The 64,075-nt window shown below is 48.3% G+C and overlaps 1 protein-coding gene across 2 annotated transcripts; it reads left to right on the forward strand.

The window, feature by feature from the left end:
* Positions 1-33,243: 33,243 nt before the first annotated feature.
* On the forward strand, positions 33,244-58,676 carry PIGG (phosphatidylinositol glycan anchor biosynthesis class G (EMM blood group)). Of its 2 annotated transcripts, none has more exons than XM_066384621.1 (13): positions 33,244-33,564; positions 34,522-34,727; positions 39,057-39,266; positions 41,380-41,568; positions 42,447-42,588; positions 42,958-43,170; positions 46,564-46,781; positions 46,964-47,242; positions 48,361-48,818; positions 49,656-49,847; positions 51,049-51,358; positions 55,464-55,627; positions 57,452-58,676. In XM_066384621.1, the coding sequence occupies exons 1-13, from the start codon at positions 33,411-33,413 to the stop codon at positions 57,663-57,665; spliced, it is 2,949 nt and encodes a 982-aa protein (XP_066240718.1). In that variant the 5' UTR covers positions 33,244-33,410; the 3' UTR covers positions 57,666-58,676. The 2 variants fall into 2 exon arrangements, with proteins under 2 accessions (XP_066240718.1, XP_066240719.1); XM_066384622.1 differs by having other exon boundaries at positions 46,564-46,670.
* The last annotated feature ends 5,399 nt before the right edge of the window (positions 58,677-64,075 follow it).

Genomic DNA, 64,075 nt, shown 5'->3' on the forward strand with positions numbered 1-64,075 from the left:
CAAATGGGGAGAACCGCTTCCTCTCCGGTGGCTGTGAGAATTCAGGAAAGTTCATTCCTTGGAGACCACAGTCAGAGAAGGGACACTGAGGGGCCACCAGGAAAGGGGAGGCATCCAGAGGAAAAGGGCAGGAGGTCTCAGCACCAGAGGCGGATTAAGGTCGATTGAAGCTCCAGGCACTGGACCCCTTACATTGAGAAAAGGTGTAAAGTTGAGGTTTTGCGGGCCCTTCAGAAGCCGGGTCCAGGGCGCACACCCAGTGTGCTCACCATTAAAACGGTCTCTGTTCAGTGCCCATAACCTCCACCATTATTATGACTTGCCTTTGACCTTCTCCAGAAGCAGAGCAGCATGGCACAGAGGGGTCAGACCCACAGGCCGCTGGGCAATTTTCCCTAAACTCTTTCCTGGCATCTAATTTGAGATCCTCAAGCTGTAGCAATAATTCATATGGCCTTACTGGGATCCCTGTAAAGATGGGATTCTCCAACCTATTCATTAAAAAAAAATTAATTTTTAAAGTTCTTATTTATTAATCTTATAGAGAGAAGACAGAGAAAGGTGGGGAGGAGCAGGAAGCATCAACTGGTAGTTGCTTCTCCAATGTGCCTCAGCCAGCAGAGCTTGGGGTTTCTTTTTTTTTTTTTTTTTTTTTTTTCTGTATTTTTCTGAAGCCGGAAACAGGGAGAGACAGTCAGACAGACTCCCGCATGCACCCGACTGGGATCCACCCGGCACGCCCACCAGGGGGCGACGCTCTGCCCCTCCGGGGGGCGTTGCTCTGTCGCGACCAGAGCCACTCTAGCGCCTGGGGCAGAGGCCAAGGAGCCATCCCCAGCGCCCGAGCCATCCCTGCTCCAGTGGAGCCTCGGCTGCCGGAGGGGAAGAGAGAGACAGAGAGGAAGGAGAGGGAGAGGGGTGGAGAAGCAAATGGGTGCTTCCTCTGTGTGCCCTGGCCGGGAATCAAACCCGGGACTTCTGCACGCCAGGCCGACGCTCTACCACTGAGCCAACCGGCCAGGGTCAAAGCTTGGGGTTTCTAACCAGCAACCTCAGCATTTCCAGCTCGATGCTTTATTCACTGTCCCACTGCAGGTCAAACAATTTATTTATTGATTTTTTTTTCTAGAGACAGATTGAGAGTTAGAGAGAGGAACAGACAGATACAGACAGACAGGAACGGAGAGAGATGAGAAGCATCAATCATCAGTTTTTCATTGTGGCACCTTAGTTGTTCATTGATTGCTCTCTCACATGTGCCTTGACCGTGGGGCTGCAGCAGAGTGAGTGATCCCTTGCTGAGCCAGCAACCTTAGGTCCAAGCTGGTGAGCTTTACTCAAACCAGATGAGCCCACGCTCAAGCTGGCAACCTCGGGGTCTCAAACCTGGGTCTTCCACATCCCAGTCCGATGCTCTATCCACTGTGCCACCACCTGGTCAGGCAGTCAGGCTCTTTATTAATTTTAGAGAGCAAGAAGGGAGAAGGGAGACAGACAGAGGGCGAGAGAAACGTTGATTTGTTGTTCCGCTTATTTAAGCATTCAATGGTTGCTTCTGACATATGTCCTGACCAGGGATCAAACCCACAACCTTCATATATTGGGAAGACACTCTAACCCACTCAGCTACCCAGCCAGGGCTCCACCCTATTCATTTTGTAAGCTAGCTCTCAATATGCCAATGTGGCTTATCTGTATCCACAGCTAAGAACTAGGACACCTTCCAGTGCGTGATGACCTGGGCCTCCTTCACTCACCCCTGCCCTACTGGAACGCAGGGGGCAATGAACTTCTGAGGACACCGTGGATTCCTGAAATGGGCCATCAAGCCTAGAAATACTTGAGCTTTCATGCTGATTAAGCTTAAGGTCAATGGAATGCTGAAGGTTCTTTATAAAGCAGGCCTTCTTAGAATTATAAAACATAATGTGCAAGTTCCTTACCTCTCTTTCTCCACCAATAGCCAACTACCTGTCTATGAAAACACAACCATTACTGACAGACACCAGACAGAGGCCACAGACAGACTTGAGACCCCACAGACCCCTACATTCCTCCTCCTAAACAACAGACCCCAAACCAAAATAGGACCCTAGGCTTGGGCCCCAAACCAAACACTATTCTCCACTGTGCGGACCTGAGCTGAGGTGTAATTCTCAAGATGAACACGAGGTGGCAGCAGAGAAGCACATGTAACAGAGACCATTATTGTATGTGCTATGAAGCAAGTTCCAACAAACTTCAGAGGACTGAAATGATATAAAGTATGTCTCTTGCTTTCACTACAGTTAACGTTGAAACCAGTAACAAACGGAAACTAGAAATTCCTTATATTTCCAAGTTGTAAAAGTATCTTCTAGATAGCATTGGATTCAACATTGATAGATAACGACAACACCCAACTGCCGTTATTTTTCCCGGTGAACTGCACTGAGGTGTTATTCCCAAGATACACACGAGGTGGCAGCAGAGAAGCGCGCTTGGAACACATTTACGACAGACCATTCCGTGTATTCTTTCAAGTAAGTTTCAACAACATTCAAACTTTGAAATGATATAAAGCATGTTTCTTGTCGTTACACTTAATCTAGAAATCAGTAATAGAAACTAACTAGAAAACCCTTATTTTTTTAAGTTAAGAAATTTACTCTTAAATAACCTCCCTCAAAATAACAATTCAAGTTACAAAATACTTTAAAATTAATGAAAATAAAAACTACATAAGAAACCTATGGAATAATGTAGTGATGAATACATTTTAGAGGGGAAAACTTTAAAATACACAGCCTTTCCCCTATACTGAGAACCAGGATAGTAAATCTAGAGAAAATAAAAGAAAGAAATGTTCACAGAGACATCTGGAGGGTGTATACCATATTTCCCCATGTATAACACTCATCCTTTTTTGACAAATTTGGGGTCTAAAATTTGGGTGCGTCTTATACAGTGGTTATAGATATTTTTCTTGAATTTCCTGCTTATTTGCATTTGTTATCTTTTTCTCAAATTTTGGGCCCCAAAATTAAGGTGCATCTTATACATGGAGACATCTTATACCTGGGGAAATATGGTACTTTACAACCTTACCTGGCCTGACCTGTGGTAGCGCAGTGGATAAAGCATTGACCTGGAAATGCTAAGGTCGCTGGTTCAAAACCCTGGGCTTGCCTGATCAAGGCACATATGGGAGTTGATGCTTCCAGCTCCTCCCCCATCTCTCTCTCCTCTCTCTGTCTCTCTCTCCCTCTCTCTCTCCTCTCTAAAATGAATAAATAAAAATAAAAAAATTACAACCTTACCTATTTTTTCCTCTTGGGGTGAGATTTTGAAAAAAATAACTCATTGCTCTATACAATATAAGCTGCAACAACAAGAAAAATCCATCGTCATTTTTTTCTTTTTTTTTAATTTTAATTATTAATGTTAGAGAGAGGAAGGGGGGGTAGACAGACAGATAGTCAGAAACATCTATCTGTTTCTGTATGTGCCCTGATCAAACCTATGACATTAGTGTATGGCTGTGATGCTCCCTACTGAACTCTCTGGTGAGAGCAAACCATTGTCTTTTTGGGGGAAAAAAAGTACCAGAGAAAACCTTAGGTAATTTAAAAATAAAAGAATAATCTGTCTGCTGTGGTGACAATACCAGAAGTCTTTTCTTTGCTCTTGACAATCAGGGGCATAAACACTATTTCTAATAGTTTAGCACAAAGTGACCCCTTTTCTTTTTTATTTATTTATTTATTCATTTTTTAGAGAGGAGAGAGAGACAGAGAGGGAGAGAGAGGAGAAAGAGAGAGAGAGAAGGGGGGAGGAGCTGGAAGCATCAACTCCCATATGTGCCTTGACCAGGCAAGCCCAGGGTTTTGAACCGGTGACCTCAGCATTTCCAGGTCAACGCTTTATCCACTGCGCCACCACAGGTCACGCCAAAGTGACCCCTTTTCTAACATGCACTTTTTCTTGTGTCATGGCCGCAGTCCAGACTGAGAAACCACCTAAGCTCTGGGCATCCAGAATTTACCTGAGCCTGGGTCACCACCTACAAGCTAGGTTCCTTTGGTCACAAAACACCTCCCAGGGTCTTTGTTTCATCACTTGTAAATTTTCTCAGTTTTATAGCTGAGAACACACATTGCTGAAGGACCGAGACTTATGTCTCAGCTCTGCCTTCTGAGAAGCTGAGATATTGGACCTCACCACGATCAAGCAAAACTGGGACCAAAGGCATTGCACTGCCAAATCCAGTGCTTATCACAACTTATAATTATTTTATTTATGTAAATTTTTCATTCCCTCTGTCTACCCCATGACAGCGTAGTATTTATAAAGACAAAAAGTGAGTCTGTCTCATTCACTATAGGCAACCAGTGTTGAGCACAGTGCCCGGCACATAATAGAAGTACAATAAGTGTTTATTAGATGAGTGAATAAATACTCATTTGTATACATATACAGATATACACAAATGACAGACACATATGGACACAGAGAGATATGCTCATGTGCAATGAACATCTATGCACACAGATGTATACACACCCAATATACCTGGGTACATATAGATAGAGAAATATAATAGGTACACAGAGAATATGGGAAGAAAATGTCATAATATTAACAGTAAATATCTCTGTATGGAAAATTTGTTGTTTTGTTTTCCTCATAATTTTTCTAGCATTTCTGCAATAAGAATACATTTTTTATAATAAAAAAGTTGTTAAAATTCAATATACTTGTCAAATCAAAGTACATCATATTTTATAATAAATTAAGGAGATTTAAATAAAATAGTTAAAAAGACAGAAGTAAGAATAGTAGAATGGGAAGTCATTGAGTGCAGGGACATAAGTTCCTAGCACAGTGCCTGGTATATGATGGGCACTTTCAAAGGCTTTATGAAAGCATGGCTGGAAGGAAAGAAGGAAAACAAGATGAAAAGAAGGGTGATAGAAAAATCCAGGGAGGAAAAAAAGAAGAGAGGAAGAAAAAAAGAGAAAAACAAATCATAGCTAGAGAGGAAAAATGGGGGAGGACTAAGAGAGATTCATCACAATTATACACATTCACAAAATTTGAGATCCCAAGTTGACGATAAAAGTTCTCTGCATTTGCCTGACCTGTGGTGGTGCAGTGGATAAAGCCTTGACCTGGAATGCTGAGGTTGCCGGTTTGAAACCCTGGGCTTGCCTGGTCAAGGCACATATGGGAGTTGATGCTTCCTGCTCCTCTCCACCTTCTCTCTCTCTCCCTCTCTCTTCTCTGAAATGAATAATAATAATAAAAGTTCTCCGCATTTACCAAGCATTCAGAAAATATTTTTAGAGCATCAAAAAATAAATGGAACTTACTGGCTCTACAATGTTGAATTTCTTGGACTCCTGAACTTCTGGATTTCATAAACGTAATCAAGGGAGGACTCGAAAAAAATGTGCCTCTCTTTGTCCACCTGCAGGTCAACCTGTAGAATGGTAGCAAATGTGACAAATTGGCACTGTCATTCACACGTCAGTGCCTATGGAATGAACAGAATGCTGGAGCTAGAGGAGAGCTTAGGTACCATGGAGTGACCTGGTCCCTTTATTTTACAAATAGGGAACACAAAGCCAAGAGATAAGCGACTAAGGCAAGACTTCCGGTTTCTGGTCCTACAAGTAAGAAGCTTGGCAGTTATCATGCCCATTCTCACAGGAGAAAAAAGCTGAACAAGGTGAAAATAAACTACTCCTCCTGGATCCAACAACTAGTTGAAGTCAGAGGGAAAACCAGTGTCTCAAAAATTGTATAGAAATTTGAATATGGGGAATAAGAATGTATCAGAGCAGAAGCCTGTTGCTGCAGCCAATATCAGACTATTTCAGAACTCTCCAGTGGGTCCAACATAATACCACATGTGGACACTGGGCTTGCACCCTCCCAAAAACCCATCCAATGTACCCCTTTGGTTAGAACAATTCCTCCTGAAAGACAACTGAGAAACAACTAAACAGCTTCTGCACAACAAGCTAGAGAGAGAGAGAGAGAATGCATAGAGAAGGCTGAGGAACCATGAGAGCTCTGCAGGAGGTGAAGGAACAGCTCAGGACTGAAGAGACCAGTGAGCACCACTGTTTACACCTCCCGGGCATGTGGATAGAAGACTGGAGCTCCATCCAGGCTCTATGGCCAACCACAGGGCGCTGCAGCACATCCCCAGCCATCCCTCCTGGAGCTAAATACAACAGAATAATGAGGGCAGCATAGCTGGTGTAAAGCTAGCTCCTCTTCCCGGATATCGACCCAGCAGGTAGGTATGGCAGGGCAACACTTCGCCCACTGAGCTGCATGTGAATGTGGGGCCCCCCACCTAGAGAGATTGCAGAGCTAGCAAAACACTCTGGTACCAGCTGCAGGACAATTCGACCCAGAGAAAGTGCAGAGATAGTGGGTCACTACTGGCATTACCCCTCCTGGAAAACGAGCTGGCAAATGGGCTATGGTCTGCACACTGGACTGCCTGTTCAAAGAAAGTGCAGGAAATGGGGTGCACTGCTGCATGCACTGGTCAGGCTGCTCTATCCAAAGAAAGCACAAAGCTAGGAAAACCCTGCAGCCCAGTGTGGAGTGAGGGGGGCAATACTGTGCATGTGCACAGGGCTGCCAAGCCCCGAGAAGGTGAAGAATGAACAAATTAAGGCTGTGTGTGCACCCCACAGCCTCTGTAAGTGACCCTCACAAAGCATGTCATGTCTACATACAATAATTTCATCTGGTCATTAGGCCTTTAGAGCATTCCGTTCCCCTATGGACCTGCACTACATAATTGAGGCTCAGTGATGTGAGTGCCTGGGCTCTCTCTGAAGCTCTACATGTCCAGGAACATGCACTACACCTTCCCTAATCCCTGTTGCTCTCACTGCCAGATTGTGAGAAGTGTCAGAACTTCTTCATTGACAGTTGTGATGTGCATGGGCCCCCTACATTTGTAAAAGACAGTGCAGTGGATAAGGGGCATCCAAACCACGCAGCCCTCACTCTACCCCCTGGGTTGAGAATCAGACCATCGGGCATCCCTGAGGCTGGGCTTAGAGTGTGGAACGAGGCATCTGCTCTGCCAGTGGGTCTGCACTTTGGCCCTTATAAGGGCCAGGTCACAGAAGATGAAGAGGCAGGCAACAACGGATACTCCTGGCAGGTGAGAAGTATTTACCTCTTCCCCTGCCTTGTGGCTTCCCACATCACTCCCATGGCTTGGTGGGACCTGCCCTTCTATATACTAGGACATGGATGGAGACAATCTGGTTAGCTCTGGGTACTGAGTGGACTTTGCAGACCATGGAACTCCTGATAAGTATCACAGGTTAAGTGGGAGCAAAGTAGTACAGACACAAAGGAATGCCTCCTCCCAGCACTGAGTGGACAGATCAACTCAGATGTGATGAGTAAGGAAAGTATCATGTGGTCACGAGTGGCAATGCATGCAAGCTGAAAGAGCTTTGTTGACAGTGGGGTAAAATAATTTCTCTATTACCTCCTTAAACGAAAAAAAGCCTTTATTTTTTCTTCCTGAAATGCAGATCAACAAAGGGAGAAAGTGCTATAAATATGTGGATGGGAAGGATGAATCCTGGGCCAACTGGATGAGGTAAGGCCAAGAAGTTTCTGGGAGTCACGGAGAACACTCATCCCTCTCAGGCCCATACATCTTTCCTTCTCATCATGCCTCCCTCAGTGGTCTCCCTCAATCCTCTGTTCCTCTTTTTTCTCCATTCAGTCCTCTTTCAAAGCAAGAGATATTTAGAGGAAAAAAAGATAAAAATATAGCATATGTCCTCAAAATATAAATCTCTATGCTAGACAAAATTTAGGCACTGGAAAAAAATTTTGAGATCCTGGATTACACTTTAATTGATCTAATGAACATTATTTAAGCAAGTTTTTACTATATTCCAGTTTAGAGTAAGGTATTCATTATTAAAACATTATATAACCCATCTTCTTATGGAGGACGAATTGCAGACAGAGAAAAACAATTGATTTTAAAAATGTTTATAATTTTCCTATTTTTTGAGAAGTGTACAGTGCCAGCATACTTAAACCAAGGACAGCCTAAACCAGTGGTCAGCAAACTGCAGCTCGTGAGCCACATGCAGCTCTTTGGCCCCTTGAATGTGGCTCTTCCACAAAATACCACATGTAGACACTACCTCCATAAGGAATGTACCTACCTATATAGTTTAAGTTTAAAAAATTTGGCTCTCAAAAGAAATTTCAGTTGTTGTACTGTTGGTATTTGGCTCTGCTGACTAATGAGTTTGCCAACCACTGGCCTAAACCTGTGAGGGTAGCAAATTATCCCAGCCTACCTTCTAACTAGAACTGAGTTCTGAAGCCTGCAGATCAATGATCATGGGACACTTTCCTGAGGGGATCTTTTATCAGGGGCTACAGAATGTGAATGAGCTATTATTGTTCTTTATGATTTTGCTAAGACAAAGAGACCTCCAAGTCCTGCCCGGTTGGCTCAGCGGTAGAGCATCAGCCTGGCCTGTGGAAGTCCAGTGTTTGATTCCCAGCCAGGGCACACAGGAGAAGCACCCATCTGCTTCTCCACCCTTTCCCCTCTCCTTCCTCTCTGTCTCTCACTTCCCCTCCTGCAGCCAAGGCTCCATTGGAGCAAAGTTGGCCCCGGCTCTGAGGATGGCTCCATGGCCTCCACCTCAGGCACTAGAATGGCTTTGGTTGCAGTGGAGCAACGCCCCAGATGGGCTGATCATCGTCCCCTGGTGGGCATGCTGGGCAGATCCCGGTCAGGCGCATGCAGGAGTTTGTCTGCCTCCCCACTTATCACTTCTGGGGTGGGGGGAGACCTCCAGGTTTTTATGAAAACCTGGGTGAGGCATCAAATGCTACCTAAATAAAATGTTAGGAGAATGAAGAAAGTCCTCTCAAGAAAAGATGGACTTGGGCTGAGTATTGAATGATATAAACTAATCTAGACACAGATTCCAACATCAAGTAGCAAGTTCTGTGATATAAAACAGAACCTGAGTTAGTTTAGAGAAGCTAGAGGTCACTGGGTTTTATGGCCAATCAGGGTGGAGGGTACGTCTGGAATTGGCTTTGGAAAATAGTATTAGGCAGGATAAGCACCGTAAGCAGGACATGGACATTTGAAGTCATATGACATGGTGACAGGCTCAGACATTGAATAGGAGGTTCTCTGGGAGCACTGTGGGAGTGGGTGACATCAGAGCCCGAGTGTCAGGTACAGAGATAGACGTGGATCTGAGAGGTAGTGGGAACTCATCATCTGTGGGTTTCTTTTCTTTCACCTGCCTCAAACCCAGGTATGTGAACTGTGCCCGGGATGATGAAGAGCAGAACCTGGTGGCCTTTCAGTATCGCAGGCAGATTTTCTACCGAACCTGCCGGGTCATCGGGCCAGACTCTGAGCTGCTGGTTGGGTACAGTGACGAGTTTGGCAAGAAGCTGGGCATCAAGTGTGGCATCAAGCAGAAGAGAGAGCTCGCAGCAGCTGGAGGTGGGCACAACTATTCTTCTAAATGGAAAGAAAAGAGAGAAATCACCTTAGAAATTTTCACAGTACACTCTAAAGTCAGTAAGATTTCAAATCAGATGCTTCAGAAATGAAGAACTGATTTCATATGCCTTTGATTCTTAGGAAAAATCTTTATATTTTTACTTCTGATTTAATTTTTTTGTGTGAAAGGAGGGGAGATAGACAGATTCCTTCATGTGCCCCGACCAATATCCACACAACAACCCCAGTCTGAAGTCCACGCTCAGACTAGCCAAGCTATCCTCAGTGCCGGAGGTCAACACTTGAACCAACTGAGTTATCGGGCTGATGCTTGAACCAATTGAGGCACTGGCTCTGGGAGGGGAAGAGAGAGAGAAGGGAGAGAGGGAGGGGAAGAGAAACAGATAGTCACTTCTCATTTGTACCCTGACCGGGGATTGAACCTGGGACTTCCACATGCTGGGCCAACACTCTGTCCACTGAGCAAACCGGCCAGGGCCTGTTTTCTGAGGTCCACTCCTGTCTAGCATACAGGGTAAGAGCAGAGGTCGGATAGATGCCCAGCAGCCTGGAAATGCAGTGCTGTGATCAAGCTGAGACACTGGGGACCTTCCTGAATGAGGTGGGACAATGGTGCTGTTCTCAGCTACAAGGTGTCTTATTCTCTAAGATTTGCTTTGTTAATTTTTGGAAAATGCACTTCAGTGGGAAATCCTCTCAGAGATTACTTCATCTCCAAATGAGAGAGGATGGTGGATTAGCTGGAGAGAGATAGGAGTCAGGCATGTAAGAAGTATGGTTGGGGGCCCTGGCTAGTTAGCTCAGTCGGTTACAGCATCATCCTGTAATACCAAGGTTGAACCTGGGTAAAGACACATATGAGAAATGACCAATGACTGCATGTCTAGGTATAAAAATAAATAAATGCCTTTATCTCTCTCTCTCTCTCTCTCTCTCTCTCTTTCTTCTTTTTCTTCTTCTACTTCTTCTTCCTCCTCCTCTCTTTGTCTCTGTATAGTCAATCAATTTTTTAAAAGTACAGTTGGGGCCCTGGCCGGTTGGCTCAGCGGTAGAGCATCGGCCTAGCGTGCGGAGGACCTGGGTTCGATTCCCGGCCAGGGCACACAGGAGAGGCGCCCATTTGCTTCTCCACCCCTCCGCCACACTTTCCTCTCTGTCTCTCTCTTCCCCTCCCGCAGCCGAGGCTCCATTGGAGCAAAGATGGCCCGGGCGCTGGGGATGGCTCTGTGGCCTCTGCCCCAGGCGCTAGAGTGGCTCTGGTCGCAATATGGCGACACCCAGGATGGGCAGAGCATCGCCCCCTGGTGGGCAGAGCGTCGCCCCATGGTGGGCGTGCCGGGTGGATCCCGGTCGGGCGCATGCGGGAGTCTGTCTGACTGTCTCTCCCCGTTTCCAGCTTCAGAAAAATGAAAAAAAAAACACAAAATAAAAGTACAGTTGGGAAAATATTTTGAAACGACTTCCCATTGTATATGAAATGGGCTGACACTAAATGAAATCAAGGATGAATACTTGGTGTGAGGCTTGAGGGAGGACATTTTCAGTTTATCATGTGTGGGAAACTATGAGGGAAGCAATTCCTAATTGGGGCCATTTGTCTTTCTAAACAACTGTGTTAAAAGCTACATGTATATGAGAAAGGTCAGCATTGTTCCACCCATACAAGGGGTAAAACAGCCCCTGATGCTACTTGACAGTCCCTCATCTGGCAATGCATAGAAAGGACCCTTGATATGGGCTTTCTTGATTTGTAAAGAAGATATAGTACATAAAAATTAAAAGATAAAACAGACTGTAAAGAAACACTTTGTGGAAGACAGAGATTACACTGTCAACCCCATAAGAATGATTCGTGGGAGACGTCTTAACAGCAGACAAAACATATGACCCATGCAGCCTTATCAATCTCTACCTTGACCAAAATTTTCTCTTTCAGCAGAACCAAAGCCAGAGATACACCCGTGTCCTTCCTGCTCTCTGATCTTCTTCAGTAAGGAATTCCTCACCCAACACGTGGGATGCAGTCACCCCCATGAGATTCTCCCAGGAACATCTACAAGAAAACAGCTCCAATCAGTGGGTCCCTGCCCAGAGGATCCATATCAGCAGCAGCAACATACTGATACACACAGCTGGGATGACAAAGCTGAAGGTCAAGAGGTCAAAGAAAAGTCCAGACCTTTGCTTAAAAGGACCAGGCAGAGGAGGATTTCAATAGCCTTTTTCAAACCTCCTAAAGGACACATGGGAAGCTCTAGTGAGCAAGAGAGAATGATGCAGGAAGTGCCCAGCACAGGCCAGGAAGTAAATTCAGTGGACACAGGCAAAGTATTTATGGGAGTAGGAATGTCAAGAATTGTAGCTATCAAGTATGGAGAGTGTGGGCAAGGCTTTGATGATAAGTCACATATTCTCAGACACCAGAGGACACACACAGGGCAGAAGCCCTATGTTTGCAGGGAGTGTGAATGAGGCTTTGCACGGAAGTCAAAATCTCTTCATACACCAGAGGACACATTCAGGGGAGAAACCCTATGTTTGCAGGGAGTGTGAGCGAGGCTTTGCACAGAAGCCAAATCGCCTCAGACACCAGAGGACACACTCAGGGGAGAAGCCTTATATTTGCAGGGAGTGTGAACAAGGTTTTACACAGAAGGCTGATCTCCTCATACAGCAGAGGACACATTCAGGGGAGAAGCCCTATGTTTGCAGTGCATGTGAGCGAAGCTTTACACGAAAGTCAAATCTCCTCAAACACCAGAGGACACACTCAGGGGAGAAGCCCTATATTTGCAGGGAGTGTGAGCGAGGCTTTGCACGGAAGTCAGATCTCTTCATACACCAGAGGACACACTCAGGGGAGAAGCCCTATGTTTGCAAGGAGTGTGAACGTGGCTTTGCACGGAAGTCACATCTCCTCAGACACCAGAGAACACACTCAGGAGAGGCCCTATGTTTGCAGGAAGTGTGAACGAGGCTTTTCACAGAAGTCACATCTCCTCAGACACCAGAGAACACACTCAGGGGAGAAGCCCTATGTTTGCAGGGAGTGTGAGTGAGGCTTTACACTGAAGGCACATCTCCTCAGGCACCAGAGAACACATTCAGGGGAGAAGCCTTATGTTTGCAAAGAGGGTAGCAAGTTATTAGCATAAAATTGCATCTCCACAGCCATAGCTATTACATGGGTCATATCCCAGCTCTGAGGGGACTTCAGAAGGAGTTTACTGACTCCTTCCCTCACAAGAGTGTAATTTGTACAGATGTAACTGGTTAAACAAATAAATTCTTCACTTTCATAACAAGAGATGAGCTAGACAAACAGTTCCTTAAGTGCTATGGGAATGTCAACACCAATCTCCTCCATGGTCTCTGGGACTCCTGTTCTAATAAATCCTATCACCATAACACTATGAAGACCACATACCTCATTCCCCCCTGTCACTGAAACCAGAGAGTTCCAGGAGGGCCACAGAGAACTCACACTGTCAGGCACAGAAACTCGACCCCTGGAAATGTGGAAGTCTGGAGTCAATCTACTTAGCTTACTGCCCAGGGGGAGGGATTTGAGACAGACTCACCAGGAAAGGAATTTCCTTGACTCCCAGGAAGTGGAGCCTTTTTTTCTAATAGACTCAAAACCCTCCTCCCTGGGCTTCTCTTGGCTCCTGTCATGATTTCCTCTGACCTCTGTGTCTCAGTGGTGCAAACCAGGGAAGAACATGTGCATGTGCATGTCTGTGTACCTGTCTCAGTCTGGGCACCTGGTCTCCCTCACTCTCCTCACTGGCCTCTACAGGGTGAGCATCTCATGGTGCATACTACATGCACTCTGGATCATTCAATAGTTGCTTTGAATCTCAGCTCTGCCCTCACCAGCTGTGCAACCTAAGGCAAGATTCTCAACTTCCATTTTTCTGTATTTTAATCTATAAAATGAGAATGGTGCCTGACAAGCAGTGGAGCAGTGAATAGAGCACTAAACTGGGACACAGAGGACCCAGGTTCAAAACCCCAAGGTCGCCAGCTTGGTTGAACGTGAGGTTGCAGGCTTCAGTGTGGAATCATAGACATGACACCATGATTGTTGGCTTGAGCCCAAGGTTGCTGGATTGAGCTCCTGGTGAAGGCACATATGAGAGCAATCAATGAACAACTAAGGAGCCCCAATAAAGAATTGATGCTTCTCATCTTTCTCCCTTCCTGTCTTTCCCTATCTGTCCCTCTGTCTCTCTTGCAAAAAAAAAAAAGAAAAGAAAAAGAAAAAAAATTGCTTCTCTCTCTCCACTATCTAAAACTGCCCTCTTGATGTTCCGCTTATCTGTCAGACCTCACCCTTACTGGACTATCGCCCCTGAGACAGAGGAATCCCAAGAAGCTGACAAGCCGCCCCAAGGAGGGGCTCCAGATATACCAGGACTTTTGATTCAACACCCACATGCTCGAAGCCCCCCAAGGAGGAGCATTCCAGACATACCAGAACTTTTGCCTCAGTATCCCCTCAGGCTCTCCCAAACACTATATAACTCGCCCCTAGTCTGTAACTGGTGCTCTTCTCCCCGGGAGAAGTTTTTTTCAATAAAGCCTGTTACTCTGGTCTTTCGGACTTTCATGGATTCCAACATTTGGTGCCAAAACGCAGGACTGGGTACTAACTGCCTGGACGATCCCTCTTTGCTGTCCAAACTTACAACCAGGAAAGCAATGGGCAGCAGCAGCTCATCCCGGGCTTACTCCATGATTCTCTTTGGATGTGTAATTGTAGGTCGATTGGCCGGCAGTCTAACCCTGTCCTGAACTCCTGCTGGATTAGAAAGGTAAAAAGTTTCTTCCTTCCCCTTCCCCATTTGTCCTCCAAATTTCTCTCCAAAACACCCCTTCCTGAATGGATGGTTCTGACTTCAGACCCCATATCTACCAGTGGTCTGCCTCTACTCCTTTATGGACTTCTATGAAAGTCTAGGCACACCTAGCCAGGACCCTCTCCTATGTCCCGGGATCTTGGCCTTGGGGTGATGACCTCTTGTCTGAGACTCCCTTTCTACGGAGATTTTCTCCTCTTGGAACTGTGACTGAAGTCGGGGACACCCCGTCTCTCACCAGTCTCCTCTACTGTGGGCTCCTCTCAGTCCAAACCATCCAGCCAGGCTCCCCTCGGAACATGGGCTCCTCCCAATCTCAGGCCTCAGAGACTACTCCTCTACTCCTTCAGGACTCACCCTACTCTCTGAGGTTCACAGTTTGGGAGGTTTCTACTCTGAGCGGCTAGTTTCTACAGACTTCCTTAAAAGTCTAAGAACCTTGCCAGGTTGCTTTCTAATACCATTACAATATCCTAAGAGATCTTGACAATTTCTGCCACTGGACGGGGAGGACATCAGAGATTCCTTACGTGTGCAGGCCTTTCTTCTCCCTTCTCTCCAGTCCTTAATTTCTGTACTGCTTGTTCTACACACAGGCCGGTTTTGGCCAAAGAAACCTCACCTAAAACCTCCGCTCCTAATATTTCCTTCTCCGCAGGCTTCCAACTCTCTCCTTCTCCTGCCTGACCCCCGAGGGCACCCCTCTCTCGGGACCCCTCTCTAATTTCTCTACAAATCTCTTTCGCTCTAGTCTCTTCCCTCCAAGAGCCCCCTCCCTTCTCCACTGTGTTCTTCATTCCTTTCCCCCTCCTTAGAAGCTGTGGCTCTGGCTGCGGTGCCTGTCTCTGTTCTTCGACCCTTCCCCACTGGCTTCGCTGTATTTTACCCATTTCCCTCTCCCCACCAGCTTCCGCTACAGCTGTGCCCTTCTCCCTCTCATCCTGCAGATTCTGACCCTCATTCTTTTTCATCCAGCTGCTCACACTGTCCATCCATCTGCCTTCTCTCTTCCTCCATTCTATGCTGGCAACCCCCTGCCATCTCGAAAAACTTAAAAAAGCAGAATTGTATATTAAGCTATGTAAGTAATCCGTCTTGTCTCTTTGTTTGTCAGAAAATATCTCTAGTATAATTTGAATTGAAACAAGTAAAGCATGCTCATTTAAATTCCTTAACTCATAACTTTTATGTAAAGTCTTTGTTTAATGTGTAACTGTGTCTGTTTCTAAGGCTTTAAAACCAATAATTACCCACCTCTAAACCAGGATTACTCATCTCCACAGACTCTCCCTGCAATACCCCCACCCTTGCTGTCCAAAAACCTTCAGGGGATTATCGCCTCCTACAAGACTTACACCTAATCAATGAGGCAATAGTTCCCCTCCATCCAGTAGTCCCTAATCTCTACAAGTTTTTGTCACACATTCCTTCAAATGCCTCTCACTTCAGGATATTAGACCTCAAGAATGTCTTCTTTACCATCCTCTACTTTACTTTCTGTTTACCTTTACGTGGACTATCTTACCCTAGGGGATCAAAAACAGCCCACACCTGTTTTGGCAGGCACTAGCTCAGGATTTAGCAGCATGCAATCTCAAAACTAGTACTCTCTTACAATATGTAGATAACCTTCTCCTCTGCAGCCCCTCTCTGCCTGCCTCAAGGAGACACACCACTACCCTTCTTAACTTCCTCACCATGAAGGGATATCACATCTTCTCTGCTAAGGCTCAACTTCACTCCTAGTCTGTAGCCTATCTGGGCATTGCCTTAACCCCCACCACCTGAGGTCTCACCCTAGATTGAACTCAGACCCTCCACAGTCTCCAACCACCTACCACCGCAGATCAAATCTTTTCTTTCCTCAGTCTAATAGGCTTCTATAAACACTGGATTCCCAATTTTGCTCTCTTAATCAAGCCCCTCAGTGAGATATGAGCATGGCTTTTAAGGTCTATAATGGCCAAGGAAGTAACAGAAAAGGCAAATAGGGCCCAAAAGAGGTCAGGAGATACCAGCTTTTGGCATACGCTCTTAAAGGCTCCAGCGCCCAAAAGGGCTTCATAGGATTTCATCAGGGCCCTGCTCCAGAGTGGAAAAAAATGGTCATTGAACTGAAGCCTGCCAGGCTTCCCAGCCCCACCGGTGACACACCTGTGCTGTGGAAAGAGGGACACGAGAAGGTAAGCTGCCCCCTTGCTCCATGGAGGGAGGGTTCAATCTCTTCTAGCCCTGCTCCAGCTACCTGTGACCTGACCTTGCCCAGCATGCTGGGAATTGCCACTGAAGGCCCAAGGACATCGTTCACGAGCCTAAGGTATTTTTTCCAAGGAGCAGATAAACTGATCCCATGTCTTTTAAACACAAGGGCCATCTACTATGCCTCGTTTGAATAGTTAAGTATTATTTATTCCTCCAAGATCTGTCCTGTGGGTATTGACAGTCTGATTTTGTTACTTTATTTAATGTATAATATCTCCTTTATTCCTCTTGTCTCAATGCCCCATGCCTATTGTAGGCTGGGACCTGCTGCTAATTCCAGCTAGAAGCAGTGGTCACTAGGACTTAAACTCTAGCTGCAAAGTGTAGAAATGTAACCACCCTTTCCCTAAGTACTTACAGGATTTACAAGTTACTCAGTAAACTGTTCAAAGACTGTCCAAGGGGCGCTTCCAGCAGTACATCACCCAAGGACTGACTTTCACGTGGACAGGTCCACACATCATGATCCTGACAACTCCCACTGCTGCTAAGGGTGGCTCTTTCCCCCACCCTGACCATCTGGAGCTCAGAAACAGAGAAATGAAACCGACCCCTTATCCTTCTACTCTCTATTCACCTCTCAGCCTACCTCACCCAATCAGGGGTTTCCTACTCATGTGGGACCAACACCTATATGTGTCTCCCTACTAATTAGACAGAAAACTTTTCCCTAGTCTATCTCACCCCAAATATCAACCTAATCCCACCCCATAAGCCTCTTTCAGTTCCTAGCACACTACCTGTCAATCTAAGGACCAAACGAGCTGTACAGGTAATCCCTCTTCTTGTTGCTTTAGGAATCTCTACAGAAGTATGTCTAGGGGCAGGGGGACTGGCCACTTCCTTGTCTTTTTCCTACTCTCTCTCTGAAGCCCAGTGAATTCATAAACATGGAATCAGTGGTTTCACATAAACTGGGTGTCTTGACTATTGCCTTTCATTGGTCCACACACTCTTCTACTTATTTTTCTAACTTTTGGACCCTGCCTCTTACATTTGTTCACTAGTTTTTTACAGAACTGCATGCAGACCTTCACCAATTAGAAAATTGGAAAAATCTAACCCTACACACCAACCCTAAAACCTGCCCTCACAAAACAAAAAAATCTGGAACTCTATAAAAACACCCCTATTCCAACTGTCCCAGGGAGAGGCTCACGAAGGAGGCCCCCAATAGGGATAACAGCAGGAAGTAGCTCCAGAAGATGGATGATTTGACACAAACCTCCTTCTTGAACCCCATACCCTTTTCTTCCCCTCACCTCTTTTTTCTTTTATCATACCACAGAGTTGAGAAATGATGGATACATGAATTCACCAGAACTTCCAAACTGCCCTTTTGCTGTTCCACTTGTCTATCTGACCCCACCCTTACTTACTGTACTGTCACCCCTGAAACAGAAAAGTTCTAGGAAGCTGGTCAGCTGCCCCGAGGAGAAGCGTTCCAGGAAGCCAAAATCGTAGGACTGCAGAAGGGAGCAAACCAGAATTGCTGACTCAATGCACACTTGCTCAAAGCTCTCCCCACCTTAATAAATGTTTGCCTCAGAGTCTGTTTTGGTACACTTCTCCTGGAGGAATGCCCTGGCAGGTCTTTCTCCTCTAATAAAGCCTGCACACCTGGTGTTCAAGTGCCGTCTCATTCTTACACTAGTAAGAAAAGATGAACCCTGAAAGATTTGTAAACATCTTTGATTGCATGACCTTGAGAGTCATAATGTTTCTGTGTATACCCTAAACAAATGTTGCCAGCTTGTACTGTGACATCATGCTCTCCCCCTCCCGTGTGCGATCAAGGGTATATAAGCAGCCCCTAATCTATTTTTGGCACTACACGATTTGGGCCTGATGTTCCCTGTCAGCCATATGCGGCCGGCATATTAATAAATCTCCTCCTCTAATAAAACTCTTCAAAATTCATCTGGACTGGGTGTCTCTACATGAACTCGATGAAATGAGGTAAGTGCCTTTCAGAATCTGGGGTGCGGTACTTTATAACAGTGTGTTGGTCGTGTCTTTCCTCAAGTTGGCAATTGGTCTCAGTACCAATAAGCAGAGTCCTCATTGCCCCCTCAAGAGTAGTCTCAAAGAGGCTGCCAGCCCTGCTGCTAAGCAGGAGTGTCCCACTGCACGGGGAAGTCAAATCAGGGATTCCTGATCAACATAGGGCTAGGGCTCTACTGGGACAGGGGAGCACTTCTCTAGGAAGCCAGCCTCTCTCTGAGGAGGGTGTGGACAAAAAAAGGGGCCACATGCTGAACCTGACAAGCTCCAGGGAGGCTTGCATGGTAGCCTTACAAACTCAGACCTAAAATAACCACACAGGATGGTCTGAAATTGAAACTTTCTAACTAAAAGCAAGCAGTTCATGGTGGGTAGTCATGTCCTACAGAAGTATTTTTCTCTAACAATGGTCAAAGGCTTACTTTAATTGAGCTTGTCTGTTGTCTTTTGCATCTACAATACGGTACCTGATAATGGCACCAGAGAAAACTCAGGTCCAAGAGGGCTTCTCAGGTGAAAGACAAGGTGCAGTGTTCAAGCAAAGCAAGCAGTTTATTAAACAAAGCTGTGCACTTGGCACAAGACACAGGTGGACAACTCAGCTCGTTTGAGCACCGCTACCTGTTGGGGTCTCAGATCATATATATATATATATATATACACACACACACACACACACACACACACACACACACATATATATATATATAAAAGACCATTTTATTTATTTATTTATTCATTTTTAGAAAGGAGAGAGAGAGAGAGAGAGGAGGGAGGAGCAGGAAGCATCAACTCCCATATATGCCTTGACCAGACAAGTGCGGGGTTTAGAACTGGCAACCTCAGTGTTCCCAGATCGATGCTTTATCTACTGCGCCACCAGAGGTCAGGCATCAGATAATATATTTTTAACTCTAACTTTAAAGTTTCCCTTTGGCTGATACTCTGACCATCGTACAGTATTTCAGGGCCGTTTGGATATTTGGTGATTTTATTCTGGCAGATCATGTGATCTCTGACCCCCTCCTTCAGCGGGTGAGATAAAACCCCCTTTGTTCCCCTTCCCCTTCTCCTGGTGCTTATCTCACCTAACAATAGCATGTCTTTGAAATGTAAGGGTAATTTTTTCCTGCACTCCTCAGAGCAAGCAGATCAGCAGAGCAGAAGCCAACCACCCCCACTGTTGTTATTACCATGGTCATTGTTACATATCTCATTCCTGCCCACGTAAAAGAAATTTCAGTATATACATTTTTACTCTTTTTTTCTTATTTTTTTTAAGATTTTATTTATTCATTATAGAGAGGAGAGAGAGAGAGAGAGAGAGAGAGAGAGAGAGAGAGAGAGAGAAGGGGGGAGGAGCAGGAAGCATCAACTCCCATATGTGCCTTGACCAGGCAAGCCCAGGGTTTTAAACCGGCAACCTCAGTGTTTCCAGGTTGACGCTTTATCCACTGCGCCACCACAGGTCAGGCCTATACATTTTTACTTTTAATCACTGCCACAGATTTCCCCGCTTTGCATTCTCGTTCTCAGCCTCCCTAATCTATCACCAATCAATTTCAGTAACCCCCACATCTTCAACTTCGATTCTGATGTACAAAATATGGGGCAAAACGCCATTTTCCAAATCATTTTTTCAATATGCTGAGAATGATTACCAGCAATTATCGACAGTTTGGCTAAAATAAACTCAAAACATTCTACAGGTCTGGACGTTGCTTAAGTTGACAAGGGAGACCTGGGGGGAAAAGGCTCCCTCCCCTCAGGAAACATCTCCAGGGAGGGGCTGCCCCTCCGTGGAAGGAGAGCCACTCTACAGAGGGAGGGCCCCCTCGGAAGGTCACCATATTTTAGGAGGGAGACCCTCTCCAGGGAGCTATCCCCTCCCCGGGAGGAAGCTCCTGTCTAAGGCGAGGCTGGAGCTCCTTTCCACGGACTGATCCCACCACAGGGAGGTCTCCTGCCCCCGCACTCCCGCCTGGCGCCATTTGTTCGGACCCTCGTCCTCCCAGTCCCTCGCGGTCCGCGCCCCACCCCACGCCGCTGTCCCTAAAACATAAGCGTGTAGAGATTCAAAGTGAAAGATGGGAAAAGACACGTTGGTGGTGCAAAAGTAGGTTGACAGTTTTTTGGTTACATGCACCCAGATTGCAGCAGAGGAAAAAACTTTCTGGAGACTTTTACCTAGTTGTTTTCAAGATGTCCACAAGAGAGCAGCAAAAACATAGTTGGGTGTTTTTTTCATAGACAGGTCCACTGTGATGTTGATCCAAATATGTGCAAAACAAAGAAGCAAACACCCTGGCTGGACGGCTAGGTTGGCTGCAGCATCGTGCTGAGATGCAGAGGTGGCTGGTTCAGTCCTTGGCTGGGGCACATACAGTAACAGATTGATGCTTCTGTGTCCCTCACTCCCCCTTCCCCTATCTGGATTCAATTAAAAAGAAAAAAAGACAAAAAAATAAAATAAAAATTAAGCAACAGCCCTGCCCACTGCATTAAATGAGTATCCAGACCTGGTAATAATTCCTATTTTAAGACCCTCACATGCCTCACCTTACCTATTGCTCCCATTTGCCAAATGAGACACAGACAATTGTTACCTCCATTTCACAGGCATTTGAACTAAAGACTGATTCTAACACAGTTCAAATTCCAGAACCGATGGTCCAAGATGGGCCAGAAGACTGCAAACTCGCAGTATCCTGGACAAATCAAGCAATCCAAGTACTCCTTGCAGCCTTGTGTTGAATATTGTGCTTTTTAAAAAGATTTTATGTTTTTAAGAAAACCTGCACATAACCTGAGGGTCCACTTGCCATGTTCTCACCCAAGGTGGTGTTTGAGGTGGAACTTGGGCAGGAAATGAGATAGGATAGGTGGAGAGGGAGGAGGTGGCCTGGCCCTTCCCAGGTGTTCAACCAACAACAGATCCCTTTAAGAGTGCCCTCCCCACTTCTACCCCCTCCCTGTCTGAAGGCACTTTAAAATCTGTTCTTCAGTCCAGAGCATTGGTCTGCTACTCATGTGTCCTTCCTCTGAGACCTCAACTGACAGGAGCTTCCCACAGGCTCAGAATGAACTAGAGCTGACTTCTGGCTCCACCACCTGCAAGCTGTGTGATTTCAGGCAAATAAATAAAAACTCAGTCTCCTCATCTGTCAAATGGGGAGAACCGCTCCCTCTCAGGTGGCTGTGAAGAGTCACGAAAGTGGTGCATGTTAGCTCCTGCTGACCACGTAACCAGCACTCTTTTCCTCCATCCTATTTTGGTCCATGCCTCATTTGACATTATTATCAATTCCCTCCTCTCTGCAGCCACCACCACATGGCATGAGACCTTGAAGCTCAGGACAGCCCTCCTGTACTCTGTCCTTGCAGTTTCCAGCTGACGTCCAGGCCAATAATAAACTGATGTGACCGAGCACATGGAAGCCCAGGCTTAGCCGGGGACACCCTCCCAGTCCTTGCACTCCCACAACCTCTTCATTCCTTGGAGACCACAGCCCGAGAAGGGACACTGAGGGGCCACCTGAAAAGGGAAGGCATCCAGAGGAAAAGGGCAGAAGGACTCAGGGCCCATAACCCCCACCATTATTATGACTTGCTCTTGGCCTTCTCCAGAAGCAGAGCAGCTATGGCACAGAGGGGACAGACCCACTGGGATGTTTTCCCTAAACTTTTTCCTGGCATCTAATGTGAGATTCTCAAGCTGTAGCAATAGTTCATATGGCCTTACTGTGGTTTCTGTAAAGATGGGACTCTCCAGGCCCTGGCCGGTTGGCTCAGTGGTAGAGCGTCGGCCTGGCGTGCAGGAGTCCCGGGTTCGATTCCCAGCCAGGGCACACAGGAGAAGCGCCCATCTGCTTCTCCACCCCTCCCCCTCTCCTTCCTCTCTGTCTCTCTCTTCCCCTCCCACAGCGAGGCTCCATTGGAGCAAAGATGGCCAGGGCGCTGGGGATGGCTCTGTGGCCTCTGCCTCAGGTGCTAGAATGGCTCTGGATGCAACAGAGCAACGCCCCAGATGGGCAGAGCATCGCCCCCTGGTGGGCATGCCAGGTGGATCCTGGACGGGCGCATGTGGGAGTCTGTCTGACTGCCTCCCCGTTTCCAGCTTCGGAAAAATGAAAAAAAAAAAAAAAAAAAAGGATGGGACTCTCCAATCTATACATTTTTAAGAACTAATTTTTTAAATTTTTTATTTATTAATTTTAGAGAGAGAAGACAGAAAAAGGTGGGGAGGGGTGGGAAGCAGCAACTGGTAGTTGCTTCTCCTATGTGCCTTGGCCAGCAGAGCTTGGGGTTTCTAACTAGCAACCTCAGCATTTCCAGCTCGATGCTTTCTTCACTGCACCACCACAGGTCGGGCTATTTATTGATTTTAGAGAGCAAGAGGAGGGGGAGTGGAGGGACAGACAGAGGGTGAAAGAAAGAAACATTGATTTGTTGTTCCACTTATTTACGCATTCAATGGTTGCTTCTGACACGTGTCCTGACCAGGGATCAAACCCACAACCTTAACATATTGGGAGGACACTCTAACCCACTGAGCTACCCGGCCAGGGCTCCACCCTATTCATTTTGTAAGTTAGCTCTCAATATGCCAATGTGGATCATCTGTGTCCACGGCTAAGAACTAGGACACCTTCCAGTGCATGATGACCTGGGCCTCCTTCACTCACTCCTGCCCGACGGGAACGCAGGGGACAATGAACTTCTGAGGACACAGTGGATTCCTGAAATGGGCCATCAAGCCTAGAAATACTTGAGCTTTCATGCTGATTAAGCTTAAGCTCAGTGGAATGCTGAAGCTTCTTCCTAAAACAGGCCTTCTTAGATTTATAAAATATTTATATAATGTGCTATTTCCTTACCTCTCTTTCTCCACCGATAGCCAGCTACCTGTCTTTGTAAACACAACAACCATTACTTGACAGACACCAGACAGAGGCCAAAGACAGGCTCAGGACCCCAAACATAGACCCTACATTTCTCCATTTAACAACAGACCCCAAACCAAAAGTAGGACCCTGGACCCCAGGCACCAAACCAAACAGTTCTCCAGACCCAAGTCAGACCTTGGAACCCAAATGCCAGACAGCAGAGACTGACACAAGAACTTGGACACCAGATGCCACACATTACATCTTATGGCTAGAGCTGTGTGTGGGCCCCACACTGGAAACCAGGACATGGAGACACACACAGAGGGACCCCACACCCCAGATGCCACACGTCTCAATACAGATTCAACCACAGACCCCGGAGACTGAATCCACATCTGTAACTGAGACCCCACAGCCAGACTCAGACATGGGGCCAAACAATGGACTCAAGTATCCACACGACTGACGCAGGAGCTGAACTGGATCCTCACAATGTAAACAGCCGGGACTCAATACAGAAAACTCATGACTGAGTCCAAGCAGCTAGTTTCTCAGATGTGTTTTCATGCTGCTAAATGAGGGAGCACTACAGAATTCCACCAAACCCTACAAAAATTAACCCAAATACCTGACAGTGAACAAATGTAACGGTAACCCTAGCTGGCAGATGTCCATGTCTCGGCTGCTGCACTTTCCTGAAGTCAGTTTCTCAGCCTTTACCTACACATGTTCAGCTCATCGATAGTGTGGGGGATAAAAAACAGACAAATACATTTTCCTCATACCTAATAAGTTCCAACAGCTGTGGTAACAATCAAATCAACTTAATCATATGAATAAGAGATACTCAACATATAATACATGCTCAAGGTGAATTCATATTCATACAGACAGTGAAGTAACAGGGTTTCCTCCCACAGGAAGAAGGCTCTGCCTTGTGAAAGTAAGGGGTCATGCCCGTAAGCTCTTGGTCCAGTCATTGTGGAAGGGGTCTCACCTGACACAGGGAGTCCTGTCACATTGGTTCTGTTCCCTGTGGGCATAGGAAACAGGCCCACCAGAGAGAACGGGGGGTTCCTGTCACATCAGGTCTGGAACCTCTGAATGTAAAGAGAGGTCCCTCTCTGAGAGAGTAAGGAGGGCATAGCGTCATTTTTGATCCACGTGAGTGCAAGGAAAGGTTTTTCCCTGAGAGCACACGGCACCCTATCACATCTGCTCTGTTATTTGACATTGTGGAAAGGTCACAACTGAGAGAGTAGAGGGTCTGGGTTCGATCACATCGGCTCTGGATCCTGTGATGTAAGAAGGGGGTCCTGGCCTGACCTGTGGTGGCGTAGTGGATAAAGCATCGACCTGGAAATGCTGAGGTCGCTGGTTCGAAACCCTGGGCTTGCCTGGTCAAGGCACATATGGGAGTTGATGCTTCCAGCTCCTCCCCCCTTCTCTCTCTCTGTCTCTCTCTGTCTCTGTCTCTCTCTCTTTCTCCCTCTCCTCTCTAAAATGAATAAATAAAAAATAAAAAATAAATTTATAGAAAAAAGAAGGGGGTCCTACCACAGGAGTCATGGTACAGCAGGGCTGGGTCTTCTGACTGTGGTGAGGGGCCCCACTTTAGGAGGGGGTCATGTGAGCTTTGGATTTTGCCTCCGTGGACAGGATTCCCACCCGAGAGAATGATGAGCTTTCTCCCATGCACTTTAGTTCCTACCATTATGGAGACACAGACATCCTGAGCTGGGGGTGATGGAAGGCGCCTTGAACATTCCCTGTGACCCTGCAACATGACAACGGCAGATGCTTGGTAAACGGGTGCTGTTCCCGAGGTAGTCACTAGATGGCAGCAAGAAAGGTTTTTATGAAGACATTCGGTAGGTTCTTATTCACTAGTTGCACACTAGATGGCACCAAACTGGGGCTGTTACTGGTGACCCCACTAAGGGGTTATTACCAATTTGCACACTTAATGGCAACAGTTAAGTGTAAACCCATCAATTCCAGAAGCTGACACACTTATGGAAGTTCTGACATGGTGCTTCATTGAAATAAATACCTATTTGGGAGATATTGTTTAATATTCACCCAGTAGGGAAGACTAGAAATTACTATCATTTCCTTATTATTTAAAAACTTTATTTTTTATCATTCTTAATATTATAAAAAGCAATTAATGCCTATAGTGCCTGGTATGCACAAATTTACAGTGCAGGAACGCACAATGCCTACTGGTCCCAAACTAATCCCTGCACTCAGGTGTTATTCGCACAGTGAACACTAGATAGTAGCAAATAGTAACTTTTTATAATGACTTAACATTTGGTAGCACACTTCACAGCAACAGAGAACATTTCTATGTCTTAGGGGCTCCACTCTAAGACATTAAAATGTGAATCCAGAAGGGGAAAGAAATCATAATATAAATAATAAAATAGCAAGAACTACATACCTATTGATAATCACTTTAAATGTAAAGAGATTAAATTTTCTATTTCGAAAGACACAAGTTGACGAATAGATTAAAAAAAAGACATATAATTACTGTCTACAAGAAACCCATTTCAGACGGAAAGACACAGACACTGAAAGAAAAGAGATGGAAAAAAAACATTTTATTTAAATGGGAAATGAGTTTTTAAGAAAGCTGGGGTAGCAATATTTATATCAGATAAAACTGATAAACCTTTAATTATACTCATCAAGAAAAAAAAGAGAAAGGACTCAAATAAATAAAACCAGATATGAAAGCCTGACCAGGTAGTGGCAATTGGTTCAATGTCTACAAATCACCACTTTTATTCAACATAGTATTGGAAGTCCTAGACACAGCAATCAGACATGAAAAGATAAAACAAAATCCATCCAAATTACAAAGGATGACATAATATTGTATTCAGAGAACCCTAAAGATTCCTGCAAAAAAAAAAAAAAAATACTATTGAGCCTGACCAGGAGGTGGCACAGTGGATGGAGGGTCAAACTAGGACATGGAAGACCTAGATTTGAAGCCCCAAGGTCGCCAGCTTGAGCGTGCTTGAGTAAGGGCTCACCAGCTCATCTGGCTTGAGTAAGGGCTCACCAGTTCATCTGGCTTGAGTAAGGGCTCACCAGCTTGAGCACAGGGCTGCTAGCTTGAGCACTGGATCATGGACATGACCCCATAGTCACTGGCTTGAATCCAGGGGTCACTGGCTTGAAGCCCAAGGTCACTGGCTTGAGCCCAGGGTTGCTGGCTTGAGCACAGGGTCACTTGCTCTGCTGTAGCCCCCCAGTCAAGGCACATGTGAATGGGTGGTCAGTGAGTAACTGGGGTACCACAGCAAGGAGTTGATGCCTCTCATCTCTCTCCCTTCCTGTTGGTCTTTCCCTGTCTCTCTCTCTGTCTCTGTCACACACAAAAAAACTATTGAAACTAATAAATGATTTCAGTAAAACAGCAAGATACAAAATTAATAGTAATATATTGGTGGCCCTGGCCAGTTAGCTCAGTCAGTTAAGAGCATTGTCCCAAAACAACAAGGTTGTGGGATTGATCCCCGGTCAGGGCACACATGGGAAGCAACCAATAAATACAAGACTGAGTGGAACAACAAATGCTTCCCTACCCCCTCTCCTTTCTTTCCCTTCCTCTCTCTGTCTTTCTAAAACATAAATAACAATTAAGCCCTGGATGGATAGCTAGGTTGGTGGGAGTGTCGTCCTGGACCAGCAGAAGTTGCTGGTTCAATTCCCCAGTCAGCCCATATAGGAGCAGTTCTCTCTCCCTTTAAAAAAAGAAAAAGAAAGAAAGAAAGAAATGGTTGCATTTTTATACACCAATAATGAACTATCAGAAAGACAAATTAGGACCTGAACCTGACCTGTGGTAGTGCAGTGGATAAAGCATTGACCTGGAATGCTGATTTTGCAGGTCCAAGACCCTGGGCTTGCCTGGTCAAGACACATACAAGAAGCAAGATGAATGCTTCCTGTTCCTTCCTTCTTCCCCTCCCCCACCCCATTCTCTCTCTCTCTCTCTCTCTCTCTCTCTCTCTTTCTCTCTCCCCTCTCTCTAAATTCAATAAATATCTTTTAAAAAGAGAGAGAGAAATTAGGAAAACAATTCCATTGAAAATTGCATTAAAAATAAATAAATAAAATAGATACCTAAGAATAAATATAACCAAGGAGGTAAAAGATTTGTACTCAGAAAATTATAAGACAATGAAGAAGACATTAAAGAACAAAACTGGAGGTATCACTCTACCTGAAATTAAACTATACTACAAGGCTACAGTAATCAAAACACCACGTTACTGTTATAATAATAGACACAGATCACTGGATTAGAATAAAAAGCCTGGAAATAAAACCACACTTATGTGGTTAATTTATCTATGACAAAGGAGGCAAAAATATACTCTGAGATAAAGACAGTCTCTTCAATAAATGGTATTTGAAAAACCAGACAGATACAGGCAGAAAAGTTAAACTAGACCACTTTCTTAAACCATATACAAGAATAAGGTCAAAATAGATTTAACGACTTAAATATAAGATCCAAAAACTCCTGGAAACAAAAAATACTCCTAGAAAACATTGCTCTTAGTGATATTTTTTGGTTATATCTCCTCAGGCAAGGAAAACAAACAAAATAATAAACAAATGGGGTGTTGGGCAGATAAAATATATTATGCTCACTTTGTTAAAGATGGCACTGCCCACATGGAAGCCCGTCACCCAAGTGATTGCTTGGGATGGGTGTGATTGTATTAATGTGTGTTGGGGGTGGGCTGTGGGTAGGCAGGATCCTTGTAGCCTGGGGCTTGGTTTTAGGACTAAGCCTTTCCCACCCTTTTTGATATAGGGTGGTGCAATCTCATGAGGAATCCCATTATGCCTCAGATAAGTGACTTTGTATCAGAGACTTCCTTGTTTGTATATTGGATTGTATATTGGTTTCTACACTATAAAATGGGACAGACCGGGAGCTTGTTCTCTCTTGGTTCCTGAGATTAGCATTAGAGAGGAGAGCAGAGAAAGGCCACGTGGAGGAGGCCAGGAGAAGCAGCCAAGATGGAAGAGTGTTGAAGGCAAAGCCAGTTTGTGCAAAGTTTGTGTAGAGAGAAAGTGTTGGGCAGATAAAATATATTATGCTCACTTTGTTAAAGGTGACGCTGCCCACATGAGGCCATCGCCTAGGTGATATTAATGTGTGTTGGGGATCGTTGTAGCCTGGGGCTTGGTTTTGGGATTAAGCCTTTCCCACCCTTTTTGATGTGGGGCGGTACAATCCAATCATGCCTCAGATAAATGACTTTGTATTAGAGACTTCCCTATTTTGTATATTGGATTAAGAGTTTGGATTTCTACACTATAAAATAGGGGCATAACGGGAGCTTGTGCTCTTGGTTCCTGGGAGATTATCATTAGAAGAGAGAGCAGAGGAGAGCAGAAAGAGGCCATGTGGAGTCAGCCAGGAGAAGCAGCCAAGATGGTAGAGTGCTGAGTGAGATGCCAGTTTGTGTAGAGTTTGTATTTGGGATAAGGGAGGAGATGGGGAACAGAGGTGAATAAGTATGGTGAGCTAGAAACCTTTGATTCTAGGAAACTCGGATAAGTCAGTGGCTTTGTGAGCACTGAATGTGATTGGGTTTTGGAGCCCAGTGTGTATTTTTACTTGCCCGCCGGGTGCAAGCTAGAATTAAAGACTATGGCCCATCAGTTTTTGGCTCTGCTGTTTCTTTACCGACTGTCCGAATCCAATGCGAACCTGCATGGGCCGGGCTGCTGTGATAGTGGCCATGGCTTCTGGCTTTACAGAAGGAGATGGGGAACAGAGGTGAATGAGGCTGGTGAGCTAGAAACCTTTGATTCTAGGAAACTCAGATAAGTCAGTAGCTTTGTGGGCACTGAGTAAGTGGGTTTTGGAGCCCAGAGTGTGTTATTACTTGCCCGCCGGGTGCAAGCTAGGATTAAAGATAATGGCCCACCAGTTCTTGGCTCCATTGTTTCATTACCATCTGTCCGAATCTAATGCGAACCTGCATGGGCCAGGCAGCTGTGATAGTGGCCGCGGATCCTGGTTTTACATGGGGCTACACCAAACTAAAGTTTTCACAACAAAGGAAACTATCAACTGAACGAATAGAAGATATTTGCCAATGACACATTCAGTAAAGGTGTTGTTGGGCAGATAAAATATATTATGCTCACTTTGTTAAAGATGGCGCTGCCCATGTGAAGGCCGTTGCCCAGGTGATATTAATGTGTGTTGGGGGCAGGCTGTGGGCAGGCAGAATCCTTGTAGCCTGGGGCTTGGTTTTGGGACTAAGCCTTTCCCACTCTTTTTGATGTGGGGTGGTACAATCCAGTCATGCCTCAGAGAAGTGACTTAGAGACTTTCCTATTTTGTATATTGGATTAAAGGTTTTGAATCTACAGTATAAAATGGGGGCAGAACGAGAGCTTACTCGCTTGGTTCCTGAAATTAGCATGAGAGAGCAGAGAGAGCACAGCAGAGAGCAGAGAAAGGCCACGTGGAGGAGGCCAGGGGAGAGCAGCCAAGATGGCGGAGTGTTGAGTGAGAAGCCAGTTTGTGCAGGGAGAAGAAAGGAGATGGGGAACAGAGGTAAATAAAGTCTGGTGAGCTAGAAACCTTTGATCCTAGGAAACTCGGATAAGTCAGTAGCTTTGTGAGCTCTGAACGTGAGTGGGTTTTGGAGCCCAGTGTGTTTTTACTTGCCCGCCGGGTGCAAGCTAGGATTAAAGAAGATGGCCCGTCAGTTTTTGGCTCCGTTATTTCTTTACTGACTGTCCGAATCCAATGAGAACCTGCATGAGCCAGGCGGCTGTGATGGTAGCCCTGGCTACTGGCCCTACAGGTGTTAATATCCAAAATTTATTTAAAAACTCATATACCTCAACACCAAAAAACCCCACCAATCTGATTTAAAAATGGGCAAAGGGCCTAACTAGGCGGTGGCACAGTGGATAGAGCATTGAGCTGGAACATGGAGGACCCAGGTTCGGAACGCCGAGGTCATCAGCTTGAGCGCGGGATCATTCAGCTTCAGTGCAGGCTCACCCGGCTTGAATGTGGGCTCACTAGCTTGGCGTGGGGTTGCTGGCTGAAGCGTGGGATCATAGACATTACCCCATGGTCACTTGCTTGAGCCCAAAGGTCAATGTTGGAATCCATGGGAGTCCGAAATGACCACTGTAGCAGGCTGGAAAGGAAGAAAGGAACCCTGCCGGGCTGACTCGAAAGGGAGAGTCGCACCAGGCACAGCCTGGGACTGGGTTTTCAGGGGTTTGGGGAAGGGGAGTGAGACGGGTTGTGGGGCATTAGCCCATTGGCTGCTGGACCAAGGAGGGTCTTTTATGGAAGTTTGCCAGGTCTTTTTGGCTTGTGACATCAGACATTCCTTTACAATTAGTCATTTGCTGCAAGTCCTGAAAGGAGACTTACTGGCAGAGTTAAAGAAATGAAACCTAAAAAAAAAAAAAGGCCTGACCTGTGGTGGCGCAGTGGATAAAGCATCGACCTGGAAATGCTGAGGTCGCCGGTTCGAAACCCTGGGCTTGCCTGGTCAAGGCACATATGGGAGTTGATGCTTCCAGCTCCTCCCCCTTCTCTCTCTCTCCTTTCTATCCCTCTCTGTCTCTCTCTCTCTCTCCTCTCTAAAAAAAAAAAAAAAAAAAGAAAAGAAAAAGAAATGAAACCTAAGAGTCGATAGCTTGAAGCTCAAGGTCACCGGCTTAACCAGAGGTCACTCGCTCTGCTGTAGGGCCCCCCCATCAAGACACATATGAGAAAGCAATCAATGAACAACTAAGGTGCTGCAACAAAGAATTGATGCTTCTCATCTCTCTCCCTTCCAGTCTGTCCCTTTCTCTGACTCTGTCAGTCAATAAATAAATAAATAAAAAATGGCCAGAGGACCTGATGGCCGGGCCTGAGTCTGAAAGGGGGATGTTAGGCAGACACTGGCTATTATCTGTGCCCATCACCTCATCAGTGCAAGAATGAGGGTGGGTGGGTCTCAAGAACAGTTCCAGAAAAACCAGAACTGCATGAAGACATTCCACATACTTGGAGCAGGTGTAGAGGTGTGGACGAAAAAGGGGCCACATGCTGAACCTGACAAGCTCAGGGGAGGCCTGCATGGTGACCTTGCACACTCAGAGACCTAAAGTGACCACACAGGATGGTCTGAAATGAAAACTAACAAAAAGCTGTTCATGGTGGGTAATCATGTCCTGGGGCGGTATTTTCTTCTAACAAAGGTCCATGCTTACTTTAACTGAGCCTTTGTGGAGGTTTTTTTGTTGGTTTTTTTTATTATTATTATTTTTTATTTATTCATTTTAGAGAGGAGAGAGAGAGAGAGAGAGAGAGAGGAGAGATAGAGAGAGAGAAAGGGGGAGGAGCTGGAAGCATCAACTCCCACATGTGCCTTGACCAGGCAAGCCCAGGGTTTTGAACCGGCGACCTCAGCATTTCCAGGTTGACACCTTACCCACTGCGCCACCACAGGTCAGGCGGTTTTTTTGTTTTTGTTTTGGGTGTTTTGTGGTTTTTGTTGTTGTTTTGTTTTGTATCTGCAATAATGTATCTGGTAAAATTCCTTTGAAATGTAAGAGTAGTTTTATTTTCCCGAGCCCTCAGGGCAGCCACCCCACCTGAGCAGAAACCAGCAAACGCCACCATTGTAATTATTGTTCATTGTTACCTATCTTATGCCTGCCTATGGAAAAGAAGTTTGAGTATATACATTTTTACTTGTTATCCAATCCCAAAGGTCTCCCTGCTTTGCTTTCTCCCGCCTACTTAGTCTATCACCAACGGATTTCGTGTAACCCCCTTGCGACTTCCCTTTTGATTCTGATGTATAAAATGAGTGGTGGTGACGCTGCCATTTTCCGTAGCATCTTCTCAATCCGTTGAGAATGTGTCCCGACACTATCGACGGTTTGGGCTACAATAAACTTGTAAAAATCTCTTACAGTTTGGACCTCTCTGGTTGACAGAGGCGAGCTGGGCTGAGGGTTGGGCTGTGACGCGGGGACCGCGCGGCCATCCTCGGGGCCGCTTTAGGAAGTGCCGGTTCGGGGAGGACCACCCGCCCGGCAGCGCTGCCCCGAGGCGGCAGACTGGCACCGCCCGACACCGGGACGCGGGAGGGTCAGGCAGCTGCTGCGAGTTTGCTGTGTGTTCAAGTTAGGGGAACGCAGGCCCTTCTGGGTGCAACCACGTACACAGCGAAGCGCAGCGCGGTGGGCGCAGTCGTGAGGCGCCCCCTGAACAGGGTCTGGCGGCATCGGAGGCCCGGCGAAGCCAGACGTCTCTGCGCTGACGGGTGCCGCCAGGCGGTCGGACCCCTGTCCACACCCAGCCCCTCTCCGGGAGCCCACGAGCGAGCGCTTCTCCGCACCTGTCAGCCTCGGTTCTCATTCCTCCCACGAACCTCGCCGCACCCTGGAGCCTAACCGAGCGACTTGTTCCCACGCCCGGAAACGATTCAAACGCCGGCGGGGCGGGCCCTCACGGTGGGAGAGGCGCATCGTGATTCGCAGGTGGGCGGAGTGGGCGGTGCTATGTGAGAGGGGGCCAGTGTGGGGATTGGGCAAGCACGCCGGAAGTACGCTTTGAGAGCCTAAAATCAGGGCCGCTCGGCGCCCGGAAGCGCCCGTTCCCTTCGTGTGTATTTCCGGTACGCGGGCTGCGATGACAGCGGCGGGGACTGGCACCTGTCAGATCCGCCAGTTCGCACTCGCTCAGAGGCTGCTGCCTGCAGTCAGAAGCCGCTGCGGCTGGGCGAGACGCTGCAGGGGTTCGGGAGCCGGCCCGGCGCCCGACGGGTGTGCACGATGCGGCTGGGCTCCGGGACCTTCGCTGCAGGCTGCGTAGTGATCGAGGTGCTGGGGGTCGCGCTCTTCCTTCGGGGATTCTTTCCCGCCCCCGTTCGTTCTTCCTCCGGCACCGAGCACGAGGCAGAGCCCCCAGCGCCTGAACCCTCGGCAGGTACGGACCCTTTCCTGCCGTCCCGCTCCCTGGGCCGGTTTTGCAGAAGGGATCTCCTTCTGAGCACCCCCTCCCTCGGGCTCCCTGATGGTCTCTTCCATCCTGCTCACTCCGAGGACCCCTCGTTCTTTTCTGTATCTATCCTGCAACTTTGTGGCATCCGCTGCTCTCAGTCCCACTGAACGTTTGCTCTCCACAGCCGGGCTCCCGCCTCTCTCCAGCTCTGATGCTGGGAGGCGCGCACCCCGCTCCAGCGGGCTTTGAGCCGCTCCCTGTTCCTGGCACCTTTTCTGCTCGATGAGTCACAACAGGTAAAGATTCCTGCGGACTCCTCGCTTGCTTGCTTCCTTCCTTCCCTTTCCTCCCTCCCTCTCTTCTTTTTTCTTTCTTTCGCTTTTTTTCGTTTCCTTCCTTCCTTCCTTCCTTCCTTTTTCTTTCTTTCGTTTCATTCTTTCATTACTCCAAGGTCCCCTTTTGACCAGTATTGAATACCACCCAGCATGGACACCTTCCTGGTTCTCACCTACCCAGCAATGCATATACCAGGTAGAGGCACTCCCGTTTTAGTCCAAGTTCACACAACACGAGCCACTGACCGTGTAAACACATTTTGTAAATGCTCGTCCTTCCACTCAGTGAAGCTCTGTGTTTTTAGGAGAAGCTTTATAAATTTACGATTCCAGGACCCTCACGAAGGGACTCCCCTTCACAACTGGAATAGGGAACTGGAACATAAGGCTTTTCCTGGTTCCAGTACTCCTCACCATGCTAAGGGTAATTCATTACTTAATACTGGGGCTCCCTGAGCTTACTCAGCATCACCCCCTTCCCACACTGTGGGCCTTTCCCTTTGGATTGGCACATAGAGATATGACAAGCTATATGCCTGAGAAGTAGTCAGAAACTAGATTATAGGAGACTGAATGCAATTTCATTTTTTCTTTCAAACACTTTTAGGAGGCGGTTCCAATTGGACCAAGCTTCCACCACCTCTCTTCGGTAAAGTTGTTATTATGCTGGTAGATGCCTTGAGAGATGATTTTGTATTCGGGTCCAAGGGTGTGAAATTCATGCCCTACACAACTTATCTCATGGAGAAAGGAACCTCTCACAGTTTTGTGGCTGAAGCAAAGCCTCCTACAGTTACTATGCCTCGAATCAAGGTAAAGACTTTGACTTAGCGTTTTATAGCTCATGCTTTGGCTCTTTAAGAGGTTTAGAGAGGCTCTCTGTTGTCTTTTACTTGTCCACATTTGGTTAAAATTCAGTGCTGTCAACCTGGCTGGGACAGTAGAGTGCTGAAGATCTCTGACAGATAAGATAGAACTGAGACCAATGATTTGTGCCCTTTCAAGTAGCCAGAGCTCATGCTTCCTGGGAAGCCTAAAGGTCATCCAGGCCAGCCTAGTCTCAGAGATATCATCCTCCTTGCTAATCTGTCCTTTTATTTCATTGTCATTAAGTCGCTTGTAATTCTGGAAACCCTTTAGGGTTATCTTGTTCAATCTCTTCATTTCATAGGTGAGGAAGAAGACTCAGACTTTCCGTCATTGACGCAGACACCAATCCCGCATGATCTGGCCTCAGCAGTTGTCACTTTTTCTACTGTGTCAACCGCTTTCAGGTGTTCAGCCCAGTGAGCATAGCTTTGAAGTGCATGGGCAAAAAAAGACTAAAGTTTTATTGATTGGCTCAAGATCTATTTATTGAGCAAATAGGGATCATTTTCCAGATGTGGAAACAGACTTGAAGTGCCAAAATCACACAACTGGAATAGGGAACTGGAACATAAGACTTTTCCTGGTTCCAAAATCTCTGTTGGTCATGCTGCATCACACAGCATCACTACAGAATAGGGTGTCCGAGACAAACCCTGTTCCAGGACTCCCTGCAGCGCCCTCCTTACTCTCAGAAGGCAAGAAACTACTGTTCCCAAGGCCATGGCAACCGTGGGGAGCCTCCAAGGAGAGTTCAGATTTGAGCTTTTACTTGCGTTTCCTAGGACCCTAAGCCGCAACTCAGTTGCTGCCTGTCTGCTCCCTTGGGTGAAGGGGATGCCACTTTGTCCCTTCCCACCTTAAAATGTCACAAGGAACCCAACCTAGTGTGAGTGAGAAGGGGGTACTTTGTAAAAGCCCCAGAAGAATGATGTACAGATATGACTACAGGAAAACAGAAAACATTATAAACAAAGTCATCAGACAAGCGATAAACTGAAAAAGTTGTTTACAGTTGGCATAAAAAACAAAATGTTAAGCCCATTAAATATAAAGAGGATCCAATTAGGCACAACAGTCCAGTAGCAGCTGAACAAAGGATATGAAGAAATTCACAAGGAAAGAAATTAAAATGGTTAATAAACATGTGAAAAGATTCTTAACTTTACTAGTAATCATAGCAAGGCAAGGCAAAACCATCTATAAGCCCAAATTTCATCTATCACATTGTAAAGAATTAAAGATCGATGAGGTAAACAGGTGTCTTAATGCTATGAATATAACTGTACTGAGCCCCCGCCCTCGCCCAGTCCAGTGCAGTCTTCATGTTGTGCTGCTTGACTTAATGTCCTCCCGTGGCTTACAGTGTGTCTACTGACCCAGGCCTTCTGGCTGTACTCCTGCCCATTTACCTCCCCACCCTCCTCTGAGCAACTTTCCCTCTTCTAAGATCACACTTAGCTCGGTTCCCATGTGTGCTGCCTTCTCTGCCTCAGAGCCTTTGCAGTTTAGGGTGTTTTCCCCGGAAGACCCTGCCTCATCTCACCTAGACAGCACTTCAGCCTTCACATCTCAGCTCAAGTGGCACTTCTACTGAAGCCCTTTAAATATCCATTAAATGGTCTTGGTTAAATAAATTAATATGCGTATCCTTTTTGGTTTTCTGGGGAAGGATGTCCATGGTCTTATTAATTGGAAAACAAAAGCAGGTTGTGGAGTTATTTACGAAGTTGTTAACATCTTGGTGAAAAGTGTATCTTGGTGTATTTGTGAAGTTACACATAGAGAAGAAAGGTTACTCACCAAAAGTGCTTGGTTATCTTTAGGGAGTAGATTTGGGAGTTAGAGGAAGACTCACATTTCAAGAAGTAATTTTATTGAGATATAAATTTAGTGTAATCCAGTATGTACGTTTGTATGTATGTACTTGGATGAAGTATCACATATGTATGTCCATGGCACCTGCCTCCACTGGAGATTCTGATGCCCACCCATGAGTGGTGGCTATTGTCGCTGTTACTTTGTTTATGTGTGTAGTGACTTGCCTCAACAAGTTCTAGAGTGTCTCCCTGACTGTGCAGCAACTACGTCATTTTTCTAATTCTCATTTTTATTTTTAGGCTAGTCTTTCTAAAGGTCACCTTGGGTCAGCAAAAACTAGCAATTGGTCAAAGGTTGTACATAAACACCTTAGTGATGAGGTTTCCATTCTGTGGGGTCATGTATGAGATGGGCTATATGCTCACTGGTCAGGTAATTTTATATGTCTGCCCTGACTCTCACTTACTCTTTGAGCAGGGCCTCTTGTTCAGCCAGAAGGAACTGGTAATGAGGCCCCCTCTGGTCTCCTAAGCACACACAGCCTTCCAGAGTCCACACGTATGTGGAGCTTATAGAGGTTGACTAGACCTGTCTCGTTCCCCAAGTCCCCTTCTAAATTTTGGGCTGGTCTCTTACCACAACCTGCATGGAGCCTCAGGTTGTGGCCTTCCCGTTGATTTCACGCCCCTGGTATAGTGCTGTTCCGTGGAACTAGGTTGTGGCCTTCCCGTTGATTTCACGCCCCTGGTATAGTGCTGTTCCGTGGAACTAGGTTGTGGCCTTCCCGTTGATTTCACGCCCCTGGTATAGTGCTGTTCCGTGGAACTAGGTTGTGGCCTTCCCGTTGATTTCACGCCCCTGGTATAGTGCTGTTCCGTGGAACTAGGTTGTGGCCTTCCCATTGATTTCATGCCCCTGGTATCGTACTGTTCCATGGAACTAGCTCTAAGTCGTGGGTTCACCTCCCCACCCCACTCCGCTGCCCATTCCGTGGCTACTGTAGCACACAGCTGGGGCTGGGGAAGGGAGCAGTCCAATGAAAACACCACAGGCTGCCCTGGCCGGTTGGCTCAGCGGTAGAGCGTCGGCCTAGCGTGCGGAGGACCCGGGTTCGATTCCCGGCTAGGGCACACAGGAGAAGCGCCCATTTGCTTCTCCACCCCTCCGCCGCGCTTTCCTCTCTGTCTCTCTCTTCCTCTCCCGCAGCCAAGGCTCCATTGGAGCAAAGATGGCCCGGGCGCTGGGGATGGCTCTGTGGCCACTGCCTCAGGCGCTAGAGTGGCTCTGGTCGCAACATGGCGACGCCCAGGATGGGCAGAGCATCGCCCCCTGGTGGGCAGAGCGTCGCCCCATGGTGGGCGTGCCGGGTGGATCCCGGTCGGGCGCATGCGGGAGTCTGTCTGACTGTCTCTCCCTGTTTCCAGCTTCAGAAAAATGAAAAAAAAAAAAAAAAAAAAAAAGAAAACACCACAGGTATTCACAGTGCTTCCTGAGAGTTATAGTTTGTCTTAAATAAGAACTCAATTGGTGTCTACCTTTGGTGAGTTTTCAAAGTCCTGAAATGTTTGTTTTTGACAGTTTTATCGTCTCTCCCAGGGGAGAAGATTTGTTGAGCTTCTCGCTTGCATTCCAGAGGTCCGGTTATTTCACTTTTGTATTTGCTGTTAAAGAAGTCTTGGCAAAATTATCACACTTTTTACATGATCCAGACTCCTGTTTATTTTAATTGCATAGGTCCCTCGACACTGAGGTTGGGGATTGTTGGGAAATCCAGATCACAGAGACCTTGACCCATTATTGTGGCCTTTTTATTTAGACTCTATGCTAAAATGAGGGAGCTGTTGACTTACTCCTATAGCAAAGACATGTGAGGAATGTCACAGCCACATCTTACGCCCCAGATAGTGTGGTGCCACATGGTATGTGTGTGTTGGGGGGTGTCCACGGGCATCCCTGGGCCAGTTTACTGTGAGAATTCCTGAGAGTTCATGCTTAGAAACCGCTTTCCTCCCGGGGTGTGTGAGATGCTACAAATCTGTGGTTTTTATTATAAATCAGTAAGTGGAGTTTGCAGATTCGAAGCTCAGGTGAAAACCTGGCAGTGGGTCTGAATGTACAGGTGTGTGTTCTTGGCACAGACCACACTTTGCCACTTGCTTTGATTCTTGAGTCCCACAGTTTCTCCTCTGGTCACAGCACTTGCCTGCCTACTCCACAGCCTCCTCCCTTATCCTGTCCTTGTCTAACATGTGGTCATGTTCACTTTTGAGCACTCTGGTTTGGCACAGCATCTGTGTGTAGCATCCCCCTCTGTCCTTACACTGACCCAACCTCTAGTATTAGAGGCGCCCTAGTTGATGCTTGCACCTTTCACCTGTATGGTGGCCCTCAGCATCCTTCCCCCTGCGATGCTTTGGGTCCCTCAGTCTAATCTGTGAGTGTTCCCTCCTGCAGGCGTTGATGACAGGGAGCCTCCCGGGCTTCATCGATGTCGTCAGGAACCTCAATTCCCCCGCACTGCTGGAAGACAACGTGATCACACGGGCAAAAGCAGCTGGGAAGAGAATCATCTTTTATGGAGATGAAACATGGATGAAATTATTCCCAAAGCATTTTGTGGAATATGATGGGACAACCTCATTTTTTGTGTCAGATTATACAGAGGTCAGTTTTTAAAATAAGAAATATATGTCACACTAGGTAGAGAAGCAGTGTTGTTGGCATTGGCTTTTGTTACTGTAGTGGGAGAGGCATCGAAACATTGTAAACATGGTTCATGCTTACAGTCAGTTACAACCCCAGGACGTAAACCCTAATGCCAGTGTGAGCACAGGACTCTGGAGCCCATAGCCTAGAACAGTGAGCACCCACTGACGAGTATAAAGGGTCCTGAAGGGCTTCCCAGCAAGGAGCCACTTAAGCTCTTTTCTTTCTTTTTTTTTTTTTTCTTTTTTTTTTACACAGGGACAGAGAGAGAGTCAGAGAGAGGGATAGACAGGGACAGACAGACAGGAACAGAGAGAGATGAGAAGCATCAATCATCAGTATTTCATTGCGACACCATAGTTGTTCATTGATTGCTTTCTCATATGTGCCTTGACCATGGGCCTTCAGCAGACTGAGTGACCCCTTGCACCAGCCAGCAACCTTGGGTCCAAGCTGGTGAGCTTTTGCTCAAACCAGATGAGCCTGCACTCAAGCTGGCGACCTCGGGGTCTCAAACCTGGATCCTCTGGGTCCTCTGCGTCCCAGGTCTGATGCTCTATCCACTGCGCCACTGCCTGGTCAGGCCAACTTAAGCTGTTTTAGAGGTGGGTGAGGACTTTCTAAGAGGACTGAGCAAGTGGCAGCATCTGTCCGAGGCAGAGTTCAAGGACTCCATGGGCTGCCTGGGACCCCTGAGGCTGTTGGTTCTTCTGCAAGTGGGGCAGCGTCCGGAGTGGGGAGGCATGAGGGCAGAGGGTAAGCTGGGGGCCTGGTCCTGTGGAGCACCAGCCCCGGTTGGGGGTGCAGTCTCCAACAAGGAAAGAGTGTGACTAGAGCCCCAGTTGGAAGGCTGAGCCTGGGTGCCGTGGAAACCCACATGTCTGAACTTGGCATTGGGCTGGACAGTCTTGCACACCCACACCTGTCTGCTTTCTGGGCCTGGTGAAGCACCTGCAGTCAGTCCTGCTTACACTGATGGCCTTGCTGCAGTGACCTGTGCAGACACATCAGTACTGACCAGCAAGCAGTGGCTGGGTTTCCCCATCCTGCGTGAAATCACTCAGAAACACTTCTCCTTGTCGTAGACTTTTCAGTGAGAGAGAGGTGGTCCAGTGGAGGAGTCGGGGCTGCCCAGGCTGATGGCTCTGCTTGGGACAGCTGGATGGCAGGTTACTGAGTGCTGTGTATCTTTCCTCCCAGAGCAGCTTTCTTGTAGGAGGCACGTAGGTGCCCTCAGCTTCACCCTGCTGGTTACTTGAACTCTGGGTACTGTTTTGTTTTCGCTAACTGCCTTTCGCCCTTAGTTACCTCATAATGGCTTAGCACCCTATTCCCTTGGTCATTTGCTCAGTTAAGCCCCACTAGTAGTCCCACAGAATTTTTTTCTCTGATCAGGCTTTGCTCATTTAAATGATCTGTTTGGCCTGACTGGGCAGTGGCGCAGTGGATAGAACGTCAGACTAGGATGCGGAGGATCCAGGTTCGAGACCCCGAGGTTGCCAGTTTGAGTGCTGGCTCATCTGGTTTGAGCAAAGTTCACCAGCTTGAGCCCAAGGTCACTGGCTCAAGCAGGGGTCATTTGGTCTGCTGTAGCCCCACGGTCAAGGCACATACAAGAAAGCAATCAATGAACAACTAAGATGCCGCAACGAAGAATTGATGCTTCTCATCTCTCTCCCTTCCTGTCTGTCCCTCTCTCTGACTCTTTCTCTGTCACAAAATAAATAAATTAAATTTTTAAAAAAAGATCTTTAAATTATCTGTTTAATGCATTCTGTCTATAGCATAGAGACATAAAAACAATATTAGTGAAAGCTTACTCTACGGCTAGTGTTTATTTAATTTTTATGGCACTTTTTATTTTCTCTTGTTCCTTTCAAACTCCTGCAAGTTCCATTACCTAAAATAAACACTGATAATTTATAATGACCGTATCATTTTCCTTGAAGGTCCGTGGAAGTTAAGTTCCATTACCTAAAATAAACACTGATAATTTATAATGACCGTATCATTTTCCTTGAAGGTCCGTGGAAGTTAAGGGCCCTCTTCATGTGCGTTTCTCCCTTTCCAGGTGGATGATAATGTTACAAGGCACTTGGACAAAGTGTTGAAAAGAGGGGATTGGGATGTGTTGATCCTCCACTACCTGGGGCTGGACCACATCGGCCACGTCTCTGGGCCCAGCAGCCCCCTGATCGGGCGCAAGCTCAGCGAGATGGACGGCGTCCTGATGAGGATCCACACTGCACTGCTCTCCGAGGTGGGCTGCGCTCTGCTGCTCTGTGGATTAGGACCTCCTCGTGCCCACGTTCCCCAGTCTGAGAGCTGGGCCGTGGACTCGGGTGACCTCCTGTGAACGAATGTTGTGCCCGTCATCACTCAGGCAAGCCCCATAGACAACGTGTCATTTTGAGATGCTCACCTGCACTGATCCCGTCTCCCAGCGGCTCTCCCTCCCTCCCCATCTCCCGTTCATCCAACTCAGGTTGCCTGAACGCTTCTGTGTCCCTGTGCCTGTCTGGGTGTCTGTGGACCGTAGGCTGCAGCTGGGAGGGCAAAGAGGAAGCAAAGGAACTGAGCACATGAGTGTTCCTGCAGGGGAAGGTGACTGGCGCCCCGGGAAGCCCAGGCAGGAGGAGAGAACACCTGAGAGGCTGAGATTTTCAGCAGCATATGAGCAGAGGCTGGAAGGGATGGAGGGGTGGGTATACCATCCCCGGGTCAAGAGCAAGGTCGAGGCAGAGCCCACCAGGCAGGTCCAGGGCAGCAGAGACCATTGGCTGGAGCCACGGGGGCAGGAGGTGGCTGCGTTTGGCAGATGCGGACACTGAGGCATGCAGGGTAACGTGCCCACACTCTCACAGCTTGAAATGGCAGAGGTTCAAACCCAACTCCTCCGCCCCGAGAGGTCCTAAGTCTGAGCCTCCAACACTGTGTGACCTCCATGTGATTCTGTTTGTTTTATGTATGACATTACTTGACCTTAACCCTTTGACCTGACGTTAAGCTCATATGTAAAAAGAAAACTAACTTAGAAAGAACAACTGTTCATAAAGCTAAAGTCTGACGTTGATTTCTTAACAAGATTATGTGTTATCAGTGTGAATACAGCTGAAAGGTTTTTCCTTTGCTTTATAGGAGAGAGAAGCTCTTTTACCCAGTTTGCTGGTTCTTTGTGGCGATCACGGCATGTCTGAGAGCGGAGGGCACGGGGCCTCCTCTGTGGAGGAGGTGAACACTGCTCTGCTCTTAGTCAGCTCTGCCTTTGAAAGGAAGCCCGGTGAGAATGGAGGAAAGTGTAACATGTTCAAACTGTGTTTCTGTTTTCTGTACACTTACTGTCCCTCGGGTGACCACAAGCAGGGCCACCCGCGCCCGCTGTTCCCACCCCACGCTACGGGACTCCATCAGTGCTAAGTGTGTGTCTCCCAAGTACCACATGCTGCTGTGGGGTAGGCAGCGAGCCCGCAAAGAGTGGGTGTCAGTCACCTTTCTGACACAGACCAGTGCGGAGCTTTCCATGGGAATCCACTGGGAATAGAGTGGGGAGATGGGTGATTTGACTGACGCTAGTTGTAGAAAGTCAAACTCAAGAACGACTACCATCCTGCATACCTAGAGCCTGTCACTTACACTGTTTTTTCCCTAGGTGATGTCAGGCACCCAAAGCATGTTCAACAGACTGATTTGGCTCCAACACTAGCAATAGGGCTGGGTCTGCCGATTCCAAAACACAGCGTGGGCTGCCTTTTATTCCCGGTTGTGGAGGGAAGAGCCATACGAGAGCAGCTGAGGTTTTTGCATTTGAATACTGTGCAGCTCAGCAAATTGCTGCAGGAGAACGTACCATCCTACAAAAGAGGTGAGTCAGTTACTAGCTGCTGCTGTTGTTAGACTGTGTGTGTTTATCTGCTGTGCCTGGTGTTGTCCTGATGTTTGCAGCTGTGACATCATCTGTCTTTGACTATGTGGCCGTGCAAATTATGTTCCTGTTTCATTAGAACCCAGACCACCACCATTAGCAGCACCCACAGATGCAATGCTCTAAGTCAGGTTCTTTCATAAATTTTTTCATTCAACAAACGTTGAGTTATTTTTCACTAAGTTCCCATTTGACTAAGAACTATTAAAGCTGTGGAGATGGCAGTACATGGCTCTGCCCTCATGGAGCTTACCTTTGCAGGGGGAGAAAAAAAGAAGTAGGCATCAGTGTCAGTTGTTGACAAGTGCCTTCGTGGCTGGTGACTGGAAGGGGTGGGAGTGCAGGTGGGTGAGGGCTTCAGAGGCTGGTCTTCAGCCGGGAGGGAGCACTGTGGCAGACACAGGGTCCTGTGGTGGGGATGTGCCTGCACTTTGAAAGAGTGACCAGAGGCCAGAGTGGCAGGGGCAGAGTGCACTTTGAAGAGGGCACATGTGAGCTCAGAGGGATGTGAGGGCCTTTGGGACACTGAGCTAGAATGGGGGCTCTCGCTTTCCTTCTGAGATGAGCCAAGGTCTCTGACCTGCATTTTCAAAGGCTCTCTGAGCCATGTGGAGAGAGCTGTGCCTCGTGCTGCAGGGGACTTTGGGGGCTGCTGTGGTGCTTTGAGGAGAGGTGAGGGTGTGAGCCCACACAGTAGCCAGTGGCCGTGTGGTGGCATTGTGCATACGCTGATGGTCTTGCAAGCAGGATCTTCTGGGGCCCTAGTGAGGTGAGGAAGAGGCAGGGTTTCGGTGGGAGTGAGGGGAATGGTGATGCTGAGGTGGGGGGAGCAGGCTCGCCAGGGGGGCCCTCCTGTGTCCAGGATTGGTGCTGAGGAAGCCAAGTAGCCAGAGAAGGACTTTCAAAAAGGAGGAATGAGCAGCGGTGTGAATGCTGCTCCTGGTGAAATACAAGGTAGAGGCACCATGTGGGTGGTCACTGGTGGCTGTCTGGGGTAGGGGGCCCAAAGCCTGCCTGGGTGCTTGGAGGGAGGAGCGAGAGACCGCAGACAGAGCATCTCGGGGGAAGGCTGTGTGGGTCTCTGGGGTGGGTGAGGCCATTTATTTTTAATCTGGGAGAATGCAGGGGACGTTTCTGTGCTGGTAGGGATGATACAGAACAGGAGAGAGCACCTCCTCAGGGCCACAGTTTTACACGGTTTATCTGACCTGCCCAGGCACAGGGTGACGTTTGATGCTACAACTGGAGCTCTCTGGGAACCTGTATGAGGGACTCCTGGGTGGAGCCAGTGTTTAATGTGACTCGATGGGTTTTCCTATTTGAAATAGGAGGTCTAGCAGGTAGAAGAATGGCCGTGAGTTTGTGCTAACGTGTGAACTGACCTGGAGTCGCCTGGACAAGCCCTGCCCGTGGGCATGTGGGGGGCCAGATGTCCTAGTGGCCACAGGCGCAGGAAGCACCACTTTTTGGTCTGTGACAGGGTCCTAGTGAGCAGCTTTGTCAAAGGTGAGGCCCGGCCACAGGGCACTCTTCAGCCCAGACCAGAGACAACGCTACTTTATTTTTGATCTTTCAAAAATAACTTAGGAGCTTGGTAGCTTTTGCAGACTTGTTATTACTGGTGATGTGTGTGTGTCCTTGTTCCTACACTCACAACCAATAAAAAATTCACCAAAAACCCCTAAAAGAACAGTGGAGCTGTTTGCTTGCTTCAGGAGTAGCGGGTGGGAAGGCTGGGAGCTCATTGGGGTGGCGGGGGAGCCTGTGAGGCGGGCATGGCCAGTCCCTGGGTCAGAAGACATTGCTGGACCTTGCTCCCCTGGGGCCCCTCTGCCTGCACCATGAGTGAGCGTGCTGCCTGAGAGCAGCCAGAGTCCTTGGCTGCAGTGGTGACGATTCACAGCCTTCCATGTGTGCGGCCAGCGTCACACCCCTCGCCCGTCACTCCCCGACTCCGTTTGGCTCATGTGCAACAGGCCGTTCTCGCCTCAGGGCCTGTGCCTGGGCCTGGGCTCTTCCCTTTGAGCTGACGTCCTCCCCCACCCTTCACCCACTGACCCTTCAGCCTCCTTCACGATCCAGCGTACACGTCCGACCTTCCTTGCCCTCACCCCCAGCCCTGCCTCCTGTCAACTTTGCCTCCCTCCCCAGAAGTCTTGTTATTCCCGCCATTTTTCCTCCGCGCACCCTTCCCACTCTGTGAGAGCCACTGGGTCACCAGCCTGAGCAGGCGGAAACTGTGTGTGTCTGCACGGCGCAGGTATCAGTGCTCAGCGAGTATGTCTGCATACACACACGGTGGTCCCCTGTCTGTGACTCTGGGGGGAGGGGACAGAAGAGCCCCATGTGGGCAGCAGAGTGAAGGTGAGGGTGCCAGTCTGATGCAGCCCACCTCCTGTGAGTGGTGTCTGAGTCGCCCTCCCCTGGAGTGGGCATGGGGAGTGTGGCTGAGAGTCGTGCCAGCACGTGCGTCTGGTCCAGGTCGGCTGGCACAGGCAGAGTGGGCTGGGGGCCCATGCTCAGGGCTGGTACAGGAGGATGCCAGGCAGTGCCAGACAAGGACGAGGGTTCTGTTGCGGCTGTGGCCAGGAAGCTGGGGCAGGCACACCCCTGGCTGGGAGTGGCTGTGTGGGAAGGTGGAAGAACAGGTCGAGGACCAGGGAGCCTCAAAAGGAAGCTCTTGCTTTTCAGTCTAGCCACAGTGAGTCCGGTCTAGCTCTGAGAAGGAGGAGGCAGCCCCTGACCTTGGGCAGCAGGCCCCTGTCATCCCAACCAGGGAGCCAGCAGCCTCTGGGGCTGGGCTTCGTCCCGGAGCCCTGGTTTTGTGTCGGGGGTGGGCCCTGCGGTATTGTGTGTTGGAATGTGGCTCACCGTACTGGCAGGAGACTGCCATCCCTTCCCAAAGAGGACTTGTGGCAACAGAAGCTGGTGGAAGGTGTGAGCGCTAATGCGAGGCAGGAGGCTGCACTGGAGACGCATCAGGACCCTGCCCGCCCACGCAGTGTGTGAGAGGGGGAACATTGTTGTAAAGTTGAGGGCCTATCGATGTGATGTATTCCTGGGTGGATTTCCCACTGCGCATTGAAGAAAAGACAGAGGAGCAGGGGAAGGAGGGGGTAGGGGCGGTGGGGTGGGCAGAGGCTTCTGTCCGGGGGCTGGGCCAGAGCAGGCCACACATGGGTGTCAGAGGACGCTGAGGCCGCGTCACAGCACACGCACGATAGCTCACCTGCTCTGGGGTCAGGTTGACAGGCTGTGGTAACTGACGCCAGAACATGGCACGTGTGTGTATGTCTGTGCTAGGTCTGTGTGACCTGTTCCTCTTCTTGTTAGAGCCTGGATTTGAACAGTTTAAAATGTCAGAAAGGCTGCATGGGAATTGGATCAGACGGTACTTGGAGGAGAATAACTCAGAAGTCCTTCTCAACCTGGGCAGCAAGGTTCGCAGGCAGTACTTGGACGCCCTGAGGACCCTGAGCCTGTCCCTGAGCAGACAAGTGGCCCACTATGATGTCTACTCGATGGTGGTGGGGACGGTCGTGGTTCTGGAGGTACGGTGCTCCTGTGGGTGGAGTCACGGCTCAGACATAGAGCTGACTTGATAACATACATGTGGGTTAAAGTGTATAGAGCACCAGGGTTTCTAAACATGGCAACATAGGCGTTTTGTTTGTTCGGTGTGACCTTGTACACTCCTCTGTCAGGCTGAGTGGACACTGCCTTCCTGCCCCAGGTCCTCACACTGCTCCTGCTGAGCGTCCCCCAGGCGCTGGGCACCGCGGCGGAGCTGGAGGTCCCTCTGTCGTCACCCGTGTTTTCCCTGCTCTTCTACTTGACGTTCCTGCTCCTGTGGGCCGTCCACGTCATCGTGTGCACCTCAGCCGGGAGCTCCTGCTACCTGTGCAGCCTCTCGTGGCCGATGGCGGGGGCGGTGATGGTGCTTGTCTCCGCGCTGCTCTGTGCGGTCCTGTCGGCTCTGTCCAGGACGTTTGGGGATGGGAGGCCGAGGAAGGTAAGATGGTCCCTGCAGACAACGCTGCCTCCCTGGGCGGGCCACAGTTTATTTCAGCTGCTCTCGCATTCACCAGGCGTGGGTTAGAGCCCTGGGGTGTGGCCGGCACAGCACCGGCCGGGCAAGGAGGGAGCCAGTGAGGACGGCCTGTCCCGAGCCCCGAGCACCCACTTCAGACTCTCGGCTCTGCGCCCTCAGATCACAGGCCTCTCCTATTGGTTGGAAACACGGAGTCCCTGGCTCTGTCACGGGGGCTGGGCAGAGAGCTGCAGGTGCAGACGGACAGGAGCGGCCGCTGGGACGTGCGTGGGTTGGTCACACAGCCACAGTGTCTGTTGCCGCCTCACTGGCACACGTGCACTGAGCACCGAGCACTTACCCCCAGTCAGCCAGGGCTCACCTTTAACTTAATTTGATTTTTTTCTTCAAAATATAAGAGAAAGTTTATTTAGAAAGAGAGGTAGAAGAAATAGGCTTTATGAAACAAGTTACAGAGGCCAAAGAAGGGGCCCTAGGAGCTCAGGAGAGAGAAAGGTGAAGGTAACGTGTGGGGGTGGGGGCTCCGGTCTGCTCCCAGGGCTCATGTTTCATTGTAAGGGCTATAAGTTAGTGTATTTAAGGGCTGTTACTGTGATGCCAACTTTGTCATTTCAGTAGAATTGACCATTGTAGTAGAAACTTTCTAAGTTTCTGGAAAACTCATGGGGAAGTCAAGGTCTCATTTGGTGAGAAATATCCTTGGGGTTCTTCAGTCTCAGTAGCAGGAACGGCCTGTGACCACTGACGACCCGGCTCGAGAGGGCGGGGCCAGTGCGTGGAGCTCTGGGTCCAGGGTGGTGCGAGCTCTCTGAGCCCTGGTGCTGCTGAGCTGTCTCGGGTGTAAATATCCACCATCTGGTCACTGAGCTTAGGACGGGAAGTCCAGGGTGAGGGTGGCCTGTGTCCCCTGGGTGTGCTGAGGACAGGTCATTCCAGCAAGGTTGGGGGAGCAGGGACATGAGGAGCTTCGAGCAAACATTACACTGGGCTACATTCTGTGACCAACAACTTTAAGTACCTGCAACGAGATGTGTAATTTTCAGGTTGTGCCTTTACAAAGTACCTCTACCTTTTCACAGACTCCGGTGCATTCCAACTCCAAATGGTCAGAGTTAGATCTTCTCATCTTGTTCGGGACTGTGGGCCATGTCTTGAGTCTGGGCGCAAGCAGCTTCATTGAGGAGGAGCACCAGACCTGGTACTTCCTTGTCAACACCCTGTGTCTCGCACTGTGTCACGACATCTACAGAAGCTGCTTCCTGGGGGAAGACGATGAGCCTCAGCCTTGCTTACACGTGGAGGGAGGGTTTGCCGGGGCGGCACCGCCCTTGCAGGACAAGATCTCCGGCTGGGACGTGCCGGAGCCCGGCCGGGTGAAGAAGAGCCCCTCTTCCCTGGACGGGCCGTGGGGCCGGGAGAAGTGGATGGTGCTGGCAAGCCCGTGGCTGATCCTTGGCTGCTGCCGGCTGCTGCGGTCCCTGAACCAGACGGGGGTGCAGTGGGCCCACCGACCTGACCTGGGACACTGGCTCAGCAGGTGAGAACACGGGCTGTGGCGTCCACAGTCTCCTTTTTCAAAGTTTAAGCCTGTTTTTCATGTTCAGGATAAAGTGGTACTTGAAATCAAAAGAAATGTAAAAATATATCCTAACCGTGAACTGATGTAGGTGAATTTACATGGTGCCAGCCTAATGTGTTTGTGTTTGGTTTTTTATTGCCGAATCAATGCCATTGATAATGTTTGAAAACCTGTGAGTTTTCAGTGACAGTTGCGGCAAGGAGGTGGTCACACACACACACACACACACACACACACACACATACACGCCACCTCCTCCCTGATGGGAGGACAGGGAGGGGCGGGTGAGGCGTGTGGTCAGGAGTCGGGCAGCTCTGCTCTGGTTGTGTAGATGCATCTTCACCAGCCGTGGGAAGTGCAGCAGGCGGAAGCCAGGCAGAGAAGATCGAGATGTGGTGGCGTTAGGCACTGTAGCTGTCTGTCAGAGAAGATCTAGCTACAGCGAGATGGAGCCGTGTTTCCCGAGAGTGTAGCAGACAGAGGTCGTGGTCTGGTCTCTGGGAGGAACAGGGCTCAGGACTGTCACAGACACATTCTTAAAGGAGGACGTTCTAGTGAGTGAAAGGGAAATGCTTCTTCCTCCTAGCAATTAGGGAACTCCAGGTGAGACAAGAAGGTATGGCTTTTGTACCCAGCAAGGTGGAAAAACTACGGGGATTTAAATCACCAACGATTTTCTTCTTAGCTTTTCAGGAAAACCAGCTATTTTTAATACAATTCTTAGAAAGCCAACCAGTAGATACATAAGGTTGCTAGCTGTGCTTTGAGTGACATGGCATTTTCTCTTCATTGCAGGTCTGACCATAAAGCTGAGCTCTCTGTCCTGGCCACCCTGGCCCTCATCATGGTCTTCACACTGGTTCAGAGCAGGTGCTCCCTGGCCTCCAAAGTGGCCATGGCACTGGGCCTGCTGGGGGTCTACTGCTACCGGGCGGCTGTGGGCCACGTGCTGCTCCCATGGCAGCGAGACACCAAAGACATTTCAAAGTACGTGCACTGACCCCAGGATGTGTTTTCAGGTTTCCCTCCTGCTTTATGTACTAAAATGTGCCGTGCTTTCGGCAGGAGTGTGAGGCCAGGCCAGGCGCTGCTCTTTCTCCTGGTCACCAGCCAGCTTGCCCTGGCATCCCCGACTCTGAGCCCAGCCCTCTGTTTCTGTCAGCTCTGACTCCCCAGGCCTGTACTCGCTCACGCAGCTCACTCTGGGCTGTGGCCTGGCCTCTGCTCTGGGCCAGCGCTGCCCTGGGGCGTGCCTTCATCCTGGCACGTGGAGGATTGTGTGCCACTGTTTGAATTAAGCTTATCTTACGAAAACCACAATTTTTAAAAATTATAAACATTTCAAAGAAAATCTGAGCTATGAAAATTCAGTTTTTCAAAACATACATTATTATGATGGTTATTTCATTAAAAAAATTTTTACTTACCATTACTTTAAATGATGAGCTTTTCTAGTGTACTTAAAAGTTTTGATTTATAAAACTTATTTATGATGTTTTAGGAATGTATGTGTTTAATAAGATGAAGTTCTTTGGCCCAGTGTCATCAGTTGTGTCCTTTACAGACAGCTGTAAATGAAGTGCTGAATTAATTACTTAGCTCGTAATAGTCAGGTGTGCACCGAACACACGACATACATTCGCTTGTTAAATTCCCAGGGCAGTTTTGTGAGGTGCCAGCCACCAACGGGAGCACCCGGAGTCTGACGTAAGCTGCCCACAGCAGCAGGGCCAGGAGGGGGCTGAGCCCAGACTCCCGACCCTGTCTGTCTGCAGACCCTGCAGTTTGCAGACCCTGCGGTTTGCACCACAGAGTGTGTGCACAGCACTTGCAAGTACTTCCTTAGATCTGCTGGGTTGTGAACATGGAGTTCACATTTGTGAATTTGGGAAGTTCCTGGCAGAGCTGGAGCTCATCCTACTGCAACGGTTTTTCAAACGAACTGTGTCTTGCACCCGGGTGGTCCTTGGGCAAGATGAGGAAGCTCCCTCGAGGGGGAGAGCGCACAGAGAGGGGTCCTGAGGCTGATGTGCAGAGGCAGACGCCCCATTTCCACTGGGCACCCCAGGTGGGCGGTGCTGAGGCTTATGAGTCAGCTGAGTGGACACATGGTCTTCACGGGAAAATGTGTATTTGAATTTTTCAAGGGGGTGCTAACAAATCTAATGAGTTTTGCTTTTTTTTCTAGGGGTATTATTGAAGCTCGTTTTGTTTATGTGTTTGTCCTTGGCATTCTGTTCACGGGCACCAAAGACTTGCTTAAATCTCAAGTCCTCGCTGCAGACTTCACAGGCAAGACTGGGGGTCTGTGGGACGTGTACAGTGGCTTGGTGCTGCTGGCTGCGCTGCTGTTTCGGGCGCACAACCTCCCCGTCCTAGTGTGCAGCCTCCTGATCCAGACGGTGCTGACCAGGTTCATCTGGAGGCCCCTGAGGCACGATGCCGCTGAGGTCACTGTCATGCACTATTGGTTTGGTCAAGCATTCTTCTATTTTCAGGTAGGTTTTCATTATTATCGTCGAAATAACTAATGTTTTAGGTCATTTATCTTTCAGTGTTTTTTGTTATTGTTATTGTTTTGAGAAAATTTTACCGTAAGTTGGGAAGTTATCATGTTTGTTTAATGAAAGAACTGTCAGTATGAAACGGTGACTGATGCTTCAAATTCCGGTTTCTTTTATAAGATATGATATACTTAGTTATTTCAGACAGACATGCTCGGTGGAGGCCGTGGCTGCTGACACCAGTGGCCGTGCTGGGTGTGTGTTTACCCGGCACTGGGGACGCTTTGTGTGTCTGTTGTCTTTTCTGACAAATGATGACTGCTTCGTGTCCTCTCCCCAGCTGTCATGTCCCCACCGGGTTATGAATCCCCTGGGACCCAGTGGGCATCACGTGTCCTCTCCAGTGTTGACAAGTCCAAGCCGCCTCCAGGATAGACCTCATGTGCACCCACATACTTGGAAGGGCACCTGGACAGGTGGACATAGAAGCCAGCACCCATCCTCAGAGGGACGCAGTTACATCCCAGCCTGCTTGCATTGCTGCTCTGAGCCCCGCCCTAGACCTGGTCACTGCCAGAGGTTCCCACAAGGTTCCTTCCCACCTGCACGCTCCCGCACAAGCTGCTCACAGTCCCGTGGTGATTTTCCGTCTTCACAGGGAGAATCTGTATTTCTTTCCATGGCAACGGCTCTTCCCTCCTCCTCCTCCTTCTCTTCCTCCTCCTCTGTCCAGACCTGGAAGCTTGTCTAGCTCTGTATGTCCCTTTGGTCTGCCTGGGTCTCTCCCCATCCTATGCCCTCCTCTCCTGGTTTCCTGGTGCCCCCGGCCTCACCACAGCAGCCCAGTCATGTGGCTCTTCTGTCTGTTTCCTGCAGCCCAGAAGGGGCAGGTGGTGACATTCTGGGCAAGGGGCCTGACAAGGACCTGCCTCAGCCTTTAGTCCCTCTGTGCCACCCTGGTCCTCAAGCCTGCTTCTGCTCTGCCTCCCACACTCTAGCCGCAGCTGCCCAGCGAGACTTCGTGCTTCTCCAGCTGGGCATGTGGCGGTTTCCTGAATGAGGCTGCGCCTCGGCAATGGTGGCCAGCCCTTCTGAGCTGTCTGTCATCTGTCTGTCTGTCTTAGTTTCCTCAGTTGTGACCTGAGGTTGCTGTGAGATGAGATTACCTAGCGTGAGAAACAACAGGTGGCCGTGCCTGGTAACCCTCAGGACCCATGTTGCTTCTCAGCCTGGCAGTCGGCACAGACCTGAGAGTGGCCGCAGCTGCCTGGAGTCAAAGCCCAGCAGGACTCGCAGGAGGTGCAGTGATTGAGGACACGCTGTGACCAGGATTCCGGGCGGAAGAATTTGGTTGCTTGGCCCCACTCAGCCTGACCTCAGCCATGTCCCCAAGGTTCCAGCATCCATATTTCAAAGGCCACAGCTTTTTCTTGCCATTCAGAACAACATTTTGTGTGTGTGTGTGTGTGTGTGTGTGTGTGTGTGTGTGTGTGACAGAGAGAGAGAGAGTCAGAGAGAAAGACAGACAGATAGGAAAGAAGAGAGATGAGAAGCATCAATTCTTCATTGCTGCACTTTAGTTGTTCACTGATTGTTTCCTCATATGTGCCTTGATGGGGGGTGGGGGTGGGGGAGGGTTACAGCAGAGTGAGTGACCCCTTGCTCAAGCTAGCAACCTTGGATTCAAGCTAGTGACCTTCGGCTTCAAAGCAGTGACCTTTGGGCTCAAGCCAGCAACCATGGGGTCGTGTCTATGATCCCATGCTCAAGCCAGCTACCCCGTGCTCAAGCTGGTGAGCCCTTTGCTCAAGCTGGCAATCTCGGGGTATCAAACCTGGGTCCTCTGCCTCCCAGTCCAATGCTCTATCCATTGCGCCACTGCCTGGTCAGGCCCTTTCAGAAGAAATTCAGAGGTTCACAAGGCTTGAGGACGTGGAGAAGTGCAGAATCCCATATACCAGCTGGAACAAGCTGTGAGCACAGCACTGAGGCGCTGGGCAGACTCACAGGCTCCTTCCAGCCTGGTCCACTTCTGTGTCTTTTGAATTGGTGCACCTGCCTTGGGGTTCTTCAGTGTTGAGCCATTCAGTGTCACTTAAATGTTGCCACAGAAGGACTTTTCAGTTTTTCTGAGCATGATGGAAGTTTCCAAATGGCTGGTGTTGACCGTCAGTTTTCTCTTTATCTGGAAGTCCAGCACAGGCCTGTGGCTGGTGTTGACCATCAGTTTTCTCTTTATCTGGAAGTCCAGCTCAGGCCTGTGGCTGGTGGTTGCCTCCCACCAGCAGTCTGTGAATGACTATCCCTCACGCTCGAGCACGAGAGGCTTGGTGGGGAGCACTGTGACCATCTCTCTTCCCAGGCTCCTGGGCACCTGCTGGACAGTCAGCCTGTGTGAGGAGCACAGGGCCTCCTGCCCCAGGGACATGTGCTGGCCCTCACAGCCCATCACTGTCTGCGATGTGTCCTTGCGTATAAGGACTGGCGACACGACAGACCTGCTGGCTCCTGAGCCGAGAGCTGCACTGAGGCCTTAGAGATGCCCCAGAGCGAGGACGAGCCTCACCTTCTGTCTGTCCCTCAGCGGCGTGTTGCCTCGTTCCTCAGGAAGGTGCTGCTGTGGGGCAGCACGGTCTCATGTCCAGTGGCCTCAGGTATCCCTGCAGCTCACACCATTTACGTGCTGGGGTCCATCAGCGATCAGGGTCCGCACAGAGCTGGTCCTTGCACCACCAGCCCCACAGCATGTCAGAGACGAGCAGCCATGTGGGGACAGGAGAGGAGCAGGCCCCCCAGAGCCTTCCTCATCCCCACAGCCCACCCCTCGGTCAGGTTTTGTTTCCTGGGGGAAGACTAGAGACTTTCTCCCCCTCCTTCCTGCCCTTCACTTGCAGCTGCGTCCTCAACAGCATGGAGTCAGGAGCACAGCACTCTGCTGAGGCCTGCTGGCCCTCCACAGGACCCTGGGTCTCTCTGCCTCGGTTTCCCGCCTCCACACTGAGGGTTGCATAGCAGTATGTCAGGACTGTTAAAGACAAAATGAGTGAATGCAAGGAACCCCCAAAGTGGTCCATGCCTTAGCTGCACAGACAGTATTAGGTTGACCATGGGACCTCCAGCAACCTGGCAGGCGTCAGACCCACTCTCCCACTCGTCACACTTCCCTTCGCCCTAGCAGCTCTGGGGTCTCAGTCTCCGGAGAGGGCTGGTAAGAAGCGTCAGCATCATGTAATCGGGGAGCCCAGGTGGCCACAGGCAAAATGGACTGAAGGGGAAGCCAGTGGTTACTGGTGAGGGATGTGCCCGAGGTCAGACGGCAAGGACAGGGTGTTGGGAGGTCCACCACTGTGACCATGTGACTGCTGGGAATGACACGCAGCCCGAGGAGGACACAGTGGAGATGGCAGCTGAGTTTGCAAAGCTGTAAACACCCAGTGGAACCGTGTGCTGGGCCGTGGGCTAAGTGGCTCTTTGGGGGTCACTCACTGGGATAGGAAGAAGACACTTGTGTGTCCAATCTGTAAACACCCTGCATTTCTGAGGAGAGATCTCCAGCATCAATATAGACTGGAAGTGGAGGGGGACTGACTCTTAGGAGCTCTGCCATCCTGTGCAGGGTGAGCTGGTGGCAGCAGTTCCTCACCAGGCCCAGCTGGTGGTTACCGGCCAGACACTGAGCGGCTGAACTGTGCAGGTGGCCCGCCTGCCCTCTGCCTCCAGCGAATGCCCCTCAGCCACTTACCTCCCAGGGTCACATGCAGCCCTGGGACAGTGTCCCAGATGGAGGTTGAGGAGGTAGGGGGCAGGGAGGAGTCAGTGCATCTCTGTTAAGTCGCCCTGAGGAAATTCAGAATTTGCCACAGTTCATCAGCAAGTTTCTGTCTATGGTTTCTCAAAGGTCAGACCTTGCACTTGCCCCTGTCTGAGGGAGGCTTCTCATGGAGGGACAGTGTGTCCCAGGGTCAGTCAGGGCGGAAGGGTGGATGGGAGGCCAAGGCTCCTGTGTGTCCACCTCACCATGACCATGACTAGCTTTCCACAGTCCCCGGTGGCTGTATTGTAAGAGTCACCATGTCAGCACTGTCTCCCTGTGTTCCAGGGCAACTCCAACAACATCGCCACAGTGGACATCTCGGCGGGCTTCGTGGGCCTGAACACCTACATGCAGATCCCAGCCATGTTCCTGACGGCATTTGCAACGTACGCGGGGCCTGTGCTGTGGGCCAGCCACTTGGTGAACTTCCTGAGTTCAGAAACCAGCAGGTAAACTTCTTTGTCTCTCTGCAGACTCTGGTGCAGGGCTGTCATTCCTTCCCCGAAAGTGCAGATCACCCTTTGATGCTGACTCACAGTGGTAGAGGAGGGTGCAGGGGTGCAGTCTCCGGGCTCAGCACAGACATGCACTCCCCAGGTGAGGGTCAGTGTGGGGAAAGGCCTGTCCATCCATGAAGCTTCTCCCAAGTTTCCCTTTGTAGCTGGTGCCGTGGCTGCAGGAGGGTAAGCGCCCTGATGGGTGGAATTCCCAGTGGGACCTGGTACACAGGGACTTGCTGCAGGAGCTTGTGGTCTGGTCGGGACACAGCAAAGGAGCCATGTACTCGCTGAGCCAGAGCACTAGGTCAGGGCGGCATTGCAGAGCAGGGGCTGCAGGCAGCAGGAATCGTGGCCGTACAGGGCAGCACACGGGGCCGGGCCGCGTGTGCGCCAGAGGAGAGGGAAGCAGAGCATGCCACTGCCAAGGGTGTCGCATGAAGTCTCTTCCTTCTGAGTTGGTTGTTATATGAGGTGTAAGAAAGTGGTCTACTGCAAGTGTGCACACATCTGTCCAGTTTCCCAGCACCATCTGTGAGGAGACTGTCTTTACCCCACTATGTGTTCCTGACTCCTTTGTCGACTATATGGCCGTGGGCTCGCTGTTTGAGCCTTGATCTTGGTGAATGATCTTTTAAATGCATTGCTGGATTTGGTTCTCTAATATTTTGTTTAGGCTTTCTGCATCTATGTCCATCAGGATATTAGCCTATGATTTTCTTTTATACTAAGGTCTTTGTCTGGTTTTCAAATTAGGATAATACATGCCCCATAAAATGAACTTGGGGCCCTGGCAGGTTGGCTCAGTAGTAGAGCATTGGCCCGGCGTAACAACGTCCCAGGTTAATTTCCTGGTCAGGGCACACAGGAGAAGAGACCACCTGCTTCTCTACCTCTCCTCCTCTCCCTTCTCTTTCTCTCTCTCTCCCCCACTCTTGCAGCCATGGCCCAATTGGAACAAATTGGCCCCAGGTGCTGAGGATGGCTCCATGGCCTCGCTTCAGGTGCTAAAATAGCTCAGTTGCTGAGCAACAGAGAAACGCCCCAGGTGGGCAGAGCATCACCTGGTAGGGGGCTTGCCGGATGGGTCATGGTTGGGGCGCATGCGGGAATCTGTCACTCTGCCTCCCTGCTTCTCACTTAACAAAAAAAAAATGAACTTGGGAGCCTTCCCTCCTCCTTAAGTTTTTGGAACAGTTTGAGAAGGACAGGTGCTCACTCTTCTTTGAGTGTTGGGTAACATTTATCCGTGAAGCCTTTGGTCCAGGACTTGTGTTTTTGGGGAGTGTTTTGATTATGACTTCGACTTCATTAGTAGCTATCAGCCTGTTCAGATTTTCTTTCTTCTTGATTCAGTCTTGGAAGATTGTATGTTGCTGGGAATTTATCCATTTCTTCCAGGTTGTTCAATTTGTTGGCATAGAGTTGTTCATAGTCTTGTGTGACTTCCTTTTCCTTGTTTACACTTTATAATGTATGTGACAGTGTAGTAGTGAAGTTTTTAAATAGATAATTGTGCAGAATATGGGGGTGCATTTGTCACAAACACTTCACACACTGCGGCATCACTGGGCACGTGGGAGGTGCCTGCTCTGCTGTCATCTCCTCAGGCCCCTCAGGTCCATTGGAAGTGCAGGGTCCACCCCACCAGACGGGCCAGATTCCAGAGCAAGAATTACCTGGTTGTTTTCAAAATAGAATCTCGGTAACGTATGTCTGTACCTCCCATGGTTCGGAAGCGACGTGTGCTGACTCGCGTGCCCTTCTCCTTGACAGTGGCTCAGCCCTGCGGCACGCTTGCTTCTGCTACGCTCTCTTCTGCTCTCTTCCGGTCTCTGCTTACATCATTCTGGTGACATCCCTGCGTTATCATTTATTTATATGGAGTGTGTTTTCCCCGAAACTCCTCTATGAGGGGATGCGTCTGCTCGTCACAGCCACTGTCTGTGTGTTTTTCACCGCCATGGACCGGACTGGAGTGAAGTCTTAGACAAGCCCTCACGACACTGGAAGAATCAAGTCTGCTGCTCCCTTCGTGGATTTGATTAATAACAATATGTTTCAATATAAGATTATTATAAAACAATATATAAATTCTACAATGTTGATGAATACCTTCGATTTCTTAGACTACTATACTTGAAATTAGATTTAGTAATAAGTGGCTTAATGTACTTGGTTTGAATATGAACCATATTCCCTGTTGACAATCACTACATAAACTTATGAACTTTTCATATCCTGTGGGTAACTTATGATATAGCCCAAATTTGTATGTTTAAATTGGTACAGAAAAATGTTGCAGGGTTGTCGTGTGCATGACCCTCAGAGAGCCCTGCAGCCTGTGGGAGGGGTTCATGATGCAGAGCTCAGACCCCTTTACAAGCCCGGAAACCAGGGGATCCTTGGGTTACATCTGTTCACACTAATGGCATTTAAAGTGAAAACTAGACATTTTTTAAAAATTGTACATTTAAAATTATAGATGTAAACCTGTTGAATGTTTGTTCATTTAACATATTTTTAAGAAAAATAACTATTTTTCAAAACAAAAATATTTAGCAAGAAGAGTGGCATTAGTTTGTATTTTTGCAAATCTCCTTAATGTCGGGCTTAACTGAAGATGGTTGGATTCTGTGTTCAGTCTGTTAGATATTTGTGTTTAGATGAAGTAGACACAGACCTGTTGTTGGATAAGGGAGGAGTCTTTTCACTCCTTTTTCTGATCATTGTGAATGTTCTTTTTTGATACTGCCCTGAACTCAGCCATTACAGTTTCTTACAGGTTAGTGGGAACAAAAAGCAGACCATATGTGAAACGGGCGGAACCCTACAGCAGTCTGCTCCTGGGTCAGAGCTGCACCAGCCTCGGGCACCTGGTCTTGTGGCTCTAAATGCCACCCGGGAGGCTGGGGACCTGGGACAAGGAACTCTGTACTGTTTTTGCAAGTTCTTGTGAGATTTAAACTATTTTAAAATAAAGTTATTTTGAAAAGGAAAACGTGGTTGCTCTGTGTAACCCAAGACCACCTCAGGTGCATGGACTGCACACCCCCCTGCACTCCATGGGGCTCATCTGGTGCCCTGAGGGGCCCCTCCCCAGGGGGGTGCTCCCATCACGTTATCCTCTGGAAAATAACGACCCCAAATGCTGACACAGTTTGTTATTCAAAGCCAAAAGTCACTAGTTATATGGCCAACAGTCTCATCAGAAAACTTTAACTATTGGAAGCACAGTGGCAGATGCAAGTTTTCCAGAACTCTTGAACATAGTGTGAAAACTCAAATTTCATGGTTGACACATATGCTGAGTGTTTTTGCTTGCATGACACATAAGCACAGCAAAACAACCCAACAATGCTGTCATTCTTTCAAGTGAAAATGGCACTCCACGGCAGACGGGCTTTCCTGGAGACAACCTCGGGTCTGGGCAGAGTTCACATGCGTCCATGTCACCCGGACATCAGTCCTCGTTCCTGCCTCCCCAGGGCCTCCCGCAGGAACCTGCTCTCCCGTTACCATGGACACAACAGTTTGACCCACTGTTGCCTTTGCCTTTAAAACTCTCATTTGGAAAATTAATGTGATCTGAAAAGAATGAGGAAACCAAGCTCAGGTGTTAGTGCCTCCAAGACTGTGCTGCTCTCTTACCTTATAACCCTCTTGTTTCTCTTCACTCTCACCTCCTCCCCCAATTCCTCACCTCCCCCAGATCTGCCTCCTCTTTTAAAAAAAATAGTGACTCGCCTGACCAGTGGTGGTGCAGTGGATGGAGCATCAACCCAGGACGCTGAGGTCCCCAGTTTGAAACCCCAAGGTCACTGGCTTGAGCACGGGATCTTTGACAGGATCCCCAGGTAACTGGCTTGAGCCCAAAGGTCGCTGGCTTGAGCACGGGGTCACTGTCTCGACTTGAGCTTCGACCATCTACCCTCCATCGAAGCATATATGAGAAGCAATCAATGAACTAACATGAAGCAGCTACAAGTTGATGCTTCTCACCGCTCTCCCTTCCTGTCTCTCTCTCAAATAAATAAATAATAAATAATGATTTTATATTATATGCAGTTCTTTATTGTAAATACCCAAACAATAGAGAAAACCCACATTTAAAAAAATATTCTTAAATATTACCACCAGAAGCAACAATCAGTAACACTGTTGGACACATCACTCTGAGCACACATGATGCTCTACAATATGCTGTCATTTTTAATCCAAAGTATTTCATGTAATTTTTCTGAATTTAACAGAAAAAAAAGTTAAAGTGAAACCAAAGAAAGTGCTCAACTTTAGATAACTCGTTTTTATTTCAAGAAGTATTAATTTGTCTGGCCTGTGGTGGCACAGTGGATAGAGCATCGACCCGGAGTGCTGAGGTCACCAGTTTGAAACCCTGGGCTTGTCCTGTCAAAGGGCATACAACATGCAACCAATGAAGAATTAAGTGAAGCAACTGAGACAGGGGTCCCCAAACTACGGCCAGCGGGCCGCATGCGGCCCCCTGAGGCCATTTATCCGGCCCCCACCGCACTTCCAGAAAGGGCACCTCTTTCAATGGTGATCAGTGAGAGGAGCATAGTCCCCATTGAAGTACTGGTCAGTTTGTTGATTTAAATTTACTTGTTCTTTATTTTAAATATTGTATTTGTTCCCGTTTTATTTTTTTACTTTAAAATAAGATATGTGCAGTGTGCATAGGGATTTGTTCATAGTTTTCTTTATAGTCCGGCCCTCCAAAGGTCTGAGTGACAGTGAACTGGCCCCCTGTGTAAAAAGTTTGGGGACCCCTGAACTAAGAGTTGATACTTCTTGCTCTCCCCAACCCTCCTCTTTCTGTAAAATAAAATTTTTAAATCTTTAAAAAGAAAGTATTTATAAAATATTATCAAATTAAGCAAAGAGCCCTGGCCGATTGGCTCAGCGGTAGAGCGTCGGCCTGGCGTGCGAAAGTCCCGGGTTTGATTCCCGGCCAGGGCACATAGGAGAAGCACCCATTTGCTTCTCCACCCCCCCCTCCTTCCTCTCTGTCTCTCTCTTCCCCTCCCGCAGCCAAGGCTCCATTGGAGCAAAGATGGCCCGGGCGCTGGGGATGGCTCCTTGGCCTCTGCCCCAGGCGCTAGAGTGGCTCTGGTCGCGGCAGAGCGATGCCCTGGAGGGGCAGAGCATCGCCCCCTGGTGGGCAGAGCGTCGCCCCTGGTGGGCGTGCCATGTGGATCCCGGTCCGGCGCATGTGGGAGTCTGTCTGACTGTCTCTCCCCGTTTCCAGCTTCAGAAAAATACAAAAATAAAATAAAATAAAATAAAAAAATTAAGCAAAGAGATTTTAAAGTGTTCATTTAAAAAATTAAGTACTCTTTCCTATTTGAGTCCATATCTATGGACCCCCTGCTGTAAGACATGACAAAATCACCACTCATTCTTTTTTCCTTCCCCCACTCACCAAATTTCTTATAGGGTTATTATCACCATTTATAACACATATATTTTGTTCTAGACTCTAATAACTGGTCTGCTTGATTCTGTGATAAATGGCTCGTAGCTCCTCCCCCCCCCCAAGTTATTTCTACACTGCTTATTCTTTTTTTTCTTTTTTTTTTTTTAGCGAGAGATAGAGAGAGGGGGAGGACAGATGGACAGACAGATGGGAAGGGAGAAAGATGAGAAGCATCAATTCTTCATTGCAGCACCTTAGTTGTTCATTGATTGCTTTCTTATATGTGTCTTAATGGGGGGGCTCCAGCAGAGTGAGTGACCCTTTGCTCAAGCCAGTGACCTTGGGCTTCAAGCCGGCAACCATGAGATCATGTCATTTACTCATTGGCAACCTTGAGGTTTCGAACCTGGGTCCTCAGCATTCCAGAGCAACACTCTAACCACTGCGCCACTGCCTGGTCAGCCACACCGCTCATTCTTTTCTTTCCTTCCTCTGTCTGCAGAGTTGTTTTATTATCTGAGTTTTTGTAAAAGAGGATTCATGATGTGGGCTTTCTAAATGTCACTTCTGTGACGTCTCCTGTAGATTCCTCTGTGGCGGAGTTGCCGTTGGGACTGGCAGTGTCCCTCTGCCGCTGTGGCTGCTGGTGACCTGGGCCACGTCCACTTCCTTCCCTCACACAGACCTGCTCCCTCTGCTCCCCTCCTTCCCTTTCCTCTTCCCTCCTTCCTCTTTTCCTTTCTTCTGTTTTCACTTTGTCTTTCCAGATCTTTCCTTCCCCTTCAAAGGGTTTTTTTAAGGAGAATGTTCTTTTCCTCTCTTTGTTTTTCATTACTTTTGCTATCTAAATAGTTTTTCCTTTTCCAGGATGTCACATCGCTGGAATCACACAGTGTGAAGCCTCTTCAAATTGTTTCTTTCACTTAGGGATACGCATTTAAGGTTCCACTGGATCTTTTCATGGCCTGATGGCTCATTTCCTTTTAGTGCTGAGTAAGATTCCATTGTCTGGATGGACCAGTGTATTTTTATCCATTCATCTAGTGAAGGACACCTTGGTTTCTTCCAAGTTTTGGCAATTGTGAATAAAGCTCCTATAAGCAGCTGTGACCCGCATCTCTTGGCAGAAATTCAGCCCCATGTGGCACTCACAGAGACTTGTGGACACCACGCATCGCTGCCTGCAAGGTCTTAGGGGGGCGAACGGAGGTCCCTGACATGGACGGTGAGACCACAGAGCCTGTGTTAGGAGGGAGGTCACAGGAAGAGAAGTCCTGCATTATTTGGCATGTTTGAATACGGGGCAGAATGTTCTCACGTCTGTCAAAAAGTTTGGGATGACTTGGGCACAGATTCATGGAAAATAATCAGTTTTTAATTTTGGGGAAAACAAGAAAGAATGTCATCATGGACCATTATCTACCTCACCTCTGCACAATGTCTGTGATCCTTATAAAACAGAATACTGATTTGACAAAAAGAAAAAAGTGCCAACTCTACTGGGAAGCTGTGAACTCATGGTCCTTCGGCCTTTTGACTGTTACCTCCCAGCTGGAGGAGGAGCTCGTTTTCCAGCATGAGGCCATTTCTGCCCCAAACTGCCACGGAGAAGAAGGCAATGTGCCAGTATGACTTTGCAAAATAATTCCGTCATTATGTCTGTTACCTGAAAATATTTACAAATGTAACTTGTTTTCAGAAAGTTTTTCTCTTTGGGCAATCAGTTTTAATGTTTGATTTTTTAAAAAAGTGTTTCCAGGCCTTGGCTGGGGCCCTGGATAGAGCATCGGCCCAGCATGCAGACATCCTGGGGTCGAACCCCAGTCACAGCACACAGGAGAAGTGACCATCTGCTTCTCTTCCTCTCCTTCTCTCCCTCTTGCAGTGAATGGGTCGATTTGTTTGAGTGTCAGCTTCAGGTGCTGAGGATAGCTTGATTGGTTAAAACATCGGCCCCAATGGGGTTGCTAGGTGGATCCTGGTCAGGGTGCATGCAAGAGTCTGTCTCTCTCCCTTCCTCTCACTCAAAAAATAAAATAAATAAAAAGTGTTTCCATTGATTTGAGAGACAGCAAGAGGAGAAGTGAAAGGAGGGAGGGAAGGAGAGAAAGAACCCTTAACTTGTTGTTCCATTTAATTGTTCCATTTTGTCATTTACTCATTGGTTGCTTCTCATATGTACCCTGACCTATGGAATCAAACCCATGACCTCAGCGTGCCTGGACGATGCTTTATCCACTGAGCACCTCAGCCAGGGCCTAATGTTTGAGCTTTTTAAAGACTGTTCATCTGACAGATGCATTTAGGGTCATGGACCACCCTGGTCTGAAGAAACCACAATGACGTCATCTACACGTGACACCGGCCCAAGCCAGGGGTGCACCAGCCCTGGGGTCTTCAGCACTGGCTGAATTCAATTAGAGACATAATGATATATGCTTACTATTTTCCTAAGTTAAACTTTCTTCTTCCAATTTGTTGGTGTTTTGTTCCTGTCAACTACTGTGCTAAAAAGTAGCAAATGAAGCCAAGACATTGGATCATTTGGAAAGTAAACCAATGGCATTAGGCTTCTGTCCTATTAAAAAATAGGCACATAGCCTGACCTGTGGTGGCGCAGTGGATAAAGCGTCAACCTGGAAACACTGAGGTTGCCGGTTCAAAACCCTGGCTCTCCTGGTCAAGGCACATATGGGAGTTTATGCTTCCTGCTCCTCCCCCTTCTCTCTCTCTCTCTCTCTCTCTCTCTCTCTCTCTCTCTCTCACCCCCTCCTCTCTAAAATGAATAAATAAAATAAAATAAAAAATTAAAAAAAAAAATAGGCACACAGACCTATTCTATACCAAACTCATCTTTTTTTTTTGTATTTTTCCAAAGCTGGAAATGGGAAGGCAGTCAGACAGACTCCCGCATGCGCCCAACCGGGATCCATCTGGCATGCCCTCCAGGGGGCGATGCTCTG

This window comes from Saccopteryx leptura, chromosome 5 (assembly GCF_036850995.1).
Source record: "Saccopteryx leptura isolate mSacLep1 chromosome 5, mSacLep1_pri_phased_curated, whole genome shotgun sequence".
Classification (NCBI taxonomy): domain Eukaryota; kingdom Metazoa; phylum Chordata; class Mammalia; order Chiroptera; family Emballonuridae; genus Saccopteryx; species Saccopteryx leptura.

Excerpts from the sequence above, each read along its gene's own strand:
- PIGG (XM_066384621.1), top strand. The coding sequence starts at position 33,411 with ATGCGGCTGGGCTCCGGGACCTTCGCTGCAGGCTGCGTAGTGATCGAG. Across the intron at positions 43,171-46,563 it reads CGTACCATCCTACAAAAGAG|AGCCTGGATTTGAACAGTTT; the intron begins GTGAGTCAGTTA and ends TCTTCTTGTTAG. Across the intron at positions 47,243-48,360 it reads GGGATGGGAGGCCGAGGAAG|ACTCCGGTGCATTCCAACTC; the intron begins GTAAGATGGTCC and ends ACCTTTTCACAG.